The sequence below is a fragment of the Phoenix dactylifera genome, unplaced genomic scaffold, assembly GCF_009389715.1.
Source record: "Phoenix dactylifera cultivar Barhee BC4 unplaced genomic scaffold, palm_55x_up_171113_PBpolish2nd_filt_p 000901F, whole genome shotgun sequence".
Taxonomy (NCBI): Eukaryota; Viridiplantae; Streptophyta; class Magnoliopsida; order Arecales; family Arecaceae; genus Phoenix; species Phoenix dactylifera.
Window position 1 is genome coordinate 30,331 of NW_024068263.1, and position 72,089 is coordinate 102,419.

Genomic DNA, 72,089 nt, shown 5'->3' on the forward strand with positions numbered 1-72,089 from the left:
CACATATATCAGAATGTACAAAGGTCAATAAGTCACTGGCTCGTTCACCTTTTTCGGTAAAAGGTGATTAGGTCGTCTTACCAAGAAGACATAACTCGCAGGTTGTCAATGATTCACAATCATTAACATTGACGATTCCCTCTTTACTTAATCTGTTCATTCTGTTCTTGTTAATATGACCTAGTCTATGATGTCAAAGGTAGACATCCGTGACATTATCTATTCTAGGGCGCTTGCTTGACTTGTACATTACATTAATAGGTTGTGATAATATGTAAATCCCTTTACTCAATTGTCCATGCATTACAGTAACACCATTCATAACGATATCATAGTAATTTCTTTTTATTGAAATCTCATAACCGTTCATGGCCAAAAGGCCTACAGAAATTACATTCAATAGAAAAGAGGGACAAAAGTGACAGTCACTGAAGACTATTATTTGAGAGTTGAATACGAGTTTCAGAATTCCTAAAGCTAGAACTGGAACTGATCTTCCATCTCCAATATTTAGGAATCTTTCACTTGCTGAGATATGCCCCGTTCGATGCGACGTTCATCGTATGAACGGAATGTCGAATGGAATGTCGTTCATCGTATGAACGCGCCTCGGATCGTAGAATTCAAAAAAATTTCTGGATCCAAATCCAGAAGATCTTTGAACTCATTTGGAAGGAAAGATTAGGATTTGAGGAGGGTTGATTAAGATTCATAAAACTGAAACAAAAATCAGAAGTTAATAATTTGAAGATCTCATCTTCAAAAATTCTGCAGGTGTAGAACACCGCAGCCTGATGATCTTTCTAGGTTCCTGGTTAAGCCGCACATGTGTCCGGCCTCTACAGGTATCCACACGAGGATCTAATTATCTGAGATAGGGTCTTACCAGAGTGCTAGCTTCTTGCAAAGACCTCTCATGACTATCAAATAGATTGGAAGAAATCTGCAACATACCACTTTGAAAAAGAACCCTTTCTTCTTTGATCTTACTCGCAATGGAGAAAGAGGAAGGAGGAACCTTGCATGTGGATCTTCCTTGCCTTGCTACCATGGAAGAAGAGGAGGATGAAGACCCCTTGCTGCCGTGGAGAAGGAGGAAGAAAGAAGAGGAGGCGTGGAGAGGAAGAGGAGAGAATTGATTCATAATGTCTCCCTTGCTACCCTTTTATAGATTGGATTTAGGGCCTCTCCTAATCTTATTAGAAGTATGGGACTATAACCCACCCTTGGATTAATGCCAAGTATCCAATCCTTGTGCTCATAGATGCATGACATGTGTCCACTTAATCAATTGATTAATTTTCTAATCACATTAGGATTCCTAATCTCATTAGGAGAATTAATTGATTTGGGAGCATACATCCTACGATGCCATGTGGACTATAAAGTTCGCATAGTGTGAACATGACTTAAATCATATTCATCCTACGACGACATGTGGTCTTTAAAATCCGCACAAATCTTGGTTTAATCAAATTGACCCAATCATGAACCCAAATCAATTTGGGTCGAACCCAATTTGATTTAGCTCATTAAATCAGCCCAATTGCAATCAATTTCACTTAATTCTTCTTCCATTAACTCACTAACACTCAGTGGGTTAATTCAATCACCAATCATATTGATGATTGATTTCACTTAATTCTTCTTCCATTAACTCACTAGCCCAATTAGGAATCCTACTTGGACTGAGATTCCTACTTGGACTGGAATTTCTACTTGGACTGGGAATCCTATTTGGAGTAGGACTGGGATTCCTACTTGGAGTAGGATTCCTACAATCCTAATTAGATTAGGAGTTTTGAATTAAATTTGGATTCCTACTTGGAGTAGGATTCCTAGAGTCCTAATCGGATTAGGACTTCGAATTCAAATTAGAGTCCTAATTGGATTAGGACTAGAATTAAACAAGTCCTAATTGAATTAGGATTTCTTAAGTTCTAATTAATTATTAATCTAATGAATCAACATGACTCCTAATTGGATTAGGATTGAAGAGTTTAATTGAGTCATGGTTTATTCAAATTCTAATTGGATTAGGACTAGCATAGATTGAACCCAATTGATTCATGATTTGGACTAAACCAAATAGGAGCCCTAGATGCCTTTATAAGGCTTTGAAAGGAGGTGCCCTAATAATAAGTGAAGCCCTCCTGATCCTCTCCATCATGTGGCCACCCTCCTCTCCTCTCTTTTAAGCCACCAACAACAAAGGGAAGAAAAGGATCTTGGTGGCCTCCTTCTTCCTCCACCGTTTGGTTCCAACGCAAGGAAGAAAAAGAAGGCTGTAGGGCTTCGTTCCTCTTCTTCTCTTCATCCTTCTTCTTCCTCCTCCCAAGCACAATCAAGAATTGATTGAAAGGGAGGATATCAGCCATCAAAGTTATCTCTGCAAGGGAGCTAGTACCCCGAGGAGATAGAAAGCTTGGATCGGTTTTCTGCTTCGTGTGGATACCCGTAGAGGCCGGGCACTTGAACGGCTTCAAGCGAACCTTCATCCTAAACCACGATCATCAGTTTGCGGTGATCATCTACCCGCACAAAGGTGAAGATCTGATCTTCTAATGTTATTTAAAAGTTTTTAATCCTTATCTATCTACGAACGGTTTTTAAACAACGTTCATGCGATGAACGGTTGATCCCGCACATGCCTCTTCCGCTGTATCTGAAATTTTTTGAATTTCAGAGGCAAGGGCGGGTTCCCAACAGTGGTATCAGAGCCTAGGCTTCGTAGATTAAGATAAGGATTAATTATTAGTAGGCTTATTAGATCTGAAAATTGAAAGGTTATGCATGCTGAAAATTTTCTGTATGCAGATTTTTTCTAGGGTGCTGATTTTTGCATGCTGATTTTTATATGATAAGATGATGATTCTAATTGCATTGTTAATGAGATTACAAAGTTTAGAATCATGATTAGCATGATCAGCAACCTATGTCATGAGATAATCAGTTAGTTTTCAGATCTAAAAATTATAATTGCTGCATGTGGTGATGATCATAGGATTCAAACCCTTTTGGTATCAAATGTAATGACCTGCGATGTGATCTGTGATGTCATGTAATTTTTCAGATGCTTGCATGCATCTTATTTGATGTTTTGAGAGGTCTGCGTGCCTCCTAAAAGGAGATGTAATTTATTATTATTTTTATTTTACATCTGGTTGTATTTCTGTGATGTGATGTACGTCAACGATCAAGTTGAAGACAAGGCATGAGATGAACAGGTGATCTAAGCGGTTGATGGCGATTGGATCAAGAGTTGATCAAGGAGGCTTGGAACCAATTCAAGAGTTGAAGATCAATTGATCGATTGACGTGCATGTGCTTGTAATACGACCTAACTAGAATCCATGATCATCACCTATTTAAAGTTTAGCTTTAATTATTGCTGCGATTATAACTGCCTGCAATGTGCCGTTTGCATGTGATGTGAATGAAAGCCGGGTAGATAGGTTTACATGTGATGTAACAAATCCAATTGAGACCTAAATTAAAACCTCCTCAATCAAGTCAAGAGTGAACCAACATGAGCAAGTCATATTAGATTAATTGATCTAATTGGTGTCTAGGAAAGCATGAAAGGTGGTTACTTAATTAGGACCTTACTCTCTGAGTAAGGGGAGCCTCCCACCTGCTTACCTGGCCAATTGTTCGATTACCTCTTATGAAGAGCTCAAGTTGCAAACACTAAGACTTGATTAACCAATATTAAGTCAATAGGTCTTCCACTGTAGTAGAGCTGCTAAGGCCTTTCTGATGTTGATTTGTCTCGGCTGGATACAGTGGTCAAGTTGCATCGGAGGGCTGGACCTCTCTATAGACATGAGATGTTGTAGGATAAAGGTGGGGTTGGGCACCAATAACTGTTAGGTGAGGACCCAATGACGACTTTATTCCTACGGTTATACGGTGGGTCTGACTTAACTAAGAAATGGGACCAACAACTGTTAGGTGAGGTTTTCATGGCTTAGAGACCAAGTTACACTGCAACATGCTTGAGAAGCATTGTACAAGAGTTGTACATTCATCAATCTATGTGTCACCAATAACTGTTAGGTGAGGTGGCATGTAAATTGATGGGACCGCAGTACCCACTAGAAACCCTAGTCGTATGGGATTTCCGTTTTCCTACCAGGGGAGTATGAGGAATTCGAGAAAATAGTGGGAGTTACATTTGTTCTAAAAGACCTTAGAACAGATTAGGATCAAGTACAAAAGTCTAACTAGAATCTTTACTCTCTAAGGATTATAAAGTCAGCTTCTAGACTCTTAACTCATATTCTATAGAATAACCGTTTGACCAAACCTAATTATAAAGATTGGCTCAGCAAATTTCAAAAATAGTTTTGAATTGTGAGAAATTCGGGTATATGCTGGACCATGGAATCCCCATGTTACCAATCCGTCCTATCACTGATCAGCGTAAGACGCTTGTTAAGTGGACGAACAATGACAATAAAGTTAGGTGCTACACAATGGCATCCATGTCCAATGAATTACAATGCTAGCATGAGAACATGAGACTGCTAGGGACATATTAAATCACCTACAAGAGTTGTATGGTGATCAGAGTCGCGCAGCATGTTTTGAAGTGTCCAAGAGGCTCTTTAAGACAAAGATGCGTGAGGGGCAGTCTGTCCACGATCATGGTTTGACCATGATAAAGGACTTAGAGAAGCTTGAGAAGCTTGGCATGACCATGCACAAGGAATTGCAAACGGATTTGATCCCGCAATCCCTTCTAGCTTCATATGAATAGTTTATAGTAAACTACCATATGAACAAGGTTGTATGCACCAAAATAGAATTGTTAAATAAATTGGTAACTAACTTAGGGACCTTGAAGAAGTTCAAGGGGCATCATTTTCGCTGTCAAGTTGGTTTCTACTTTCAAGAGAGAGTCTATTTGGAAGAAGAAGAAGCCTGCGAAGAAGCAGAAGACTAAGAAAAACACCAAGTAAGGAAGTTCCAAGAAAAAGGCTAATTGCAAGGAAAAGTGTTTCCATTGCATCATGGACGGCCATTGGAAGAGGAACTGTCCTACATACATAGGAAGTATAAAGAACATGAAGGGTGACAGACCTTCAGAAGGTATGTCAGATATGCTCAGGATACTTAGGGACTGTTACCTATTGCTAACAGAAATTTGATTTCTGTATTTTATTTAGCACAGAAAGATTTTTATTTATTTGAAAATTAAATTGATTCAACATGGTTTTATGATTGACAGTCTCTATCACATACATATGGATGTATCTGTGAATATATCTGAGCAAACAGTGAATACCATAGGATCTAATAGATCCAAAAATGAGATAACTCTAAAGTATTTATGGCACCTCAGGCTTGGCCATATAGGAGAAGACAGAATAAACAAATTGGAGAAACATGAGCTTTTGGGCTCATTAACTTTCGAGTCATATTTGATTTGTGAATTCTGCCTTCAAGGAAAGATGGCCAAATTATCCTTTGTAGGACACAGGAAGGTCCACTGAAATACTTACCCTAGTACACACTGATGTGTGTGGCCCATTCGATGTGCAGGATAGGGGTTGTAATTTTTTACTTCATTTTACCGATGATTACTCACGGTATGGATATGTGTATGAGACACAAATATGAAATTTTTGAAAGGTTCAAAAAGCTTAGATATGAAGTAAAAAATAAGCACAAAAACTCATTAAAGTTCTTCGATCAGATCGAGGAAGTGAATACCTTAATGGAGAGTTCCGTGATTATCTCAAGGAGAATGGTATAGTTTCATAATGGACTCTTCCTGGTACACCTCAGCTCAATGGAGTGTCAGAGAGGAGGAATCGGACTCTATTGATATGGTCCAGTCCATGATGAGCTTCACTGATTTACCCTTGTTTCTTTAGATAGATGCCCTATTTTCAGCTATTTATTTGTTGAATAGAGTTCCCTCTAAAGTCCATTCCTACCGCACCATATGAGATATGACATGGTAAGAAACCAAGATTTGGGGATGTCCGGCCCACGTCAAGAGACTACAGGCAGACAAGTTAGAGGCTAGGACCATAAGTGCTCGTTTTATAGGATATCCTAAAGAGTCATTAGGATGCAATTTTTACGTCTCAGAGGAGCACAATGTGTTTGTGAGCCGTCATGCCATCTTCTTCGAAAACCAGGTTTTCCTTGATAGAGGCAGTGGAAGGAAAATTGAGCTTGAAGAGAAAGTCTCTGAAAAGCAACGAGTCATAGATCCTATCGAACCCATTAATACAGAGCCAGTACACGATGTCCCTCAACCACCTCGCAGATCAAGTAGGGTCTTCCATCCTCCCAATAGATACTTAGGTATACTAGAAGAGGATACCGAGAAAATATTCCTAGTGGGAGATAGGGATCACACGCAGGATCCCAAAACCTACGACGAGGCGATATCTGATATCGATTCCGAGAAATAATTGGAGTTAGACTCCATGCATTCCAACCAAGTTTGGACCTTAGTAGATCCACCAAAAAGTATTGTACCTATTGGATGCAAATGGATCTACAAAAGGAAGATAGGTTCGGATGGAGAGGTAGAGACCTATAAAGCAAAGCTTGTGGCGAAAGGGTATAGTCAGCATGAGAGCATTGACTATCAGGAGACCCTTTCACCTGTAGCCATGCTGAAATCCATCCGAACATTGCTTGCCATTGCAGCATTTCATGATTATGAAATCTAGCAGATGGATGTGAAAACAGCTTTTCTGAATGGATATCTTGATGAAGACATCTATATGGAACAGCCTTTGGGTTTCACTTCCAGTGATGGAGATCACAAGGTCTGCAAGCTGCAAAAGTCCATCTATGGACTAAAGCAAGCATCTCGGAGTTGGAACACTCGTTTCGATGACGCAATCAAAACGTTTGATTTCATCAAAAATGAAGAGGAACCATGTGTTTACAAAAGGGTTAGTGGGAGTGTTATTGTATTTCTCGTACTGTACGTGGACGACATCCTCCTGATAGGGAATGATATTTCCATGCTAACCTCGGTCAAGGTCAGGTTGTCAAAAAGGTTCTCCATAAAAGACCTTGGGGAAGCATCCTATATTTTGGGAATAAAGGTCTATAGAGATAGATCTAAAAGGATGCTTGGCCTATCACAGAAGATGTACATAGAGGAAGTGCTGAAAAGGTTCAGCATGGAAAATTCTAAAAGGGGTCTCTTACCCCTAAGGCATAGAATTAATCTCTCCAAGAAGATGTGCCCCAACACATCTGAAGAGATTCAACGCATGAGCAAGATCTCCTATGCATCAGCAATAGGGAGCCTCATGTATGCCATGCTATGTACATGACTTGATATAGTACATGCTGTGAGTGTCACGAGCATATGTCAATCAGATCCAGGCAAAAAGCACTGGATAGCTGTGAAGAACAGTCTTAAGTACTTGAGAAGAACTAAGGACATGTTCTTGGTCTTTGGGAGAAGATCAGAGTTGAAGGTAGAAGGATGCACACATATTGATGATAGAAAGTCTACATCAAGATATGTGCAATGGTGGTTCAGTAAGTTGGAAGAGTTCCAAACAACCAATCATTATAGATTCTACCTTAGAAGCTGAATGTTAAGCCGTATCTAAGGGTGCAGTGGACACCTTCTAGTTAAAAGTTCATTGCAGAGTTAGGTGTAATGTCATTAGATGTCATAACACTTTACTGCGATAACATTGGCACCATAGCACTAGCTATGGAGCCAAGGTCTCATCAGAAGTCCAAGCACATAGAGCGGCGCTTCCACCTCATATGCGACTATATTGAGAAGAAATATGTAGAGGTGCAGAGAGTAGACTCCGCGGATAACATGGCAGACCCGTTCACTAAGCAGCTAAGTCAGCAAAAGATTGAAGCCCACCTTGAGAAGATGGGGCTTAGATATATGACTGATTGGCTTTAATGCAAGTGGGAGATTGTTAGATGTATACCCTAGAAGCCAATCTGGCTGACACATTGTTAATTCTAGGGACATAATTTTGTACTTGACTATTTATTATTGAATAAATAAAAGGCATCTTTTCATTCATATTAATTATGTGTCTATGAATCGTCCAAGAAATTAATAAGATGATGATGCATATTCTCAAGAGTTGAGAATTTGAGCCATGTATCATTGGTGATTAATTTCTAAATGCTCCTGATCAATGGATCATCACGAGGACGATGATCGATCCGATCAGTGCACAGATCACTTTCCTTCTGGATGGACGAGACTTGAGTCCACAGTGCAGGGACACTGAAGTGATAGTGCAGGTGCTTGTTAGAGAACAAGGGTACTGAGCGTGACCAAGACAAGAAGTTACTTGGACGTCTATCCACTCGTCAGTGACTTGCTTGATGTTGCAGTAGTATGACTGGTCCTTTGACCTGCGGTGCTTCGGCTACTCACAGTGAGGTTATTGTAGTTTGACTACACGTATACATGGTCTCTAGTCATATAGGTCCTTGTAGTGTAGATTGGCTGCAGTAAGTTCACTGTAGGAGTAGGGTATGCACTTACATGGAATCTATCGACCTTGATAGAAGGTGAGTGATCCTATGTGATTTGTTAGACTGAGTTCTAAGACCTTGGCCAAGGCAGTAATATAAAGTGGAGAAAGAGTTTTCCACTATCGAACTTGAGTCAAATAAATCTTGACATATGACAGACGAAGGGGTTTGACGAGTTATCCATGACCTCCGTCCTGTAGGGATCCACGATAGAAGGACTGTATCACATGATAACTGCACCTAGAGGTTCATCATTCTATTATGCTGGGTAGCCACTACATGCTGCTAGGTGTCACTGGTGGATGGTGAGACTCATAGGGATTATCTCGATGATCGATAAGCCCTAATGAGTAGAGTTGGAATCGTTCCGACCCATTGAAAGGAGTTTTCAATAATATTGTGATAGAGATCACAATATATCTCACTACCAGTCAGAGTAGAACCTATGGGGTCACACACACTGAGGTATTGACCGATCCGATGGTTGAATCGTGATTAGGAATCACAAGTAATCAATTCGATTGATAATAAGCTGAAGAAGGAACAAAGAGAATTAATTAATTGGACTTAAAACAAGAGTCCTACTTGGAGTAGGATTTCTAGAGTCCTAATTGGATTAGGATTAGGAATCCTACTTGGACTGAGATTCCTACTTGGACTGGGATTCCTACTTGGACTGGGAATCCTATTTGGAGTAGGACTGGGATTCCTACTTGGAGTAGGATTCCTACAATCCTAATTAGATTAGGAGTTTTGAATTAAATTTGGATTCCTACTTGGAGTAGGATTCCTAGAGTCCTAATCGGATTAGGACTTCAAATTCAAATTAGAGTCCTAATTGGATTAGGACTAGAATTAAACAAGTCCTAATTGGATTAGGATTTCTTAAGTCCTAATTAATTATTAATCTAATGAATCAACATGACTCCTAATTGGATTAGGATTGAAGAGTTCAATTGAGTCATGGTTCATTCAAGTTCTAATTAGATTAGGACTAGCATAGATTGAACCCAATTGATTCATGATTTGGACTAAACCAAATAGGAGCCCTAGATGCCTTTATAAGGCTTTGAAAGGAGGTGCCCTAATAATAAGTGAAGCCCTCCTCCTCTCCATCACGTGGCCACCCTCCTCTCCTCTCTTTTAAGCCACCAACAACAAAGGGAAGAAAAGGATCTTGGTGGCCTCCTTCTTCCTCCACCGTTTGGTTCCAACGCAAGGAAGAAAAAGAAGGCTGTAGGGCTTCGTTCCTCTTCTTCTCTTCATCCTTCTTCTTCCTCCTCCCAAGCACAATCAAGGATTGATTGAAAGGGAGGATATCAGCCATCAAAGTTATCTCTGCAAGGGAGCTAGCACCCCGGGAAGATAGAAAGCTTGGATCGGTTTTCTGCTTCGTGTGGATACCCGTAGAGGCCGGGCACTTGAACGGCTTCAAGCGAACCTTCATCCTAAACCACGATCATCAATTTGTGGTGATCATCTACCCGCATAAAGGTGAAGATCTGATCTTCTAATGTTATTTAAAAGTTTTTAATCCTTATCTATCTACGGTTTTTAAACAACGTTCATGCGATGAACGGTTGATCCCGCACATGCCTCTTCCGCTGCATCTGAAATTTTTTGAATTTCAGAGGCATGATCGGGGTTTTCTAACAGTTATGGATATCTCGTCAAACCCCATCGTCCATCATATGTTAAATTTATATGACTTCCAGTTCGAGATATGAAAAACTCTTTTTCCAAAATATCTGATCAGGAATTTATCGAACTCAGTCTCATAAATCACATAGGATCACTCTTAATCTATCAAGATCGATAGATCCCATCTAGATGCAACCCTATTTCAAAATGAACCTACTGTAGCCAATCCGCACTACAAGGATCCGAATGGCTAGGGCCCAAGTTCACATGCTCGTCAAACTATAGCAACCTCACAGTGAATAGCTGAGGCATCGCAGGTCAAAGGACCAGTCATACAACTGCAGCATAAGTAGTCACTGACGAGTAGATAGACATCCATGTGACTACTATCTTTGGTCACGCTCAGTATCTTGTTCTCTAACAAGTACTCGCATAATCACTCCAATGTCTCTACACCATGGACTCGAGACTCGTCCATCTGACTAAGTAAACTGTGCACTAATCTCAGCGGATCGATCACCGTCCCTCGTGATGGATCCATCGATCATGAGTATTTAGAAATTAATCCCTAATGACACATGCCTCAAATTCTCAACTCCTTGAGAATATGTGTCTCATCTATTAATTTCTTGGACGATTCATGGACACATACAAACATGAATGAAAAATAAATTGCTCAATCTTATTTATTAATAAGTGTCAAATTATAAATTTATGCCCTAGATTACAAATATGCGTCAGCCACGTTGGCTTCTAGGGCATACTTCTAACATCGCTTTCTTCAAATCTCTCACTGACTTGTAGTCCCTGCAATGAATTACAAATATTAAAAGGACTTCCGGTATCTAATACCCAGATCGAATTATCATAAATTGAGAAATTACAAGGTGTTATCATATAAGTACATTGATCTGCAACTGATTGCATCTTTTTCTTTGGCCTGTTCGGGTCAAGAGAGGCAATATACTGAGGACAATTCCTCTTCCAATGCCCCTGCTTCTTGCAGAAGAAGCACTCAGCCTTACTTTGATCAGTTTTCTTCTTTTTAGTCTGACTCTACTCAGCACGATGCACCTTTTTCTTTTGATTTTTATTTTTCTTCTTTCCTTTCTTAAAGGGACCACGACCCCTGGACGAACCTCCCACTAAATTCACCAATCCTTTTAGGAGTCAGTGATCCTTCTCAAAAGTTTGAAGTAAACCTAACAATTGGTGATAATTCACTACAGGTTTCGTCATACAATAATAAGTGAGAAAAGGACGGTATGATCTAGGCAATGAGTTCAGTATGGAATCCTTCCCTAATTGATCATGAAGGGAAAAACCAAAAGAGCTTAGACTCTCGATCAACTCAATCATGTACAGTACATGATTGGTTACTGATGTCCCATCTTTCATTCGGGCGCTGAAGATGGCACAACTGGTTTTGTGCCTCTCAACATCGTCGAGAACACCGAATGATTCATTCAACACTTGAATGATGTTTTCCGGTTGCGCATTCTCAAAATGCCTACTAAACTCATCATTCATTGCAGCCAACATGATGCATCGAACAGTGATTCGGTCACTGAGGTACTTCTGATGAGTGTCTCTGGCTGATCTGGATGTATTAGCAGCTGGCTGCTCAGGTGCTGGATCTATTATCACATAAAGGATCCTTTCATGCTCTAGCACAATCTTTAGTTTCCTATGCCAGTTGTTGAAATTGAGTCCAGTCAACTTGTCATTATCCAATAATGCACGAAGTGACAGACTTGTGGCCATTTCTGCATAAAAAAAAAATTGGCTATTAGTATATGAATTGACTAAACACATTAGACTTGGATTTTAGTCTAAGGGTACTCCCACTATTTTATATAAATTGGTAGCCTTTACCTTCAATTCGAAAAATTACTCTTAATTCTTTAGTGGGCACTAGAACCCAATAGATTGCATATATGCCCGACTGTGGCTCGGCCAACCCATATGCACCTATTGGTAGGTTCTTAACCAATTGCTTCACCAAGCAACTTCTAGTAATGATTTTGCCCTAGGTTCTTCGGCAGGCATGTGGCGCCTCCACCGAATACCCTATTTAGGTCCAACCATTAAATGATAGGGTTCAGTCTAATCAACTAATAGACGACCAAGCCCGAGTGTGGCTTGGCTTACCTGACCGCCTATTGAAGATACACTCAACTCATCATATATTGAATGACAATTCGAATGCTTGATAAGTACCAGGCGTGTCGCACCTCCAATAATTATCAAAACATTGGATTCATTATCATCCAACTTAATGGAAGGCTATGACCTAGTTATCCTCATAACCATTTCATTTTAAGGACCTAATAATTTTAGAGGATTTTATAATTAAGATAGATGAGAAGATCCGGTTAGTCTAATTTCTTTCACTAACTTCACCAAATCAGATTAGACTCAAACCGGTTAAGGAGGCACCTAAATCAATCAAACTGATTTTTCTTAATGGGTCAACTCGAATCATTAAGTGATCCAATCAAAATGTGATTGACCATGTCAGCTAGGTAACTGAGATCGGTGGAAGGGATATACCATTAACTCGACAAAGATGAATCAGTGCGAGTAGCTCCTAATTAAAAATCATTGGTCAAGTCTGCCAAATTTATCTTAGACACCGACTGGTTAATCAATTTCGATTTGATCACTCAAATGACTCAGGCTCTACCTCTGAGTCTAAATCAAGTTCCATCTTGGTCTAATCAAAGATATGGAATTGATCAATCTACAACTATTGTATTTGATCTAGAGTTTTCTTGACCTAATCTAGTTACTACTTAATTAGATTTGATCAATTAACTCTAATTAGACCATGTTTGATTCTAACCCTAGGTCTAACCCAATTCTAAAAACTTGATTTGAGCTAACCCAAATGCCCCATGAATTATGCAATTGTCATTTAATTGAGTTACAATTCTAGATCTAGGTTTTCATATCACTTAATTCTCAATTAAGTATAAACTTATGAAAATTCAGATCATTGCATAATTCTTAATTACATATTAATTACAAAGTTTCAGTTCTTAAAACTTATTTTTCAGATCTGAGATTTGTAATTAATCATGTGAAAATTCAGATTTAATTCATGTTTAAATCTTGCTTGGATGCCCGCGGATAGTGCAGATATGGAGCAGTGCTGCTTTTCCCTAGCCCCAAGCTGTTGAGATTACTAGGGCCACTACGACGGCTTCATCTAGGATGGCCAGGGACATCTGGGACTCCTGTTCTGCTGATTTAACGCCTAGCTTCGTCCTTTGTGATCAAGGGTCATGACTCACATATTATTGTTGCGGGTGGGCGAAGTACCGATGGGCTGACAACTATAGGGGCAGAGCTCGGGGTAGCATAGGAAGGCATCTCTTATGTGAGATGGAGGTTGAGGGCGGACTGCATCATCTTCGAGGGAGACTCGGCCATGGTAATCAACAGGATAAGAAAGGAGGGACGGATGGGGGATGAGAGTCCTGATCTGCAACATTCATCGAATGATGAGAGACTGCAGCACTTTTCAGACAGTGCATGTGTATCGTGAGGTGACTAGGGCCATCGACTGCGTCTCCTCCTATGCTGCACAACACTCCGGAGAGGTCTTCTGGACACACCAGGGGGCCCCTCCTTCATAGTTGTGCTAGATTGTCTCTCTTGATTTTGCTGGCTGCACATATACTAAAGTAGGGTGAGCAACCATTGTACTAAAAATAAAAAAAGCTCCTTTGCAAAAAAGAGTGAGAAGAGGGGTCGATCTACAGCGAGGTGCGGCCTAAGTGAGCCGCACGGTTAGAGGAGTGGAGAGGAGGTCGTTCTTGTAGGATCTGGAGTGGTGAGAGTGAGTATGAACTTCGTTCAAAGAGGGTTGAGTCCTTTGTTCAAAAAATGAAGAAGGAGGTCTACCAAGAATCCTCTTGCAATTTGGTTTAAAGGGAGTCACATAAGGTAACTGTAGATGACCTATTCCTAGCTAGGGGGAACAACGTTCACACTAATGGTAACAGAGCTGGAATGAAGGTGCACTTGAAGTGATATGGTAGATCTGAGTGGTCGTCCTCCCTTATGAAGGAACCTAATACGGAGTGCTCTCCCTCCCCCTCTTCCTTTCCCCTCCCTCTCCCCTTCACCGTCTTCTTTCTAAGTTGAGGTGGCCGAGTTGGTCTAAAGAAATTATACATATGCATAATTAGACATATACACATCGATCCTGCAACTTGTTATATGAATTTTTGTGTTACACTAGCATTTCTGCTACCCATGAACGAACAACTAATGGCAATGATCATGGTTTATTGCCGTTATAAGGGTTCTGAGGGGTCCATTATGTTATACATATTAACAACATTTATTAAACAACAACAATCATTTGACTGTTATCCTCCTATAATGGCCATTATGAAAGCTAGTTTGAATCCTGACATATGGATATGAGTTCATTATATAACTATAATTGCAGCCATTATTTGTGTATATACCATTTTTTAGATAAAAACATATATTGTTTCAAATTTCAGATTTTGAAACTAATTTTTTCCTCCAAAAGTATATGTACCATATGACTATAATGAGTTGGACAATAATGCCATTATTATTAGTTATTTTCGTCATGGCACTATTATTATGGCCGCCATAGCCCTTTTAACGGTCACAGGGTTCATTATGACTGAAGAGCACTAGTACTAAAAGTTTGGAAGATACATAGAGATTTGGAAGGAGGCCTGTCATATGAGCAGTTAAAAGATTTGCATATGGGTTTAAACAATATGTTATCTAATGAATCCCATTAAACTAGCTTTAGATAACTTGGATTAAGCATCAAAATAATGTGCTTAAATATATGGTGGGTCCTTTAACAGTTCTTGTTGGAGGAAGTTAGATTTTTGACAAAGATTTAAAAAGCTGCCTATGTTGGCATTTCTGCTCAAAGTATCTAATGTCTTTAGTCGTAAGCATGTCTGCTTCAATCTTTTTCATTGTCGTGGAATAGTTGGACATGATGTGTGATCTGCATTGCATAAAATGGTTGTTATATTCACTTGTACAGTTGCATCATGTTACTCCCATAGCCTAACAGGATTTAGCAAATTAACTCCTCGCGCTTATTGGTTCGTAAGAAGAAATTTTCCTCACAAGAATATTTTTTTAGAAAAATGATTTTTGCATGTTTGGTTAATCATATGAAGTGGTATATTATAGAGTGATTTATATTTGGTTGAGCATCTACTTTCTTAAAAAAACTATGTAAAATACTTATTATACCATTAATAAAAGAATATATCTTACTTCATTTTATCTAAAAATTTAACGCCACTTTTGTATAAAAAACAACTACTCTAATTCTCAGTCAAAATTGGACTTTTCTATATCTCATATGGGTTCTTCTTTTTCATTAAGTGTGAAAATCTTATTCTCATAGAAAAGTTACCTTTCCATTTTTCTTCTTCGAAAACTTCAATCAAATATGAGACATTCCTATTGCTGCCAGTTATCATAAAGTTTTGATGTTATAACTAGTTTCTTCTATATCTGTGATCATTTTACTAGTTATCTTTAGCCCCTCTTCTTGTCGCTCTTCAATTGTTGTTCCGTACATACATACTAATGTTCGTGATTTTTTTTTGTCTTGCCAAGAATTCCAATGACTCTACATTGCAACTCAGCTGATATCGTTGCATTTCTCTAACCAGTAACCACTAATATCTATCTGTGAAGCAGCATAATCACAATGCAATAAAACACAATTCCCTCATGGGCTATAATGTGGCTACTTCAACTTTGCCAGCAATAAGTTCAAAAAATAACAAAGAATTCACCAAAAGTTCAAAGAAAATTCAAGTAACAAGGAAACTAAAATAAATGGAAAATGAATAGCAAAAATGTACTGCACTCTTCAATCAAAAAAAAAAAGAGAGTACTGCTGTCTGTATAAATCTATTTCATCTAAAAATGAACATGGATTAGTTCACCCAAGCTACCAGACAAGACCGTCAATTCCTCGACAAATTCTCCTCTCTTTCATTAACATCTACCAAGAAATGTATCAGAGAATCATCGAGTCAATGTAAAATCATGAATAGTTCATAAGATTTTCCAATAGTTCCATCAATCCCTCACTATGCCTGCAAACAAGCATAGCCGGTTAGCCCAGAAGCTTTGTCAGTCTCCAGGCTCGTTGTCCCGCCAACAGGCAAAATCCAGCCTCCAACTTGAACCCGGTACAATGTTCCACCGGTCCACCCGTCCCAGTCAAAGAAGAAGGTAAGGAGACCAAAAGCCATGCCTCTTTTCTCTCTTCTTTTCCAGAGCCAAACGGAACCCCCTCGCCGGCTCCCGCACGAAACACGACGGCGTTGGTCGGGATCCCCCTGCCCCCCGTGTCCCCCAAAAGCCCCGTCCCCTCCGCCGTCACGCGCCGTCCCGATGCCCTCTTTTTACCTCGTCTTCTCCTCCTCCTCGGGAACACTTTACTCCCCAACCCTTTCCTTTTCTCCTAGTCTTTTACCCTTCCCCAGGTAATTTAACCAAATAAATACCTCCCCCTTTTTTTTAACCGCGAGGTTATTTTCTCTTATAAGTAGGAGGTCGTGGCTTCCCTCCTCTTTTCAAACCCGGGCGGTATCTTTCCCGTTATCCCTGATTATCCCACAAAATTAAGAGGAAAGGTGGAGAAACAGGAAGAATAAGGTAAGATATTATCCGATTCGCATTATATTTGGGGTTTTACTCCTGCCTTCCATCTTTGGTTAGTTCTTGATTCCTTGAATCAAAATTGTTATTTCATTTAATTTTCCATTTATAATCGTTTGCTGTGTTTCGTCTTCTCGTACTTGTGCATAGAGGATTGAAATATGTTAGCTATTGGAGCCGGCGGGGTGGCGGCGAAGGGGATGGACGGCGGAGGAGCGGCGCCGAGATCAGCTGCGGAGACGAAGGCTCACCGGAGCCACAGCGAGGCGGAGAGGAAGCGGCGGCAGCGGATCAACGGCCACCTCGCCACCCTCCGGAGCCTCCTCCCATCGGCCGCCAGAGTACGTAATTATTGTACCACGCCCTCCCCCCCTCTCTAGCGTCCAGATCATATCAGACGGCTGAGATTAATTTGATTTGGTGATGCTCAGATGGACAAGGCGACGCTGCTGGGGGAGGTGGTGAGGCACGTGAGGGAGCTGAAGGGGATGGCGGATGACGTGGCGGTGGTGGTCCCCGGGGAGGGGGATGAGGTCGGTGTGGAGGAGAAAGGGGAGGGGGAGGAAGGGAGGGTGAGGGCGTGGGTGTGCTGCGCGGACCGGCCGGGGCTGATGGGGGAGCTGAGCCGGGCGGTCGGGTCGGTGCGGGCCAGGGCGGTCCGGGCGGAGATGACGACGGTCGGAGGGAGGACGAGGAGCGTGCTGGAGGTGGAGATGATGGAGGTGAAAGCAGGAGGAGGGAATGAGGGGCGGCCGGCGGTGGCGCTTCAGGCCGCGCTCCGGGCGGTGCTGCTGGCCAAGGGACCCGGTTCGGATGGGAGGACCGCCGAGAGTTTTAAGCGGCCCCGCCTGGCATCCCGGTTCAACACCACGTAGATTAACTCTTTTCTTTTCTTTCCGTTTTATTTTATTCTAAAAATGTATTAAGTCCTATGGTAGTGTAGCGATACTTCTGCTTGTTGGCGTATGAATACTAGAGTATGTTCGGTTCGGTTTTTACTCTCTGTTGCACGTAGTTTGGTGCATGATGCAGTACCCAAACAGATGTAATGTCTTCGCAAGGAAAATATATTTGTAGATTTTGGATTTGCACCCAACTAACTCCTCATTTCTGTGACTGCAAAGCAGCCTTTCTGTGGCATGCAAGTTGATGAGAACTTCGAGTAAGCTGAACTTGACCCTATGAGAGTGTTACGAAGTTCCCAATGACAGCTAGTCATTAGAAGATAGATGGTTATCAAAAAAAATATGCACTATATATGGGATGGCAGATGCTTCTAGGCTGTCTTGTTTGATGGTTGTCTATCTTGCAATGATGACTATATGCTCTGCGGTGTGGCGGGTGCACTGCAGAGGATCCATGCTCCGAGAAAATAAGAGGTCCATTCAGAAAGTAAAATTTTGGTGTTCGACATTTCATAATATGTCATGAAAATTAAGCCAAGGCTGATTGAATGGTGAAGGCACTACAATTTTACGTACACAAGATCACTGCTCAAAATCCACACACGAATGTATGAGATGCGTTATGGAGACAATGTTTATGGTGACATGTTTTGTTCTTTGTCAGAAAAATATGAAAGATCGTAATTTTGTTGGAAAGGCTCTATGATTGCTTGCACTGCACGAACATTAAGTGCTTTTCTATTTTCCATTAGCCCATTTATTATGAGTCAGCTCAATAGTCATCAACCATGGGCCAGTCAATAATCCAGATATATATTCACGAAAAACTGCGAGCTGTGAGTTGTTCCTGCACTTTTGGCCATTATTTGATCATGTGAGTGGAAAGTGATCGAGAGGCAAGGAAGAATAATGAACAGATTTATTCGAACAGATTTAGGCTAAAAATTTTATAGAATTAATCAGGATATCTAAACAGGTCCTTAAGAGATCAGAAAACCCTGGACTTTGCAATCCAAAAACTTTTGGTATACCAAAAATAGATCAACTTTCTATGTAGATTCTATTGCGCGCTAGAAGACTTATTTGGGGATGCATTAGTCTTTTTTTCTGATTCCTCTCATGTTTCTTTTCGGAGTGCCCTGAATTATACCTGTAATTCCCTTCATAAGGGGGTATGCAGTTTTCAGATTATTTTTCTTTGCACATCCAATCTTTGCTCGATATCGCTCGTAATATAGTACCCCTAGCCTAGATGGAATGCTGCATTTTAACCTATTCGATGACTGCATTTTTGCATGAGTACAAATGCATATAATGGATATAATCTCATGTTCAAACTGCATATAATGCTCGCACAGATTCATACATATATAACAGGCATTGTAATTGGCGCACCCTTAGCTGAAATAAGGTTGATGATTACCTTGATCTGCTCAACAAGGAAATAAAGGGGGTTGCACTTTGAATACTGCAAATATTCATGACCCAGAAAGATGGGAGGGAAAAAAAGGGACAAAGAAGAAAAGAAAAAAGAAAAAACAAAGGAGAGAGAATTTTGTGACTACAGCATTCCCACCCAACAGTTAAATGGTCAGACAAAATCAAGACCAGACATGTGCTTAAAGCAAAACAATCTAATAAAATAATTGTAGAAGAAGGAGAAAAAAAAATAAAAGAAAGACAAATAATTTTATATCTATGTTCTGTCATATTCGGTACATTTCAAGAATTATATACATTCGTGTATAGACTCCATATAACGAAAATAATATAGGCTGATATAGTATCATACTAATAATAGAAAATATTACTGGCTGATATAAGTTATCATATGATTCCTAAAATTAGTTTTTTTTAAAAAAAATATGATTATGGATTTTGTATCACCATATGAGAAATGCTAGTGAAATTTCAGGAAAAGCCTCAATGAGTTTAATCTAGAGGATAAGATTCAGGAAGGTTAAATATGCTTATGAGTGAGTTAATCCATTATTGGAGCATCAAATTAATTTTCTTAAAAGAGAGATCAATATCAAATTGTAGTATGGAATTGTCAAGGAAATCTAGAGTTGGCTTAGCTCAAATGGGATCTAGTATATGATTACTTGATCATACGATGGTACAAATATGGTAATTATCTTGAGTATTAATCTGGGATTATTAAGAAATTTTGGAGAATATTGATCAGAGTTGCGCAGCAAAATTATGGTGGACTGAGTCATTTTAAACTGAGCAAAATATTGACTATGTTTTGGTAACTAGATAGTTCAATAAAGAAGGTTTTTATTAATAAGAAAAGGTTAGGTTAATCGTGATAAGACTTTGTTATCTCTCTGATAGATTCTTTTATTATTGGTATGCTAAAAAAAAATAAGCATTACATGATAGGGTGAGTTGATCAGGATCTAAATTTTTAAGTATCCAAATAAGTCATTTGTAATTGTTCCCTCTTTATGATTTATAAGTTTATGCTAAATTTAAAGCCTTCTAACATATCGAATCACGGGATCAATATTTAGCTCTCTCGGACTTACTCTTGTGATTTGATACCCATCATTTTGAGATAGACCATTGCTGACTAATGACCATCATTACATGATCATTTTGTGAATTACATTCCTAGCCATATAACGATTTGACTCTAAGATTGGTAATTATCCTTTAAGGGATCAACACACTATCATGATAAGTGTATGAGATTTATTTCATTTCAAATTCTACCCCAAATACAATTAATTTTATCGATCCTGTTGTGAAATAATTCCAATCTGATCTAGAGTGACTTGCATTAAGGGATAGTGGTGGAATAGGGGATCACGATCGTGATCCCCTGCTCTGCTTTTTTTGGGCGCAGCGGGAGTGGAGGCACTGTGGCCGTTCTGCAGTTGCTCTGCGATTGCTTGAGCGGCTGCCGATCACGCTCAACTGCTGTGGAAATCGTGGCGGTGAGCCATTTGAAAGCTTTCTATAAAGCCTCCTCTTCCCTTCCTCTGGATCCTCTACCAAGGACCTCCTCCCTCTCCTCCCTGCAACTGTGATGCGTCGTGCCCTCTCCTCCCTTTTCTCTCTCCATTTCCTCTGCTCCGAGGCTCCTTCTCTCCGTTTTGAGTGTCGTCGCCACTAGCCGTTGGACCGAGCCTTCCTTGGCTGAGACCCCCCCGCCTCCGTCGATCGCTGGTAAGCCTCCTTCCCTCTACTCTTCAATCTGTAGCCGAATCAAGTTTTCTTTTCATTTTCCATGTTCTGGATCCAAACTGAGGACTTGATTTTTTTCCTCTCCTCGTCGGCCACCGCAGTAGCCGTCAGCTGCTGCTGCCGTCGATGGCTGACCGTCAGCCCTAGGCCGGCTGCTGCCAGAACCTCTCCTCTCCTCTCTTCCCTCTCCTTCCTCTCTTCTCCTCCTTCTTCCTTGTGTTCTCAACGGGATGAAGAACCCCTCTTTTGGGTCATCATTGGGCCGTGATTATTCATCTAGGCCCTGTTTGAATTTGGGCCCAGTTCATTCATTTTGGGCCTTGTTGGGTCGTGCCCATTTTGGGCCCTATTAGGCCTTATTCACTTTGTTGGGTTGTGCCCATTTTGGGCCCTATCCACTCTTTGGGCCATGCCAATTTTGGGCCCTATTGGGCCTTGTTCACTTTATTGGGTTGTGCCCATTGTGAGCCAACAATGGGCCCAATTCAGTCATTTTGGGCCCTGTTGGTTCATGCCCGTTATGGGCCAAATTTAGGACCAGCTTAAACATTTTGGGCCCTATTAGGCTGTGCTCATTGTGGACCCATCCTGTTCACCGTGTTGGGCCATGTCCATTGTGGGCCTTGTTGGGCCCTATTCGCCCATTGTGGGCCTATTCAACCGTTGTGGGTCCGCTTATCTGTTATGGGCCCATTCACCCATTGTGGACCCGTTCACCCATTGTGGGGTGCCCGTTCATCTGTTGTGGGTCCGTTCATCCGTTGTGGGCCTATTCATCCTTTGTGCGCCCATTCACCCATTGTGGGCTCGTTTATCTATTATGGGTTGTATTCATTTTGGGCCTTGTTCGTCCATTGTGGGCCATGTTCATTTTGGGTCGTGATCATTTATTTTGGGCCCTTCTTATCTATTGTTGGTCGTATTTTTTTGGGCCTTATTGGGCCCTCTTCATCCATTATGAGCCGAGTCCGTTCATTATGGACCAGATACATTAATTGATTCAGGTCGACCTAGGCCAAATATCTCTTTTCCGATTCTGATCAAACCGGAGTAAATAGGTCAAGCCTCTGATTGGACCTAGCTAAGTGGATCAAACCCAAAAGCTCAAATAGCCTTAGATTGTGTATCTCTTTCTCTCTCTAAGCAAGCCCACGTTCTAACAAGATCTTGACATTTCCTTTGATGGTCAATCTGAAACATTCGGACCAAGCCCAAGACCAGGATCAGACCAAATCCAGACCCGAGATGATGAGATTCTCTCTCCTCCTTTTTTTCTCTAGACAAGCTTGGAGATCCTAGTGCAAGCCATGTCCTTCTTGTTGCTCAAATTTAAGTTGACCCAGTTTGAAAATTCCAAACCACCCCCGTATCTGGGCGGTTGACCAGTCATTATTTCAGCCTCAGCTAGATTTGGTCACTTTCGATCTTCACCTCTGATCCATTGAATCCTCCTTGCTCAGACCAAACTGTTCTAGGGGCATGAGATTGTAGTATTTTATTTTGACTTCTGAAATTATGTTAGAATTAATAATATTTTAATGATATTAAAACAAGTGTATATGACATGTTTGCGTGAAGTGGGATTTAAAGCGAAAATAGGTAAGTAACTTAATGCTTCAAAGTATATTTTCTAAATTATTTAATAAATTAATTATTAGTGGATTAAATTTTGAGATATGTTTTGTACTTAGTAAAATGGGCCAGGCATGTTAAATATCATTTGAAAATTATGTTATATGCTATGAAATTTGTAAAATATGACTGGGCAAATTATGAAATCTATTTATATATATATATATATATATATATATATATATGTATTTCAGCATAGCTATAATCTCTTCTGGCCCCGCTAATGAGGATTATTCGTTGGTTCTGTCGACTTGTATCTGTGAGAAACTGGTTTCAATACCATACCATCGATGATTAGAATAGTGGTGTTTAGACATCGTACCATCGATGATTAAAATAGTAGTATTGGATAACGTACCTTCGGTAGTTAACAATAGTAGTGTTTGGCACTTTGTGCAACCCATGCTACTGGGTTACGTGGCCATAGCCTATTTGTGTTGAAATTCTGATATCAGAGTTTTTATAAAAATATTTAGTAAATTTCAAAAAAATATATATATTATTTGTAATTTATTTTTCAGTCATTATTTTGTGTTTTGATTAAATATATGATATGCTTTGGGCCTACTTTGGGGTATTATGTTGCTTACTAAGCTAGTGTAGCTCATCATCCTGTTTTCTCTATTTTTTAGATTCAGATACGTGATCACATGAGACTTGGGGAGTGCGCTAGATTCCTAAAGATTCCTTTCAGTTATTGACATTTTAGATAAACTAGTTAAAGTAATTGATTTATGTCGTCATATGTTATTTTGAAACTTTGGAAGATTGCTTTGAGTAAATTATTTAAAAAAAATCAGAAATTTATTATTGTTTTGATATGATCTGTAGCCTTGAATGCCTGTACGGTCTGCCATGCAGGCGTGCAACGTCTGTCGTGCTCCGGTCTCGGGACGTGACATCAGTACAGAGGGAAGCATAATGACAGACTCATCAATCACTTGCAGATCTCTTTGTGGGAGTCCAGAAGATAGAATATGATTAACTTCTTGGCATAATGTGAGAAGTAGTCTAGGATGCTTAGTTCCAACATTTAGGGCATCCTGTTCCATCTTTAAAAATGAGTATGGTTAGTGTTGTGGTTCAAATTTGGCCCGAGGGTGACCATGCCGGGAGAGTCGAGGGAGCTGCCGGCTAGAGCAGAGAAATAAGAGCCACCTCCCGTGCGACGGCGTAGCTGCACAAAGCATGTCGGTGAATATAAAGGCGCCCTGAGCTTGGCCGGGGCACGTCGTCGTATAGTCTTGCGGTGGGAGTTTTTTGGCTCGCAGTCGACGCAGCAGGGCGCCTCGAGCTCGGGCCCGGGACTCACTATAAGCATCAGAAGAGGTTGTTGTAGGTCGTAGCAGCGGAGAGATGCGACCGAGGTCAGCTGGGCCTTTGGCGAAGTCCGAGATCAGACTAGCTCTTAGCAGGATCGAGGTTTGGCCTGATCGGTGCTGAAGCCTGCCTGGCCGGAGTGGGATGATCCCTTGTCCTGAGCAGGACGATCCATTTTGCCCCCCATCAATTAGCTTCACGAATATAAATGAAATCTACTTAAGCATTGAGTCAATACTCAATGAAACCACAGGGTCGGTAAATATTTTAATTTTATCCTAAGTAGGCATATCTTGGTGTCTATTGCCGACGCTGTTTTAGAGTACGTAGCAGTCGGCAGCCTGTAACTCGGCAATTCCCGGGGAATAGCCGGATTGTGGCAATGCCATGCTGCATCTAAAGCTCACCAGATCTAATCAGAAATCTTTATTATTATATTATTTTTAATTCCGAGTATGGCAGGATGGTCAGTGACTAGCAAAAGGCCATCGTAGGTCTACTAAAAAACCAGAACCTGTCATGTGGCTAGCAGGAAAATGTTACTGGAGCATCTGAAGGACTGGAATCTCCATTTGGACATTGCAGAGTTAAATAAAGCCAACTAAGATAGGTGTTCACTTATTGCTTCCAAGTATTGGTGAAATCTGGTACCAGCAACATCATAATTAAATGAATTCCCCAACCATGCCACCTCTTTTGACATTTGTGGCCGAATGGTTGAGAAGGTGAACAAACCAAAAGCTCCCCTTCCCTGCTGATCACCAACCAAAAGATTGTTTTCTGAACTCCCTTCAACATATCAAGCTATAAAAAGACCAGCATCGCAACTTAATCATCACAGAAAAGATACAAACCGCAGCTCTTTCTTCCACTCATACGTAGAGATAAGCTCTACGCTCCCGCTTACGTATGGCTTCTCAAACTTGGTGCCTCCTAGCTTTGCTTGTGACGTTGGTGGGCACCGATGGAAGCCATGCAGCACGCCATCTTTTAGATACTGCAGCGCCGGAGACTACTGCACCAGCTACGCCATCCCTACCTTCGATCCCTGCGCTGCCAAAGCCCGTCATACCATCCATGCCGACACTGCCAAAGCCATCTTTGCCTCCAATGCCAACCATGCCTTTGCCAAAGCTTGCGATACCGCCCATACCGGCCGGCCCGATGCCTTCTGTGCCTAAGCCTGCAATCCCTACAGTGCCTGTTATACCAACCATGCCCACTGCAACGTTGCCTCCGATGCCAGCTATCCCATTGCCCACCATTCCTTCCATTCCAAAGAGCATTCCTCCATTGCCTTCGATTCCAATCACCATGCCGTCCATACCTGGTGTCCAGCTGCCACCCATCCCTTTCCTCTCTCCACCCCCAAGCCCGTGAATGCTGCAAACTATTTAAACTGCAGGAAGATGTGGAGTTCTTTTGAGCGAGACGTGTGAGGTTTATTTCGGTTATGTACTGCTGGCTATGTATGCTGTTTGTGCCATGAATCTGAGTGTTTAGCACCTTTATTTGTTTGTTTGTAAGTGCTTTTGTTGGTTGGTTTTTAATGTATTATTCACATATTGGATTTAATCTCTTGGTTTCAGGCCTGTTAGTCACCTTTGCTTTTATAGTTTTTTCTTTTCTTTTTCTCCGTGATTTTCCGATCCATAAGGATGTAAATAGTGGCCCTTTGTCCAAGTATCGTATGTTCTCTGGTTCAAACTATGAGTAATATTCTTTTCAAAAATTAAAGAAGGCCCATGAATCTAGGAGATCAATGCTGCAATAATGTTTTTAGAAAAAGAAGGAAAACGTCAAAAGTTAATTGGGAAAGGAAAAACAAAGAAAACCGAAAAAATGCGAAATCAAACAAGGAATTCACCCACATGACTTGTTTACTTACCATCTCCTTATAAGAAAATTATTTTATTGTGACAATTACATATTTTTGCCCGACAAATATCTAACTGTGATGACAGCTCATATTAGTCACAAATTAGAAGTTTTAGGTCATCTTTTGTGACAATGGAAAATGTCATCACAAAATAATTATTTTAGGTGACAGTATTAATTTCAACAGTCGTCACAACAGGCTGCCACTATATATATTTGAATCCTGGCACCAAACAAAAGTTATAGAGGGAAAAGGAAAAGTCATCACAAAAGCCATAGTTTCTCTTGTGACAAGCAATTCTTTCATCGCTATGAATGTTTCTTTGTGACAAGTTTTTCCATTGTTATGCAAATATATATGTATAAGATCATCTGAATTAAGACCCAAACTAGTTTATTAAGTTGACCTGATTCATTATTTTAAGAAACTCTCCTTCTTGAACATAGACAGAAGGAAGGATTATAAATTTATGTTTCCAGACACTTCTAACTGTTGATTTTAATTTAGAGCACCTTTGGCATCCAATTGAAGAGTTTAAGCTATTATATAATTATGATAAGTTATCATATTCTAGTAGATATTCGATTATGTAAAATAAAATTAATTATCTTAAAATGAATACAATAGTACTTAATAGCTACTAAATCCAAACAGGAGATCAATGTAGTCGGTGAGGTTGGGTCAATTGGTTACACCAGCTTTATATTGAAATATATTTAAAAATTTCAAAATACTAAAATAAATATGATATCATTAATATGCATAGGTAGTAATAAATTATTCATTTAAATACTAAAATTGGATATTTTTAACAATAACCAGATTTCATGGATGAAGAGGTCATCTATAAGATGATATCTAGAGTCCTATATTATTAGGAAATATTTGATCTAGATAGTTTAATTAGTTTTGTTCTAAAAATGAAGAAAGCTCAAATGATTCCCATATTATTTATTATACATTTATGCAAGTATTTTTGCAGTCTCAGAGAATTGTTATAGCTGCCTTTAGACTAAAGATTTTGACATTAATATCAAGTGGGTCTCGATTTAATAAAATTATGATAATACTTTTTGCGATAATGTATGTTATCACCGAATAAAGGCCTTTATAGTGACCTTTGTTGTCACCAAACAATTAAATTTTATCATCATTGTTGGTATAAGCGAGTGATAAAGTACATATCTTCTAGGGACAAACTTTTCTTATCATAGAAACAAGCATGTTTAATTAGTGTTAATGAAATATTGTCACGAAAGCCTTTGAGCTTTAGTGAAGACATTATTTTTATCATCGTGAAAAAAAATATATGTAAAGACCTTTTGACGATCAAAATCTTGTCACAAAATGATAGGATTTTTGATTTTGTCTACACTTGCGTTTGTAAAACATCAACAAAGAACTCCCAGGACAAATTTGGTTGAGGTGCACTATGCAATGTATCTTAGTAAAGGATGGATTGGTTAGCTTCGCACAAGGATGCACATTTTAAATTATGTTATTTTGAAATGTAACACATAATTAATTTATAGAATTACCTGCATTCATTGGTTTCGATAGCAAAGTTAATCGTACGTGAGGTCTTTAAACTCTTAATGCAAAACCCCTATGTTACAAATGCCCTTCAGATTAATGGTGCACGTAATGTGCAATTACGGTGCACATCCTAATAATAAACAGTTACATTGAAACCTCGTCACATATCTTGGAACAACAACATGTAACAACTCACTGCGGATTCCAAAAGAGAGGAAAAAACCCTTTGTCATATGTTTAGGCAGTGTGCCGTATGGGAACCAACGTCTTAATGCCACTAAGTTGCTCACGTTTATTTTATTTTATTTTTATTTATTTATTCATTTTTAAGAATAATGAAGTTTCTCTATAGGTTTTAGAATTTTAGATCTTTTATTTCTATTACTTTGAGAAAGCATTTTTTCCATTTTATTTTTTAGAATATAGTTGTTAAATTTGAATTTAGAGAGATCAGTACTAACTAAATTAATGATTAAAAAAAATATATCTCTCTCTCTTGCATGGCCTGGTATCAAGAAACACATCGTCAAGCCTCGCATGATCAGTAGAGTGCATTTTTGGTGGCCAGTATCAACTGCAGGACTTAGATGTAGCTAGAAATGTCTTCATCGGTCCAATCGGGGACATCTGGCGAACTTAACCTTACTCTTTTTCTCTTAAAGCTTTCTGCTCTATCTCGAGAATTTAACACTGTGTGTCATCTCTTAAGCCTTAAGTCTCATGTCATATGAGCCTTCATTTATTGTAAGAATTTGTTTGAGTGCTCCTAGCCGTCCGCTCGCGAGAGCGCAAAATCACGGTCATGTGAGCCGGGTAGTCTTTTTAGTTCAATGCGTGAACTTATGAGGATCCAAATTGAAAGGGATTGTATCTTTTTTATCTTTCTTCGAAAGAGTCTACCATTCGATCGTACAATGGCAGCTTCAAGATCTATATAAATAGATAAATGAAGTTTAGAATGTTTTGAGTTTTGTGCAGGATGTGATCCACAGTCGATGTCGCAAAAAGGATCAATCATTTTTTTTGCACGAAAGATACAATCCGAGCCCAATCCTAATCTGGTGCAATATGATTGTTAGTTAGAGTTTGATCACCTTTCAACTAATCCTCGCACGGCTTCTATGGAGATTGGAGACACATAGCACTATTTTCGTTCTCGAATAGTCTTCAATCATAAAGAATTTCTAAAATAGATACTGATGGGTGTAGTTGATAGGCTGGGGGGGGGGGGGGGGGGTATGATTCGCACAAAAGAATGATTAACCTTCCTTCGAGCGAATCAACCATTGGATCATCCAATAGCTTCTTTGAGATCTGCACAGGCATATGAATGACATAATTCAGAGCAATTTGTGATCTATGCAGTAAGTGATCCAATAGTGGATTCATGCGAAGGAAGATGAATCCTTTGTTATTTCGCACGAAAAATACAACCTCGATCCATACTTGACAAAATCACTAGAATTTGATGCCAATTATTTAGGTTTGAATGCTGCCTGCAGCTCTCCTCCTCTCAATTAGTTAAAAAAATGATAAAATATTTCTAGGGAAAGGAGTTAGTTACTCGGATAAAAAATAAATGAAGCAGTACAAAAATAACACAGAAATCTGATGCAGAAGATGTCACACAAAGTTATCCCTAAGCAAGATTTCTTTTGTTTTTCAATTCACTTGCATCTTTAAATCCAAACAGGGATTTTTTTTCCTTCACTTGCCAAGTCAATGCCTTACCAAAACGGAGTAAAAGAGATCCGCTTGATAATCCAGTCTTTGACAGACAGAATCTCTTCCATGAGCTCGTACATCCCTGTCCTTGGAGTCCTTAGGAGTGAGGAGATGGCCAACCCGGTGTGACCATATCAACACCTATTCCGCTGCAATAGAAAAATATTCCGATTAGAGTTATGCCTGGAATATCGTTAGTCCCTAGCTCCACAAATACTTTTAAAAGTCTCCCATTATAATAAAAACCAAATAGCTTGTGTTTAGTCGTCACCTGCACCCGATCCTACACTCCTTTAACAACAAAACAACCAAATTTCCAAAAACGCAGGCTAATCTATGACATTTAGAATCAGGAGGATGAGAAGGTGAGCGACCACAAGCTCCAATCCCGTCAGATCACCAACCGAAGATTACTCTCTTAAAGCCCTTCACCTACATAAAAGCCTAGCTGCAGCTCCTAATCTTCACAAAATAAAAAGAAAACCCTACAAGCTCCTTTCTTCGCCTATAGTTTTCTTCATCCATGGCTTCTCGCAGTTGCCTACTCCTAGTTTTGCTTGTGACATTATTTAGCAGTGATGCAAGCTTTGCGGCTCGCCATCTTTTAGACACTTCAGCTCCAGAGGCTGCACCGGCATTGCCGACTTTGCCTCCAATTCCTACACTGCCAAAACCAACGGTACCGTCGCTGCCGACCACCCAGCTGCCTCCGCTGCCATCCATGCCGACACTTCCGAAGCCATCGTTGCCACCGATGCCGACGGTGCCGCTGCCTAAGCTCGCGGCACCACCCATGCCGGCTGGCCCAATGCCTTCCCTTCCTCGGCCCGCAATTCCAACCAACGTGCCCGTTATCCCCACAATTCCCACCATTAATGCATTGCCTCCGATGCCTAAAACTCCATTGCCAACCATTCCTTCCATCCCTACAAGCATTCCTCCAATGCCATCCGTTCCCACGAACATGCCGTCGATCCCCGGCCTCCAGCTGCCACCCATCCCTTTCCTCTCCCCACCCTCTAGCCCGTGAGCGCCTCAAGATTGTGAAGAACATTGGGAGTCATTTGAGGGTCAGTGGCATCAGTAGTATGAAGAGAGGGGACTTGCAGTTGTTGGTATGAGAGGTTTGAGTATGTTTATATATGTATTGTTTGGTTGGTGAGAGGTCAGTGCATTGATGGTTCTTTTGTCATGTATTGATCATTTCAGTGACTAGAATATTTCTTGCATAGCAAGCATTATGGTACAAATTATATGCTTTTGTCTTTGCCTGTTAATAACTAAACTAATAGAATATAATCTTAATGAGATATACAGCATAAAGGATTACAATCAAATGAAACTGAATCTTGAATGAGCCAATCTCCGACGCAACGTATATCAAATTTTAAATATTAAGAATATTGTTTCATGATTAGAACTTTTCAGATGTGTTACTCTGAAAAGAAAACCATTAAATCTCTCAAAATAGAGAGTTGAAACCTTCTGATATTTGCGTGTGACAAAAAAAATTGAGATGTGCATAGCCTATATTAACCATTGCTCTTTTATGCATACTATTTGCCTAACAACTACTTAGAAGACCACATGCAAATCAAGTTTATAGGATTCCCAGGCATACAAAAATCCATAACATATATCTAAAAGTACGCCTTTGTATTTCATCCTCCTAAGCTCAACGACTCGTTCTTGTGACCATGATTACGACCAATTAATTTTTGATCAACTTGTTTTCTTGGTTTCAGAGCTGGGAGAGCTCAGTTGAATCAGAGGAACAAGAGTTGATTGTCCCTTTAATGATACTCAGATGGTGATATCTTTTAGTTTTTCGAGTCGAGTCACAATTTTTCGAATTTTCCAACTGTTAAATGTGTTCCTTGCTCCTCTCATCTCTACTCCTTAGTTGTGCTCCAGCCTCGCAGCCCAAAAACTTGTCTATGACCCACAGCTGCTGGCCTTGGAGACGTTGAGTTCCTAGTTATTACTCAATCCCAAAGCCTAATTCTTCACGTCTTCTGTTATGCATATGAGAAGAGGGGTTATTGTCACAATTGGGGTTTCCTGAAACAAAATGTGAAAATTAGAAATTGGTCTCGCTATTATGTAGTCTTTAGGATGGATAATCATTAATATATTTGTATGATTAACAACACTGACTAATGTCCAACGAAACAAAATCCTCTAATTTGAACCTAACCCCATCCAACCCAACCAACTAGCAAGTTGGGTTCGCAGGACCTGCGCCATTTTTACGGACCCAACCATTTGAATTAAACATGTTGGATCGGATCGGGTTATCGAGCTAGGGTCCAAATTGCCACCTATATCACTCTGCACTTTTGGTTGTATCATCACGTCCCGTTCCACATATGAAAGCTGATGCATGATGAACAGGTAAACTAACAAATGACATCTACATTTTGAACATCATTTGTAGAGTAATACCTGTGTCACAATAAGCTCCATATACTGCTTCCTAATTACCATGCATCACCTTTTAAGCCACCAGGTGACATAATCAGTTTTGCAACTAACCATCTTTCTTAGATTACCTTGCCTCCAAAATCTACCACCATTGAGTGCAATGTTTCACTAATTACCCACTGGCTATGCCCAAACATGCAACCACTGCAGCCTTTGTGGGGAAAAAAACCAAAGCATTCGAATCTTGCCGTTGAATCAAGACTCGGGCATTGTCTCCGCCACCTTCAAGCATGCTCCCAGGAGAAGGCCTTGGCAAGCAATTGTTGTCTTCAGCCATGATCTGTACTGCTAAGGAATTGGGACGCTCAAATTTTGGAAGGTACAACTGAGGGCACCAACCAAATGGAAAGATTTCTGATCATCTATTTTTTATTATCAGCTTAGACCGTTCATTTGGTCTGACTCATTAGTCTGAAAAAAGATATGGTTGGGCTCATCCATGGGTGTTCATATCTATTCTGAATCCAAGAGCTTCAAAGAGTAAAATCCAAAGCTAATCTTAGAATCCTTGGACAAACAATAAGAGGTATCACCTAAAATTAACATTTTAGGCATCACCTAAAATGTGGATTCTGGTGCACTTGACATGAAAAACTAGAAATGGAGTTGTATTTGCTAAATCAAGACGAACCCACAACAAGTGCTTGCAAGGGTTAATGCTTAATTGATAGGCAGGACCTAAACTATTTGGTGAATATTTTCTGAAAAAAGGTGGTGTTCAAGTCTGCTCAAGATGAAGGGGCAAAGATCACCTAAAATTGATTATCCGATATGAAATGTGAATGATGCAACATCGTGATCTAGATCAGGTACTGCAAGAACATCATAGATTTATTAACATTATACATTGTCATATTTAGTGGAGCAATTAGAAGCTCGAGCATGTAAGAGAAGACATTTAGCAATCGAAGAAATAGGTGTCCTAAATGCTTATTTGGAGAGTAATCTAAATACCATATGGATGCTCTGTTAGTAAAATGGATTTCAGACACCTTGTTATATCCATCACAGAAATACAGACCGCAGAAAAGTCCACCATAAATCTCGGCAAATCAAGGAAAACCATATATTTTGATCCAAGGAAAATTATGCTCATATACTTTCCACAACTGCTTTATGCAACACACCTGTTCTCCATCATTAGTCTTCATAGTCAATTCAGGAAAAGGCCTTCGTAAGTAAATCTATATTTTTATAAGCTCTTTACCATGCAAGTGAACATCTTCTGTTCTAGGATATGTAATTGAAAAAAAAAACAACTACAAAAGATCAGCTTACATCAATACATCCATTGTTAAAGAGAAGTATGGATCAAAACTAACCTGACTAATCATTCAGAAGCAAGGTGACAACAAACATGCAAATTAACATAGATTAAAACTACTTCAATAATATCCAGATTAAAGCTATGATATTATGTTTTATTAACATTCAATATATAAAAAAAATAGGATTATAGATCAAATTGATCAGATTCATATGACTTCATGTAAAATAATATGAACTATTTCTCTGAGCCCCATATCATAATCTGTATACATATCCACTGAAGATCATTATTTTTGTTAATAAAAAAAAGGAACATATGTCTGCTGAAGATGAAGATGAGTCTGATAGGAGAGGATGGTACTACTACCAGAGGTGAATAAATCATTCAGGCTACTCACATAAACTGCTTTGCTTGGTCAACCAAACATGGTTGCTCCAAAGCACTCATCGTCATTTTACCCCCCTCCCCATCCCCCAACACCCCCCCCAAAACAAAAAAAACAAAATCTGTGTTAACGTTTATAGAACTCAATTTTTCTGCTACAAATGGAGTTAATTGCATTCTCCAGGCTCTCAATTTTGTCATGTTCTACTTTAAAGGTGACCATAGTGATACCATCTTTACCAGTATCATAGTCCTGCTTGATGTCCTCAACTTCGAAATGCTTCAGCTGTTACAAACCATGCAGTTCAAAGAAATTGTAAGAGACTTTTTGGGCCCTGTCAGTATATAAGAAACTTTAAATAAAAAAAAAATCCAATAACAATAAATGTCACATTATACTGATGGACTATATGATTGTTTTCTGTACAAAGTAATCCAAATACATACACCAACTGTATCAATATTGGCACATAAACTTAAGCCATAAGTATATGATAGATACAAACATTTACCGGTCACTTACATTGAAGGAAGAGCTCAAGCAACGAAAACAGATAAAACTTCACCTAAAAAGATTCTCAACAGTAATTTACGCAAAGTTAGGGAAGAGTACAACAGTAAGAGTGAATTTCCATTCAGTCTTCTATTTCTGCCCCATTTAATCTAACCACTTCATGTCTAGTCTGTATGGCAAAGTGCACTTAGCCACTAATGTATACAAGACAGTTATCATTATTTTCTTTGCACCCAGTACTAGATTTTTGCCCCTAAAGTAATTATTACAAAGTCCAATGATGGTCAACATTTTACAATTGGCATGCACTATTTGATTATAAAGATCACATACCCTTAAAAATAATGTCAATCATAAGTTGATAAAATTCTCATCACATAATGTTATAAAGATAGGGGTAATATGCAACATTCCATTGATCAAGGAAGCCTCCAAATAGAACTTACCTTATTTTAGTGAGTCCATATTAAGCTACCTGGTATTAAAGTTTTAATTGTTTTGTAATAATGAAACAACAAACAGAGAGACAACAATATAGAGACAGTGCATATGCAAGGCCTATTAATTAGCCGATTCATTAACTTGCTGTATCTTGATAAGCCCAAAATAGAATACTTGGTTTTAAGAGCCAGACTATCTTGCAAAATTGAAACCAAAAACACAAGCTAATGATTTGTTGTGAGAACTGAGAACCTTCTATATTGGGTATTGCACCAACTTCAGGTTCAAAATCCCTTTGTCCTACCTCATACCTACTTTTAAGCTTCCAAACTATCTTTATCTAATATTACTAGCTAATTACTAGTTAACTGACACATATTGTTTTCTTTTCTATTATTACACATCAAAACAGCAAAATCATAAAAAAAAAAGGTCTGAGATAACATTTTCAGTAAAATAATTAATTTTTCAAAAAATTTCCAATGCCCGCTGCTGCCTGATGTCTCCGAAACATGACCTGGGATAGCACAGAAGCTCTTCAATTCATGGCTTTCTTGGCGGGTATGTTCAGAATAATAGGTTGTTATAAGAACAGTGAAAAATTCTCAATTTATGGAGCATGGAAACTGCTATGGAGATTAGAGTAGTATGTTCATCCCAAAATCAACATACTCAGGAATGACAGACTTTATGACAAAGGTCTACGTATGACTAAAGATATAGATAGTATTAAACCTTTGCCATGTTGCATGTGAAAAAATAAATAATGCAGTGATAAAACAGTGCATTTAAGGGAGCACAGTATCTGATCGAATAGAAAAGCTATTTGATGTCTTAATATGTTAAATTAGATACATTCAGGAATCTCAATTAGGTCAGTTTCACGAAATACGATGACAAATTAACATGCTTCAGTGGTTAAATACATACCTGATGATACACTACACCCAACAAATCAAATGGAATCTCCATACCAATTGGAGCCTGAAATTAGGGTTTAGGGTTTAGATATATGTCCGGATATTATAAGGAGTTGTAACAAGAAAAATGATAAGTTGATCAGTCAAACTAGTCTCTTCTAGTTTCCTTTTTTGCTTATAAAACCAAATAAACAAAACAGAGATAAGAAGCTAAACTTTGAGGGCATAGCACCTTACTTTGGGTTTCACAACACAAGTTGCAGCACCTTTTAGGCATTCTGAAGCAACACCAGCATAGGCCCTGACCAATCCTCCAGTTCCCAGCTCTATACCCCCGAAATACCTACAAGTAAGTGTTAGAGGTTACCAACTAAAAGCAAGATTTCAGTTCATGGGTACATATAATAGTAGGCATGGAAGAAAATAACACATGATTTCTAAATATCATCACAAGAGTGCAAGACAATTAGTTTGATAATTCTTGAAGGTATAAGGATACCATGCACAATTTACCATATAAGAAGTCATTACACTGAAAGAACCTACCAGATGCAAAAAGTATAGATCTAATTTAATATTGATAATCATCACAATGTATCCATATTTGAACTCTAAAAACATATATTTCTAGATTGTAGCATCAACAAGTAACAGCTTATGCATTCCTATTGGATTAAACAAAATCGTTGATAGATTGTTAGGTTTCAAGAGAAAAGAAAACATTATCTACAGAGCAATATACATTAGAGAAAAATGATCACCTGATCACAACAACCATCACCTTATCAATTCCAGAAGAGACAATGGCTGAATATATTGGTTTTCCAGCTGTACCTGATGGTTCTCCATCATCATTATACCGGTATTGCTCTCCAAGCTATATGAATAAGCATGTTAATTATCATAAGAAATTGTTGAAGCACATAAACTTCTGTGGACCATTAGAGAAGGGGGAACGATCACCTTGTAGGCCCAGCAATTATGAGTAGCTCGAGGATCTTGGACCTAAGTTCATAAAATTAAAACAAAGCCAATCAAAAAATTATACAATAACTATTCCCTTGATATCTGTAGAATTCATAAGAGACAACAATGCACTCATAAAACGCAACCACCATAACTAAGCTCCAATAATTTCTGACATTTCATCAAGTCAAACAAAGGGATAGATGTCTACCACCCAATTTTTTTAAGATTCTAGGAATAAATATTTACTTATTGGATAAATAATTGTAGATGTTACATCAAGAAAGAAGAAGAATGCAATAGGCTCTTGAGGAGAGGACAAGCGTAGAGGCTCAGATATCCCAAGGGGAAGATAAGTATTTCTCCACTTCTGGAAAAGTATACTAGTAGCTAATTTTCACCAATTTGTGGCTTGATTCCATATGAAGCATCCAGAGTCCAGACATATTGAAGTTTGGTTCTTACAAGTTTTAAGGCATATAAATCACGACTAATAGTATGGATCCTTAATTTACACGTCCTATCATGCATTATAGCACACAAGAACTACTACCAATATCCATTTTTGTGCCTAATCAAAGCATGCATAGGAAGCATATAATCTTATTTTTCTACAGACATTTTGTGCTGCAGAACACAATCAATGGTAAAGATCTTTAAATTTGAATGTCCAATCATTGACTTAAAAGTCTAGAGAAAAGTGAAAATCATGTAGTCCAACTCTCTCTCTCTCTCTCTCTCTCTCTCTCTCTCTCACTCATACACAAACATATGTGTGCATGCACACCACACACACGCATATGCACATTTGCAAGCATCATGGTCAAGGCAAGGATCTGTAGACATCCTAAGGCCTATCTATCATGTACATGGTCATGTAAGAACCCAAAAACTATTTCAACTCTATACCCTATTTCCAATCAAATCTAAGCTCACATCTTGCACATGAAAGCAGAGAGGAAACATCAAACTCTCAAGTTGAACATCGATTTACAATCCAGGTTTAGATTTTACATATATAATTTCTTGCAAGAAATTGATGAGTTATGCCGTAGAAGAAGATAAACACATTGATACATGAACCAAAAAAAAAAGAAAGAAGAGGGGGAGGTGTTTTGAAATTGCACAAAACTTCTATATTTCAACCATGATGGAGTAGTTTCAAGTATATCTGATGTTTGAAACCATATAGTTTAGAAGCTTCATGTAACACACATCAAGGAGTAGACGCCATAAAAGCATTCCTTCAATGGCATGATCGTATTTACAAGGAAACAGAAACTACAAAATGTACCTATAATCATAGTTCCCAATCCCTATGGCATGACCAGCAGGATACTGGGATGGGGGGCCATCCCATGTGTCACGATGGAACTGTCCCACCATTGTCGCAACATCCTGGTCGGTGCAATGTAAAACATTCCTATCCCAAGTATCAAGAAAAACCAAGATGACCACATCCCATGGGAATTAAAACCTTGCCTATAGTATTTGTTTTATCCCTTGGTAAAGAAAATCTTGGTGAGGTGACATGATAGAGAGCAAAAAGTTTCTTTAAGAAGGACTACTTGGATAGGGCCAAAGGTTTAAGGAGAAGAATTAAGAGCCTAAGAAGAGTCATATTAGTATATATGTATTTGCTAATCAATTTATAAATAAATTGTACACTCTATTTATCATTTCAATATTTTATAATTTCCTGTTTTTGTGTGTTGATTTGTTTCAATATACCACTTTTGTAAAGTATCTCACATCCAAATTTATCATATACAACAGTTTCCAGAGTAAGTCACAACACGATCAGACTTGGGGCTCATCCCAACACTACAACCTCATATTTCCTGTTCCACAAAAATAGGAACATAAGTATCCTAAATTATACTACCACCAAACCTCTTTAAATCAATTTTTACATTTCTGTATTTGCATCACGTGGCTTAACTAACTAATAAGAAAGAAAAAACAAAAATAATCATATCGCTATCTTATTTTTTATTTTTTATTCAACTGAAAGATTTAGAATATTTTTTAAAAAAGGTTAAGAAGATTGAATGCTGGTTTCCTATTGTTTTTCAAGGATAGGTACTGATAAATATGGAATTCTTCCCTTACAACATATGAGCAAGAAACACGATGTTGGATGACATTCCTATGCTTCAAAAACATTTTATTTTAACAAGGAAATTTTCTTTCTTTTTATGGTTAATGGGTATGAGAAATCAAAATTAGCACCTTCCAATATGATATACACATTTGGAAAATAAGCAAACTGATCTAACAGCAATGGAAGTACATTTCATAATCAATATTACTAATACCTGATAGTTTGTGCTTAAGTAATTCATGCTTCTACAACAACTAGTTTAAAAGAATGTGCAAATGTATGTGGTTACTAAAGTATTTCATATATAGGATAAATTTTAGGGTTTTTTGCTTATATACCCTCCTAAATATTGAAATTTATATGAATACCCTCCTAAAATTGATATTTGCATATATATCCTCAAAAACACTTGTTTTGCATATATACCCTTTTTTTTCTTGCATACGTACCCACATCATGTAACATCGTTAGAAATTAGTTCACATGCAAAAAATTTCTAATTTTATTTTTGTCTATTTCAACTTGTTTTAGTACCTGGATTAGTCGTGCCTGCTCCTTAATATTTTCTACAAAATATTACTCAAGAACAAGATAGATTCAACAATTAGATAACAAAAGGAGTTATGAAAATTCTTTCACTAATCATGAGATTATTCTATTTTATTCTTCTTCATTTATGACAACCATTATATCTTATTCCATCAAAAACTAGCTTGTAATATTTATTGTTATAAATGCATATATGAGGGTATATATCAAAATATAGAACGACATTAGAATATCTTAAAGGCGCACAATAGATTGCAAGCTTCTTTGCTACTACTGTGCTCATGAGTGGAAGAACAACATCAGACATCCCCAAGCAAAATCATTGAGGGCTTCAAAATCCTTTAGACTTACTAACAATCTTTGTGGCCATATGATAGAAAATCATTCCTTACGTTGTGTACCTTAAGCCACTTTTCTTTGGAGCTTCGATTTCTGGAAGAAAAAAAGATTTAGTGTACGGGGTCCATTTTGTCACAGCAATTTTAAATCAGCCATCAACCTGCACATGAGAAATTTTCTAGCTCTAAAAGATAAACATAACAAATCTCATACACTAAAATATAGATGTTGCAAATCTCGTACAAAACTTCTCTTTAAACAATCCATAAAACTAAAAGCAGGATCTAACTATTTTCATGTTAAAAGGATACAATGAAGGGAGAACTTCGGCGGCAACAAGAGGATCTTAGATTCCGATGGCAAAACTCCGACGGATGGAAGAGAGGGAGAAAAGCTGCCTATAGTGAAAAAGAGAGTCGACGGAATAATTTTGATTTCAGACGGAGGAGCGAAAGAGAAAGATTTAAAGAGATCAAAAAATTTCTCAAAGAAGGTAAAAATATTACTTTCCAGCAAGAACAGTTAATCTGTTACCTGCTTTACGAATAAAAAGATAATTTCATAATTTTCATTAATTTTTAATTTAAATAAATATGATTTTGGCCGATCACGTTAGTTGAATCGCTATGTCAAAGATATCCATATAAACATAGTGTTTTGTGAAAGCATGCACGCAAATATTAATATAGGAGGGTATTCATGCAAATTTCAAAATTTAGAAAGATATTTATGCAAAAATTCAAGAATTTTTTTGCGTGTATATCCTCCTAAATATAAAAAATTACATGAATACCCTTGCAAAATTACTATTTGCATGTATACCCGTATAAATATTTTATTTTTTTTTGCATGCTTACCCATTAAGAAGTTTTCAGTCATTTTAAATTTAAACCGCTAACTTAACAGCATTAGATGGCATGGGTGTATATGCAAAAGAAAAAAAAAGGAATGATATACATGCAAAACGAGTGTCTTATGATAGTACACATACAAATATTTATTTTAGGAGGGTATTCACGCAAATTTCAATATTTAGGAGAGTATGTACGCAAAAAATCCTAAATTTTAAAAAGTTTTAGCACCGATTAGGTGCTTGTATGCCTTCCTCATGAAATCTTTTTGGTATTTACATTCTCAATCTAGATAAGCTTAAGTTTTACTATGACCAACAAATCAATGTGAACTTAGATTTTGAAGGATGTGGAGCTCTTAGTATGCATAAAATCATGGAAATCCCAACTCAAGCAGAATTTCACCCATGGATTCCTCAAGGTCCAGCATGTTAGGATCCTTTCATAAAGAAGTTCAGAAGTGTTTAAACCTCTAAAAGAGAAATCTAATTAGGGTTATTATGAGAGCTCAAAGTTGGAAAATATAAGCACTTTTATTTACTATTAGGATAAGAGTAACCTGATTGTTCCATTTTTGTCTTTGGATTGGAATGAAACCAAATTACAAAACTTAAGAACCTCGATGTTTATACATAACAGTTGCTGGATGCTTGTACTAATTCTGAAGCAAATAATGAAGGTTCGTCACAGTCTAGTGTGACTACATGTCTTAAGTCACATTACACTACATACATGTGGAACTTTTACAAAAAGACTTGAGGAAGCTTAATTAGAAAATTCTTTTAAAATCAATGAAAGCAGCCTACTTATGAAACATGTGCATGGTTACAAGATACAAATACAACTTGATACACATACCATAATATGACAAATTTTAAAATAGCATAATTTATACTTTATACAATAAAACCAACATCCATAAAATTTGTCATTTGCTCATCACCAAAATCCATGGACAGCTACTAATAAAACATTAATGCAACATAAACTAAACGAGAATTCAATTGGTCAAGACATAATGCAATCAAAAACGGAATCCTCAAAACCACGAAATAATGTCTGAGGGTCATGGACTTATGGTCCCAATCTTCCATTTATGTCAAAGATAATAAAATTATATCAATTTCGATAGAATGATGTTTTGTTATTAAGATGGGCGGAATGGAGCTGCTGTAGTTCTAGGGCCAAGCCTTTCTATTCTAATTGCTAAGAGTGGAATGCTAATAGGTGATGATAAGAATGATAATCTCACATCCTCACATTGATAACGATAGGGCCACTAGACATGACAATGATGATGATGTTGCTTATGCATAGGTCCAACAAGACATGTAGAACATTTCCTTAATAGACCAACTTTGACTATCCACACTGAGGATATTGGTCATGATGCTTAGGCATAACCTAATCAAACTGAGCTATCAGGAATCTCTCAGTGTCTTATCCTCATACTGTGACTCATCTCAAGTTTCCCAATGCAGGAGATGTTTTACCTGTAATATGGCTAGCACAACATTTATGCTTATAATTCAGATGCTAAATGAGAGATAAGACAAAGGAAATGGCTAACACAATATTTATACTTATAATTCAGATACTAAATGGGAGGTAAGATAAAGGAAACAAGAAGTTTCAGCATGATGATCACAGAACTAGATCCTATGAAAGACACCATCATGCATGAAAGCTATGCTGGTGGAGCTTAATACAATTCAAATTGAAAGACATATGGACTTCACATGAGGCAAAGAGTTCCGTAAATCTATCATAATAATGGCAAAACACTGCCTCGGACATCCTATATTTACTCTGAAGATGCCTCACCTTCTAAAAAGTCAACAAGGAGCCTACTACCTAAAGTTATCACACCTACAGCTATTCCTCAGCCACTAAATGCCAACTGTATGTCAACATATAGACATGGCCTGAACTTATAGGTGCAGCAACACCAACGGTCTCTGATGTTAATACTGATCCCTTGAGTATATAGATGTTGTGAGTGGGCACTATGACTACTACTCTAGTACATAAGACATTTAAAATAAGTACAAATTTAGGATCTAGCATATCGATATGGACCAAAGATAATATTTACAAACTAAGTTGATATATGATTTAGTGGAACGAAGAGGTTTTGACAATTCTTTTCACAAACTAAGTTACTTATCAAATTCTTTTAAGTATTTTTAAGTAATTACATATTTTCTAATAACTTTTAAATTTAGCTTCTCTTCTTTGTTTCTGTGTATATGGTTACGCATGGTGAAATTTCGCCTTAGTCTTCATGACAGACTTTGCCAAATACTATATTGTCAGATGTTGGAACTTTTTATCAGCAATCAGCATTCTTCCTTCTGCAATCTCGGATGCTATAAATTAGAGCATTTTTTTTCTGTTGGTGAATCTATTTTAAATGTCACAACTTCACTAATATCTTGAACCATCCAAGCAAATCTTTCATGAGTTCATTTTAGCTGCAAAACTATCTGAAAGCAACAACTCATAATCTAACCTGATGCCCATTATTTATTTGATAACATATCATGCAATTTCTCTGTAGCAACAGAAATTTTTTAGAAGTGATGGTTCCTAAGTCTACCAGTCAAGCAGCATCAAATATTGAATTTACAATATATAATAAATACCAAGATGTAATATAGCCAACTTGGTTCCAACACATCTAACAAAAAATTATAATCAACCGGGATAATTAACTATCAAAAGAATGATCATTTCAAATAACCATTAGATGGTCGATACAATTACAACAAAGAGATATTTACCAGACGAGAACATATAATCCACACAAATCCAACCTAAATATCAAAACAAAATGATAAAAATTTGAATTAAAGAGTAAAACAATTGTCCTTTTGGTACCTTTGACATTTAGGAAAAATCCAACCCTAGTATCGAAAGGAAATGATAATATTCGAATTATATCGTGACAAGACTAGAAGAACAAAAGAAAAGAGCAAGAAGGGAACCTCGGAGAGGAAGGAGTGGGCGGAGCGCTCGTCGGAGATGGGGGCGGCGATGGCGATAAACTTGCTCTTCTTTATCTCGCGCTTGCAGGTCGCCCGTTCCTTCAGCGTGGTGTACGGAGACGGCGGCGGCGACGACGACATCGGGCGAAGATTTCCGGCGCCGGCGAGCAGCGTCGCAGCAGCGTCCGCTCTCGAGGCGGTGAGGAGGAGCGCAGGGGAGCAGAGCCAAGGCGATATTCTCAGCGCCATTTGGGATCGGGCCGTTTAAAGCCGCCTTGGGTCCGTCCGTTTTTGTCCATCCGTTCACGATATCTAATGCACCGAAGGCTGCGATCATGTCCACGACGCATGCCGGTGCTCAGGATGGATCAGACTGGTGTTTGCAAAACGAGACTAGAACGTACCCAAAACCACACTGTACTCGTATTGCACTGGTATATATACAGAAAGCAATACTGATCAAATTGATAGACTTATATTTTCTCAATTTTTATTTGATAAAATATGAATATATATTGATATTCATCAAATGTTCAAAATGTTATATCTTTTATTTTTTGTCAACCAACATTGACATTATGAGTAGAAGTGTAGAGAGAGAGAGAGGGAATATATATATATATATATATATATATATATATATATATATATATATATATATATATATATATATATATATATATATATTGGGATAGATAGATAGATATATAGAGATAAATGTTATTTATAAAAATAATATATTATTTTTATAATATTTTTCCATTAAGTTTGCATTATTTTTAATTTTTTTTATTTTTAAAAATAAATATATCATCTATAAAGGTGCTAGCTTATCAAATCGTTAAAATGTTACAAAATGCTATAAGATTGAATCCTACCTTCAACGATGCTATGAGAGTTATGTGTATTTGAGAGAATCTACTCCCATTGTGTAGCTTATTGTCTAGAACCCTTTCTATTAAAAATAAATATATTATTTATAAATATTAATATAAATAAGTTCAAATATGTGTATATATGTTTGTATATGTGTGTATTTATATGTTTATACTTTTCCTTAGAAGCAGGTATAGAAATATATCAGCTCAGATAGTTATTTGATTTTGATCTATTTCATTTCTAGCATGAGAGATGCATAATCTTTGGCAATTTATAGATAATTATAGTCAACATATATATAAGCTAGACTTGTGCAAAACGGGCTCCTTCGCCTTGTCCTGGTCTGGCCGAAGTGAATGACTTTGGGCAGATTCAGCTCGATGGACTGAGCATTAGGCCTAAACTTTCAAGCCTGATTGAAAACCAGGTATTCCTAAGCTGACAAAATTTTAACCTAGTCCAATATATAATTTATATTTCGTAGTTTATGACTTTATATTATGTTATCGTTGGCCTCTTTTTTGAATATAAGAGAGAAAGCAACAAATTAGGTGGCTGGATGCAGGTGTGCTGTTGGTTCTCATCAGAAAGTATAGAGAAATCGTGGAATCTACCACTTTGAATCTTCAAGGATTTTTACTATTAAAATATTATCCAACCGAGCAACAAGGATGGTAGATTAGACTGTAAACTAGGCGACAGGCAATTTAAGATAAGCATAAAATTTACTCAAAAAATAAATATAAAAATTTCGTTAATTTTAATGGTTGGAAAATGATCCTCTTCACAATTACAACCTTATATTCATATATAATTTTCTATAATTGTTATGATAGATGGTCCATTCCTATTCTGATATATGTCCTCGCCATTTCATAGCTAGGTTGCTTAGGACAGTTATCATCCCTTCCATTATCTAGACATTACTCCTCATTCCTCACCATCTAGATCTTGGTAACCCTTTATCAATTACTCCATTCTACCAAAATACTTCGTTCCAGGCCAAAGACTCATCCTCTTAATTTGTAACTGAAGTCCTTTTGAAGATTGCCTCACATACTGATGCATGGTGCTTTATTCAAGCTGGGTCACTGTCACAACCCAGGATCTCACATAAAAAGGCTAGCCGGAAGATATTGTTTGGGTTATTTAATTCTGTATAAGTACCTAAAATCTACCCTCGATATGGGACTAAACACACGCCCCGCACGAATCCTCACAGTTTCCAATTTAGTATTCGGTCTCATGTATGGTATCTAACTCCTAATCTACGCTCAGTCTGTCATCTAGTAGTTGGTCTATGCTAGGTATATGCCTACTATGCTTGGCCTGTCCTTTGGACTGCATCTTAACACTCGTTCCATTTTCCACAATATGGACAAGGTCTCCAAGTACTTGGCAGTTCTCATCATTCCCAGAAGTCAGCGCTTCTCGGCCAATCTCTGTTGATGTCACAAAATCTGTAATCGATCGCTCATGGCTCTTGAGTATTATAGCACGGATGTGGTGAAATTGTTATTATTATTTTATATTTATGTTATATTTTAACTCCTATTTTAAGGCCGAATTGGCCTTGTCAGCTCTGGTTCAAGCATGTTCCTACTTTATCAGACAGGACTTAGGCTATGTTTCTATGCCAAAGTTCAATCCAGAAACTTAAACTAATAGATGTATGAGACTAACTAGAGTTTCTATCTCATGTGGGACTACTCCTAATTCCTAAACATGCTGATTCTGTTGAGGAAAGTGGGTTCTAACAAAAAAACAAAAAAACAAAAAAAACAAATGTAGAACAATTCAAGGCTATGAGGCGCCTAAAATCGCTTTCTTTAGAGTGATATTTGCTCCCACTCAAAAGAGTTTGCTACTAGGTTCCTAGCAAATCACTCCCAGGACATAACAGGGCCTTTTAGGAAAATCTGCAAATAGCAATTTTGAAGCGATCTCAAAAATTTTGAACATATCCCACAAACACACTTTTAATTGCTCTTGGCCTTAATTTGGTTCTCTTTAGATCAGGAACTCTATAAAAGGCCAAACACCCCCACACTTTAAAATAGTCTAGATTTGGTTTTCTTCCCTTCCACAATGCATATGGTGAAATTTGCATTGTTCTAGATGGAATTCTATTGTGAACATGACATGTAGTGAGCAATGCTTCACCCTACAAATTTAAAGATAACTTAGTATTTAAAATTATTGCATTAACTATGTCAATTAAAGTCATATTCTTTCTTTCAACCAAACCATTTTGTTGAGATGTATACAATGCTAATTTTTGGTGGATAACACCATGCTCTTCACAATAAGCAGAGCATTCATTAGGAAAATATTCTCCACCTCTATCATTGAGAAGAATTTTAATTTTCTTTTCCTTTTGATTTTCTACTTCCGCTATATAATATTCAAAGAAGTCAAATGCTTCATTTTTGCTTCTCATTAAATACACATATATGTATCTCGAGCAATCATCTATATTTGTTATAAAGTACTGTTTGTCACCTCTTGATAGAATTCCATTCGATTCACAAATATCAAAATGTACCAATTCCAATATTTGAGTGTTTCTTTCCACCTTTGGAAAAGGCTTCTTATTGATTTTTGTTTGAATGTATATTTCATACTTATTATTGTCTTTATGCATATAAGAAATGTATCCATGCTTATACATAAAATGTAATGACTTAAAATTTAAATGTGCTAGTCTAGCATGCCATAAAAAGCAAGAATCAACAATATAAGCAGAATGTGAAGATACTTTATTAATATTATCGGGACTGAGTTTAAACATACCATTACAAGAATAACCCTTCCCAACAAAAATCTCATTCTTAGAAAGGACCACCTTATCAAATTCTAGAATAGCTTTAAAGCCTTTCTTACATAACAGACTAGCAGATACAAGATTTTTCCTAATTTATGGGACATGCAGGACATTTAACAAAGTTAGTTTCTTTGCAGATGTAAATTGAAGTTCAATGGCTCCTTTTCCAAGGACTTTTGAAGGGTTGTAATTTTCTATTGGTACTTCTTGACCAATAGCAGCACCTTCATAACTCTTGAATTGATCTCTATCATTGTAAACATGAACTGTAGCGCTAGAGTCAAGCTACCACTCAGATGACTTAATGGTCGTTTCCGTATGTATTTGTAATCATACTAATTTGTATTACAAAAACCATAGCAATAGGATCTTTGATCTCTTCTTCCACCATGTTTGCATTGTTTTCATTGTTGGCTGAACTTGGACTGACTTTCTTTTCATTGCGATAATGCTTGCACTCACGAATATAGTGGCCTTTTTTCCGTAATGATAACAAATTTTATTTCTTTTATTGGATTTGCTATTCTTCTTGAAGCCAGAACCTTTCTTTTGCACTTAGAAAAATTTCTGACTTTTTTGGTTTTTGTTAGACCCGTTTTCACTAACGTAATTCACGTTAGAATTTAGATACATGACATCATATTTTCTAGTTTTTTCTGCAATCCATAGATACTTTTGTATCCGTTCTATGTTGAAATCTTCTGTCACATGCAGAAGTTTCTTCCTATAATCATTCCAAGTGGGAGAAAGTTTGCAATATTTGCCCCCACTTGAAGTGACTCAGGAATAATAATTTTAAGATCATGGAGTCTACTAACCAAAACTTGCAATTCATGCACTTGATCCATGATTAGTATGTTATCAATCATCTAAAATTCAAAATATTTCATAACCAGAAATTTATCCATACCTTGCTATTCAGTTGTATACTTCTCTAATGCTTTCCAAATTTCTTGTAGAGACTTCAGAGAGACATAGATGTTGCCCAGATAGACAACCCAAGAGGGGAGGTGAATTGGGTTTTAAAATAATTATTACAATTAAATGGTTTGTGAGATACTAATTAATACTTTTTGCAAGTTGATTAATTAGATGCTATGTGCAGTGAATGAAATGAAAGTAAGAGAGACAACTGCAATCACAAACACAATGATTTTATAGTGGTTCGGAGCTAACCCTTGCTCCTACGTCCACTCCCCAAGCCTCACTTGGGAATTCACTATAACCCCTCGGATTACAGCCGGTTGTTTTACAAGCTCACAACCCAACTTGTTGTTTTACGAGGTCACAACGAACTCGGTCGGTTTTCCCAGGTTCACCGACTAGAACCACCCGATTGTTTTTCCGGGATCACAATCGAACCCTTACACGTTGGTTTCAACCTAGGCTCACCAACAAACCTATACACCCTTGATTCAATCCCCTGATTGAATCAAGTAAGGACCAAATGGAAAGAAGGAACAAAGAGAAAAATACAGCTTCTAAGAAAGCAGATATTCAGCAATATAAACAATAGAGAAGTTAAGAGCCCTCAAACTATTTTATGACGATGTAGAGGAGGGCTTCTCGAACTTTGGGTCTCCACTTGAACGTCTTGAAGACTTGAAGGCAGAAGGAGACTTCTTTAATGCTGGAAAGAGTTGGTTGAATGGAGTTAATGGCTCTCTTCCTTCTTTTCCGTTGAAATCCCTTTGGCAGATGAAGTTATTGTGTTTTCTTTGAAAGGAATGTTACTTCTCTACCTTGCTACAGTTCTCTGTGGCTATTTAAGCCATTCCCCACGGAAACTAGCCGTTAGACACACTTTACTAGCCGTTCTGCACATTCTGCACATCCTGACAATGTGTCCGTTGGGATCGGAGTCGACTCGCGCGATCTGGAGTCGACTCGGCTGTAGCAGGAGTCGACTCATGCTTTTCTGGAGTCGGCTCGGCAACTGTTCCGGATTTGAATTAAAGTGGTCTTCTCGACTGGGAGTCGACTCGACTTAATCCGGAGTCGACTCGCCAAAATCTGGAGCTGACCTTGCACTTTTGGAGTCGGCTCATTCCAAAGAATTCATAGAGATATTCTTCAACTTCACTCACTCGAGTCGACTCGGAAATTCTGGGAGTCGACTCGGCGCTCAGAGCCCGAACTCCCGATCTTCTGTCTTTTGGCTCGTGCAGTCTTGGAGTCGACTCGGACTGTTTCGGAGTCGGCTCGGCTCTCAGTATCCGAAAAACAGTCTTCTGTCTTTTTGGAGTAGCGCTGCCTTGGAGTCGACTCGAACTGTCTTGGAGTCGACTCGCGTCTCAGAGACAACAATACTGTCTTCTGTCTTTTTGGAGTCGCGCTGTCTCGGAGTTGACTCGGGCTTTGCGGGAGTCGACTCGGCTCTCAGTGCCCGAAAGTTGCTCTCTGACTTTTGCCTTGTATAACACTGAGAGTCGACTCTCGCTTCCTTTGGAGTCGACCTGCCAACCATCGGAGTCGACTCGCGTTCCTCAGGAGTCGACTCGGCTCTCAGGGTCCAAAATGACTTCTCTGTCTTTCTATCTGTAAGTCCCTGGAGTCGTCTCATACTACTCTGGAGTCGACTCGGCAAGCATCGGAGTCGACTCGCGCTCTTCAGGAGTCGACTCGCTGACAGGTTTTGAGTTGAGTCTTTCTGTTCATCTGTCTGTCCTCAGTCGGAGTCGACTCGTAATGTTCCGGAGTCGACTCGAGCCTGTGCCAGTGCTTCTGATACGCTTGGAGTCGACTCGTCATATCCCGGAGTCGACTCGAGTCTCAGACTTTGGTTCAAGTTGACTTCTTAACTTATCCAAAATGTCTTGAACCAAATCTAGAGACAGTTAACTATAAATTTACAAGATTTTCACTGAAACACTAGATTGAATTCATTAGTAAGCAAAAGATATACTCAAATGCTTTGAGCTCATCAAAATCAAATAGGGTTATAATCAATCACTCCACAATCTCCCCCTTTTTAATGATGACAAAACATTGAGTATATGTAAAGTGAATTGCTCAACAAACAAGAAAATTTATAATAAAATTTTAAAATGAATTCAAGTGTCTGGTTATTTAATTTATCCAAACTTGAAAGGTGTGAAACAATAAATTTCGAAGTTAAAGCTCCCCCTTTCATTTGGAATTATATAAGCCTTCATGTGATGCAATCAATTGTTTGGCTTATATATATTTAATGATTTGGCTTTCTTAAAAATTCAGATTCTCCCCCTCAACATATGCATTCAACTTTGTTTTGATTCTCTGAATTTTCTTTTAATGCATTGAAGCTTTTGAACTTAAATTTTTGGTTTTTAGAGGAAAAATCTGCCAATTTGTTCTTGAGTAGGATTCAACTAATCTCCGAATATTCCTTGAATAAATTCTGGAGATTACTCCATTAGGAGCCCCAACAGAGAGATAATGAGCCTCGAGGTATCGAATCCACTAAGAACAAATTATTGTGTGTTTTAAGAGTTTTTTTTAAGTGATTTTCATTTTGATTCCTTTTACATATCTATTAAATATTTCTCCCCCTTTTTGTCATCGTGTCAAAAAGGAAGAAAGCAGAACACACAAGCAAGTAGAGATCAATGTGCACAATATTGAAGAAAATTGTCTACTCATTGTATTGATGTATATGTAAGTACATTTGTGAATACAATAAGTAAAGCAGTAAATACATGTCAAAGTAAACAAAATAAGCTAGGGCTTCCTCGAGGATGTGGCTCCTCCCCTCAGTCTGGTTTGTTCCATTAGGAGACTGACCCCGTCAGTGACATTCCCTAGCTGGGTGATGATGGCCGAGGTGGCCCTACTGTGCGTCGTGGATAGCTCAGTCAGAGTCTCCTGAAGTGTATCCAACTTGGCGATCACCACATTCGCCAAGCGCTCGGCCCCCCGACTCTGAGTGCCAAAGTCATGTCGGATGTCATCTCGCATCTTCCGTGTGTAGCTTGTGACATCGCTCATGTTGGAGAATTGGGCTTGTATCAGGCTTCTGACATTGAAGATCTCCTCCCTTAGATGAGCTGTCATCTCGGTCACGGCTGAAAGTGAGGGAACCAACGCAGAAAAAGGGGCAGTGGCTGGACCTCGGAGCTCCCTCAGCAGGTCGTCCCGAAGATCCCGTACAATCTCCTGCCGCAACTCCCGGAGCTGCTCAGGAGAAATCCGGACCTCCATCGGCTGAGTGGGTGGAGCTGAGGAGGAGGGTCCGGCTGAGGTGGAGGGTGCTGAGGTGGAGGGAAAGGTAGGAAAGTCTGAATCTGGATCAGGACTGGGGGAGCGTCTAGTGGTAGGTGTGGAGGAGGATGGTTTCCTGACCCAGGTTCCCTCTACCTTATGAAATCTCATCCTGTGTAGGGTTCCCTCACCCATGCGATCTGTCCATCGCAGTGCGCGAGAGGGTTCCCCCTCAGGAATGGGGATCTCAGACTCCCTAAAGATAAGAGTGTATAGCATCCCATAAGGAAGAGTGAGCCTAGGTCTGTCTAGTGGCTCACATAAGTATCTGTAAATGAGTTTGGGGAAGTTAATTGGAGTATCCTGAAGGATGTAGAACATAAGGGCTAGGTCCCTCTCAGATACAAAATCAAAGCAGCCGGTCTTAGGGAAAAGGGTCCTAGAGATGATACTCAAGAGGAGCCGCATTTCAACTGACAGTGAACTAGCGGACACCTCATCGAGTGGGGACTGGGGTGGACTCCCTAAAATGGCCGTAAGGGCCTCAGTCCTATCCTCAGGATGAGTAGGAGATACCCCTACTTGGGGAAGATGGAGGATTTGAGCAATGATATCCTCCGAATAATGGGACACCCGCTACGGTCCCCTCTATCCCACCATTTTCCCTATGTACTGTTCCATAGAACTCCCTAACTAGACCTGGGTATGTGGGGAGATCTAGGGAACACAAGAACTCGAGTCCCTGGGCCCTCAACCTATCTCCTATGGTGAAGCCCTCCCGGGAGAGATAGTCGAAGTTGACGTATCTCCCGGTGGAGACCGCCTTCCCGGCGCACGGACGCGAGGGAACCGGCCTCGGTGGGGAACGAGCCGGAGGTTGTGGCCGCACGGGATCGTTCCGAGCTTTGGACCGTCGCTCGGCACTGGTCGCGGGTTGGGGCCTCTTCCGGCTTGAGACAACCTAGAGTTGGGCACTGGGCCGGGCCGCCCACGGCCCGGCACGGCCCGGCACGAAGCGGGCCGTGCCTGGCACGGCCCGATAGCTACAGTGCCGGGCCGTGCCTGGCACGGCCCATTTAAGGGGGCCGTGCTGGGTCACAGGTTACTGGCCCGTGGGCCGAGCCCGGCACGGCCCGCTTCGGGCCTGGGCCGGCACGGCCCGCTCTAGGCCCGCGGGCCAAGCACGGCACGGCCCGCGGGCCAGCCCGGCACGGCCCATAAGGGCCTGGGCCGGGCTGGCCCGCGGGCCTGGCACGGTCCGGGCCTGGGCCCGGCCCGACCCGATAAAAATTAATGGTTCATAAATTTTTTTAATAAATTAATAAATATTGAAAACTAAGGATTTATGAATATAAAGCCACCTTAATGGTGGGGGGTTTGGCATAGACCCCTACCAGTTTATTAATTTAAATCAAAATAGTACATGAAGGGAGGTTTGGACCTTGGTCTGACCTCCAGAATACAATAAGAAAGGGCCGAGGTTTGGACCTTGGTCTGACCTCCAGAATACAATAAAAATATACAATTATAAAAAATTAAGAAATCTTACTAATCATCAGTGATTCAGTGAATCAGTATTCACTCTTCAGTCTTCAGTAGTGTTTGTATCATCATCATCAGAGGATGTTGTATTATGTCCACCTTTATCTTGAAGTCTTGCCTCAGCATCCAACCAATCTTTGAAGCAGAGAAGCATCTCCACCGTTTCGCCCGTCATCCTACTTCTCTTTTCGTCAAGAACACGCCGACCTGCACTAAAAGCGGATTCCGATGCTACCATGGACATCGGCACAGCTAAAATATCGCGTGCAATTGCAGACATAACAGGCTATTGATTTCTAACACTCTTCCACCAAGATAATACATCTAGATTCTCTATTTGATTTTCATCATATGCAGACTGAAGATCATTTCGTAAATAAAATTCTAGTTCACTACTTAAAGATGAAGAAGATGAAGATAAACTTGAAGCATGTGTGTGTCTTCTCTGCGCAATGAATGAAAAAATAGATGACGAATGAGAATTACTAGAAGAAGAAATAGAGGTTTGTATTTGTGTTCTAGATCCACGAATTTTTTCATCATATATAGCATAAATATCATAAAGAAGTTGTTTTACCTCATTATTAGCAGGTTCAGGATCTTGATTCATATTTTCACAGTATGCATCAAGTAAAATTAGCACGCCATTTAATTTAACTCTAGGATCAAATACAGCAGCTAAGTTATGCATAGGACATATCTTGTCCCAATACTCATTCCATTTAGATTCCATTAGGTCAATAATAAGCATTAAAACATCATCATATCTATGTTCTGCAAATTTTTGACTAATTATATATGCTTGTTGTAAAAATGAACATGAAGTTGGATAATAAATACCAGAAAGAACATTGGTAGCATTATAAAAACTAAGCAAAAAATCTTCCAAAATTTTTCCTTTATTCCAATCAGTTTCAGTCAATGTAAAGCCTAATCCACGATCATTAATATATGCACTTAATAAGTTTTTATATGGGTATGCATCATGTATCATGCTATATGTTGAGTTCCAACGAGTAATTACATCAAGTTTAAATTTTTTAAAACGTTTACCATGATTTATACATAGTTCCTTAAATTCTTGAAGTCTTGATCTTGAAGCATGAATAAAAGAAACTGCATTTCTAATTTTACCAATCACATCTTGAATCATACCCATGCCAGCTTGAACAGAAAGATTTAAGATATGACATGCACATCTAATATGCAATAAATTTCCATCTAACATGGGATGCAATGAGTCTTTTAATAATGCAACAGCAGAATTATTATTAGATGCATTATCAAAAGTAATAGACATAATTTTATCATTAATATTATATGAACATGCAGTTTGATAAATGATATTTGAAATTTGTTGCCCAGAATGTGGAAAATCAAAAGCACGAAAAGCAAGAATATGTTTATTTAATTGCCAATCATTATCAATATAATGAGCAGTAATGGCAATAAAACAATTACTACCTACAGATGCTGACCAAATATCAGAAGTTAATGAAATTTTTACATTTAAAGTAGAAAGTGTTTCAATTAAACTTTGTTTCATTGCTAAAAAGTTAGTCATAGCTACTCTTCTAAATGTATGCCTACTAGTTCTTTTGTAAGCAGGTTGTAGGTTTAATTGAACACATTCTTCAAAATTAAAAGATTCACATAAACTAAAAGATAATTCATCCTTAACTATCCATTTTACAAGTGCTTTTCTTTGATTTTCATGATTATATGCAAAATTACCTACAAGTAATCCCCCTTGTATATTAAGGGTACTTTGAGTTTGAGCATGAGAATCATGCATCCTATGACTCTCTGGATGTCTTTTTAAATGCCCTGTTCCCCCACTACTACTACAACTATAAAGTTTGGCACATTTTTTACATTTAGCTTTCCAGACTCCATCAACCATAACTCTATCAAATTCATTCCATACAGCACTAGTCCTCTTACGAGAAGAGGTTTGATCTTCACTCGGTTCACTAGTTCTAGAGGAACTAGGAACATGGGGTTGGGGATCAGTTTCTTCTCCCTCAGAAACAGGAGGAATGCCAAACTGACTTTCCTCAAAAGATGACATATCTAAATTGATGAATTCAAAAAATAAAAACTAACCACAAGGAGGAATTGAGTAGAGGGTCGGAGGGCAGAGGCAGAGCCGAGATGCTGAGCTTCCTCTTGTGCTCTCAACAGGAGTGACCTTCTCTTCTCAACAGGAACCTCCTCTTGTGTAGCACTTGAACACTTGCTAAATGCAAACTAAAAATTAAATTGCTAGAAGAGCACTTTAGAAGAGAGAAATAATAGCAGTAGAGAAAGAGAGAATAGTTGGTTTGGTGTGGTGAGAATGAGGGAGGAAAGGGCTATTTATAGAAGCCTAAAATTTTTTTTCCCAAAATACCCCTCAATTTAGCCGTTTTTGGACTGTTGGGAGGGGCAAAATTGGAAATTTCCCAAAATAGCCGTTGGAAACGGCTATTTTTCTCCCCCCCTCTCCAGACGGGCCGTGCCTGGCACGGCCCGTTTCGTGCCGTGCCCGGCCCGGCCCGCCAATAGACGGGCCTGGGGCCGGGCCGGGCTTCCTTTTGCGCCCGAGACGGGCCGTGCCGGCACGGCCCGCTTCATAAGCGGGCCGGGCCAGGCACGGCCCGTTTAGACCTTGGGCCCGGTGGGCCTGGGCCGGGCCGGCCCGATGCCCAACTCTAAGACAACCGACTTACGGGGCATGGTTGACCTAGAGATGGGGTAAAACCCTAATGGATGGAAGAAGATCGACGGGAAAAACCCTAAGGACGGTCGGAGACGATATAGGAGACGGCTCTAGGGTTTGTGAACAGTGGCGGTGGTGAATAGAAGTTTTGATTAAACGCTTGGATTAGGGTTAAAAACTCGGATCCCGACCGCGAGTCAACTCCTGTAAGTCTCGAGCCGACTCGACCTCGAGTCGACTCCAAAATATGCGCGAGTCGACTCCCCTAATGCTGTCATCGACCTCGAGTCGACTCCCGTCTATGGGCGAGTCGACTCCCCTTATGCTGCCATCGATCTCGAGTCGACTCCCGTCATGTGCGAGTCGACTCCCCCGTGTGAGCCGACTCTGAAACTTACTCGAGTTGACTCGAACTCTGGCACGCACCTAAAAATCATGCTATTTTCGTACCAACCAAGGGACAATCACTAAGTTATGATCTGATTTGATGAGAAACTCCATATTTAACACAAGATAATCATCAAAATCAATGAACTAGAAGAGAATATCACTAGGATGGATCAATCACTCCTAATCCTCTCCTAAGCACACTAAATCTCTCTTCACACAAGGGTTTTGTGAAGATATCAGCTAATTGATCATCAGTGCAAACAAATTGAAGTGTCACATCACCATTCAGTACATGATCTTTTATGAAGTGATGTCTTATCTCAATATGTTTAGTTCTTGAATGCTGAATTGGATTTTTAGTTAGATTAATAGCACTAGTGTTATCACAATTAATAGGAATTTTATCTTGTTTAATTCCATAATCTTCCAATTGTTGTTTGATCCACATGATTTGAGCACAACAACTCCCGGCTGCAACATATTCAGCTTCAGCAGTAGATAATGCAACCGAGTTTTGCTTCTTGCTAAACCATGAGATTAGATTTTCTCCTAAGAATTGACACGAACCGCTGGTGCTTTTTCTATCAAGTTTACAACCAGCAAAGTCTGAATCTGTGTATCCTATTAAGTTCAGGCTAGATTCTTTAGAATACCATAAACCTATATTTTTTGTTCCTATTAGGTATTTAAAGATTCTCTTGACTGCAATTAGATGAGATTCCTTAGGATTAGACTGATATCTAGCACACATGCATACACTAAACATGATATCAGGTCTACTTGCAGTGAGATACAATAAAGATCCTATCATACCTCTATACATCTTTTGATCTACAGATTTACCCGATTCATCTTGGTCTAATTTGCATGATGAGCTCATGGATGTGCTGATTGACTTGTTTTCCTCCATATCAAACTTCTTAAGCATCTCCTTGATGTATTTAGCTTGATTGATGAAGATCCCTTCTTCAGATTGTTTGATTTGAAGCCCGAGGAAAAAGTTCAGCTCTCCCATCATGCTCATCTCAAATTCACTCTGCATCAAATCAGCAAATTCCTCGCAGAGGCGATTGTTAGTAGCACCGAAAATAATATCATCAACATAAATTTGCACTACTAACATATTTTTTTTTTTTTCTTCTTTAGAAACAGTGTTGTATCTACATTTTCCCTAGAGAACTCATGTTCCAGTAGAAATTTGCTAAGTCTTTCATACCATGCTCTAGGTGCTTGTTTCAAACCATAAAGTGCTTTGTTCAGTTTATACACATGATTAGGGTATTGATGATTTTCAAAACCAAGAGGTTGTTCTACATACACCTCCTCATTAATATACCCATTTAAAAATGCACTTTTTACATCCATTTGAAATAATTTGAAATCCTTAGAGCATGCAAATGCTAATAATAATCTAATTGCCTCGAGTCTAGCCACAGGAGCAAAGGTTTCATCAAAATCTATACCTTCTTCTTAATTATACCCCTTTGCTACTAGTCTAGCCTTATTCCTTATTACAATTCCATTTTCATCAAGTTTGTTTTTATATATCCACTTGGTACCTATAATTGAATATTCAGACGGTCGTTCAACTAAATTCCATACCTTGTTTCTAGTAAATTGGTTTAACTCTTCTTGCATTGCATTTATCCAATTTACATCTTTTTTAGCTTCTTCTATGTGTTTGGGCTCAAAATGTGAGACAAAAGCTAGATGATTATTTAAGTTCCTAAGAGATGCTCTAGTCCTAACAGGCTGAGATGGATCATCTAAAATTAATTTCTTAGGATGCCCGTGAGCATACCTCCAAGCCTTAGTCAGCCCATGATCCACAATAGCCTCTTGGCTTGATGATGCATTTCCAATTAATTTTTGTTCATCATCTTGTAATGTCATCTCATCTATCTTTTCTTCAAGAATTTCAGCATCATCATCAAGATTAACTAAAGGAGATAATTTTTTTTTATCAGAGATATGATTTACTCTTATTAGAAGAGATATCACTAGAATCATCAAAAACAACATGTATAGATTCTTCTATAACTAGGGTTCTTTTATTAAAAACTCTATAGGCTTTACTAGTTGTAGAGTACCCCAAGAATATACCCTCATCAGATTTGGAGTCAAATTTTTCTAGATTATCTTTCCCATTATTATGAACAAAACACCTACATCCAAAGACATGAAAATAGTTCACTTTTGGTTTTCTGTTTTTCCAAAGTTCATAAGGTGTTTTCTTTATAATGGGTCTCAATAAAACTCTATTTAATATATGACATGAGGTATTGATGGCTTCTCCCCAAAAGTACTTAGGGAGGTTACTTTCACATAACATGGTTCTAGCAATTTCTTCTAGAGTTCTATTTTTTCTTTCCACAACTCTATTTTGTTGTGGTGTCCTAGGTGCAGAAAAATTATGAGTTATCCCCTTTTACTATAAAACTCATCAAATAAATGATTTTCAAATTCCGTTCCATAGTCACTTCTAATAGCTATGACTGAAATATCTCTAGCATTTGTTACTTCCTTATGAAATTTCTTAAAAACTGTAAATGCTTGATCTTTATGAGCTAAGAACATGACCCAAGTGTATCTAGAATAATCATCTACAATAACTAGACCATATTTATTTTCACCTAGACTTGTGGTTCTAGTTGGTCCGAATAGATCCATGTGTAGTAGTTCTAGAGGTCTAGAGGTAGAGACACAATTTATTGATTTAAAGGAGTTCCTTGATTGTTTGCCATATTGACAAGCTTCACATATTTTATTCTTTTCAAACTTTAGTTTTGGCAAACCTATCACGGAATCTCTTTTAACTAGCTTTGATATTGTGTCCATGCTTGCATGACCCAACTTACGGTGCCATAATCAACTTGCATCATTATCCTTAGTTTCATTAACAACTAAACATGGGTTATGTTTGGCAAGATCCTCAAGGTCTACTACATACACATTCCCACGTCTTATTCCTTTAAAAACTAAACTATTGTCATTTGAGTTGGTTATGATGCATAAGGTTAGTTTGAACAAAACATCAAAACCTCTATCACATAATTGACTAATGCTAAGTAGATTATGCTTAAGACCATCAACATATCGAACATTATCAATAAAGGTTGAAGGGGTAATTTGTACTTTACCTATACCAATGATGTGATCTTGGTTATTGTCTCCAAAAGTCACAGCACCTCCCTTCTTAGCTTCAAGGGTGAAAAATTGATTCTTGTCACCCGTCATGTGTCTTGAGCAGCCACTATCCAAGTACCAACAATTTTTGTCGACCTTGGCTGCAAGACACTCCTACACAAGCAAATCATACAACTTTAGATACCCAAGTTTTCTTGGGTCCTTCATGGTTAGTAATGTTGGTTCCTTTTGGAACCCAAATCCTTTTATTTCTTCTTTTAGTTTTTCCTTTTCTATAATCACGCACATTTGCTTTATGTCCTAATGTTCCACAGCAAAAACATGTTATTTTCTTAGATTTACTTTCCCTAGCTTTAACAAAGAAATTACTAAAGAGTTTTTGCTTATTTTTAGGTTTATACCCTAAACCAGCTCTATTGAATACAGCTCGTTGACTATTAAGTATCATCTCTAATTTTTCTGAGCTATATGTAAATTTTTCTACAAAAGGTTTGTACTTTTCAAATTCTAGTGTCAATTTTTGTTTTTCTGTTTTTAGATTATTTAGGTCTTTTGTGAGACTCTCTTTTATGATATGATTATTGTTTTTAAGTTCCAATATTTCTTTGTTCAGCCTATCGTTATCTTTAGTAAAGGTATTAGTCTTTTAAATTAAGATTTGATTGCTTGTCTTAAGTTCTGAATTTTCTTTAATAATAATATCTTTTTCCTTAACTAATGTATCATACTTACGGAGGTGAGTTTGGTTAGTTAGTTTTAATTCTTTGTTTTTAAGGTTTATTGTCTTGTACTCATCCATTAATTCATTGAAGGCATCATATAATTCATCGAAAGTAAAATCTAAATGTGTTCCGGATGTTACCTCATTGTCGTTAGCCATAAAATACAGATTGGCCTTTTCTTCTTGTTCTTCATCCGATGATGATGATGATGTGTCGGAGTCCGATAGGGTGGAGACGAGGATTTTCTTCTTCTTGTACTTGCTCCCCTTCTTCAGCAAAGGACACTCAGCTCTGAAGTGCCTCGGCTTCTTACACTCATAACATCCAATCCCCTCATTTTTCCTTTCCTTCCCTTTATCCTTGTGATAGGAACTTGAGGGGCCTCTCCTTTGATGTGAGGACTTCTTCCGGTTGATGAATCTTCTGAATTTTCTTACAAGGAGAGCCTCATCATCATCTCCCTCATTATCTTCCTCTTCACTGCTACTGCTGCAAGATAAGTCTTTGTTAGTAGAATCAGATTTGAGGGCTATTACCTTTTTCTTGTGGGAGGACTCTTCTTCGCTGTGTTGTTTCATTGTGAGCTCGTGCGTCATTAGGGATCCAAGAAGCTCCTCAAGTAGAAGCTTGTTCAAGTCCTTGGCTTCTTGGATTGCCGTCACCTTGGCTTTCCATGACCTTGGTAGACAGCGAAGAATCTTTCTGACAAGCTCACTGTTAATATAATTTTTGCCAAGGCTTTTTAGGCCATTGACAATGTCAGTAAATCTAGTGAACATGCAAGTGATTGTTTCATTAGAATCCATCTTAAATAATTCATACTTATGAACTAATATATTTATTTTGGATTCTTTGACTTGATTCGTGCCCTTATGGGTCACTTCAAGTCTATCCCAAATCTCTTTTGCAGAATTGCAAGTAGAGACTCTATTGAATTCATTTCTATCTAATGCACAGTAAAGCACATTCATTGCTTTGGCATTGAGTTGTGCCTTCCTAAAGTCATTGTCATCCCAATCCTTTTCAAGTTTGGGTACAGTGACGCCCTCTACATAAATGGATGGGATGTATGGACCATTTAGTATAATGGTCCACATCTCATAGTCTTAGGCTTGGATAAATATTCTCATCCTAGCCTTCCAATATGAGTAGTCGGATCCATTAAAGTATGGGGTCTTTGGGTGGACTGACCCTCAATGTGGGAAGATCCAAATGGGGTTGTCATTTTGATATTTTACTCTTAGGGTAAAAGAGTTCCGGCTCTGATACCACTTGTTGCCCAGATAGACAACCCAAGAGGGGGGGTGAATTGGGTTTTAAAATAATTATTACAATTAAATGGTTTGTGAGATACTAATTAATACTTTTTGCAAGTTGATTAATTAGATGCTATGTGCAGTGAATGAAATGAAAGTAAGAGAGACAACTGCAATCACAAACACAATGATTTTATAGTGGTTCGGAGCTAATCCTTGCTCCTACGTCCACTCCCCAAGCCTCACTTGGGAATTCACTATAACCCCTCAGATTACAGTTGGTTGTTTTACAAGCTCACAACCCAACTTGTTGTTTTACGAGGTCACAACGAACTCGGTCGGTTTTCCCAGGCTCACCGACTAGAACCACCTGATTGTTTTTTCCGGGATCACAATCGAACCCTTACACGTTGGTTTCAACCTAGGCTCACCAACAAACCTATACACCCTTGATTCAATCCCCTGATTGAATCAAGTAAGGACCAAATGGAAAGAAGGAACAAAGAGAAAAATACAGCTTCTAAGAAAGCAGATATTCAGCAATATAAACAATAGAGAAGTTAAGAGCCCTCAAACTATTTTATGACGATGTAGAGGAGGGCTTCTCGAACTTTGGGTCTCCTCTTGAACGTCTTGAAGACTTGAAGGCAGAAGGAGACTTCTTTAATGCTGGGAAGAGTTGGTTGAATGGAGTTAATGGCTCTCTTCCTTCTTTTCCGTTGAAATCCCTTTGGCAGATGAAGTTATTATGTTTTCTTTGAAAAGAATGTTACTTCTCTACCTTGCTACAGTTCTCTGTGGCTATTTAAGCCATTCCCCACGGAAACTAGCCGTTAGACACACTTTACTAGCCGTTCTGCACATTCTGCACATCCTGACAATGTGTCCGTTGGGATCGGAGTCGACTCGCACGATCTGGAGTCGACTCGGCTGTAGCAGGAGTCGACTCATGCTTTTCTGGAGTCGGCTCGGCAACTGTTCCGGATTTGAATTAAAGTGGTCTTCTCGACTGGGAGTCGACTCGACTTAACCCAGAGTCGACTCGCCAAAATCTGGAGCTGACCTTGCACTTTTGGAGTCGGCTCATTCCAAGGAATTCATAGAGATATTCTTCAACTTCACTCACTCGAGTCGACTCGGAAATTCTAGGAGTCGACTCGGCGCTCAGAGCCCGAACTTCCGATCTTCTGTCTTTTGGCTCGTGCAGTCTTGGAGTCGACTCGGACTGTTTCGGAGTCGGCTTGGCTCTCAGTATCCGAAAAACAGTCTTCTGTCTTTTTGGAGTAGCGCTGCCTTGGAGTCGACTCGAACTGTCTTGGAGTCGACTCGCGTCTCAGAGACAACAATACTGTCTTCTGTCTTTTTGGGGTCGCGCTGTCTCGGAGTCGACTCGGGCTTTGCGGGAGTCGACTCGGCTCTCAGTGCCCGAAAGTTGCTCTCTGACTTTTGCCTTGTGTGGAGTGATCGATTAAAACCCCGTTTGATTTTGATGAGCTCAAAGCATTTGAGTATATCTTGTGATTACTAATGAATTCAATTGAGTGTTTCAGTGAAAATCCTGTCCAAGTGTCTCTAGACTTGGTTCATAGCATTTTGGATAAGTTAAGAAGTCTGCATGAACCAATGTCTGAGATACGAGTCGACTCCCGAGTTTCACGAGTCGACTCCAAGCGTATCAAGGTCACTGGCACGAGCTCGAGTCGACTCCTGATCAGTACGAGTCGACTCCGACTAAAAACAGACAGAAGGACAGAAGAGCAGTTTTTCAGGTCTGAGATTCGAGTCGACTCCAGTGGAATGCGAGTCGACTCCCAGCGGTACACACAGAAAAAGTCAGAGAGCGTTTTATGGACTCTGAGATTCGAGTCGACTCCAGTGGAACGCGAGTCGACTCCCAGCGGTACACAAAGAAAAAGTCAGAGAGCGTTTTATGGACTCTGAGATTCGAGTCGACTCCCGCAGTACGCGAGTCGACTCCGAGACTGTGCGACCATCGACAGACAGAAGACCATGTTACTGCCTCTGAGATTCGAGTCGACTCTCAGACAGCTCGAGTCGACTCCAAGACAAGCTTCACGTCAAAAGGCAGAAGACCAACTTTCGGAAACTGAGAGCCGAGTCGACTCCAAGGAAGTTCGAGTCGACTCCAAGACTGGATGAGCCAAAAGACAGAGAATCGGGAGTTCGGGCTCTGAGATTCGAGTCGACTCCCAGGACAGTCGAGTCGACTCGAGTGGACAAAATTCAAATTTGGATCCACGGACTACAGAGGATGAGCCGACTCCAAAATTGCCAGGTCAGCGCCAGAAGTTGGCGAGTCGACTCCGGGTCAAGACGAGTCGACTCCCAGTCAAGACGGCAACTTTAATTAAAACTGGGAACAGTTGCCGAGTCGACTCCGAAAAAGCTCGAGTCGACTCCTGCTACAGCCGAGTCGACTCCTGATCGCGCGAGTCGACTCCAACCCACCAAAGGTCACATTGTCAGGCTGCGCAGAGTGTGCAGAACGGCCAGAAAAAGCAGAGTAACGGCTAGTTTCCGTGGGGGTTGGCTTAAATAGCCACAGAAGACTGTAGCAAGAGAGAGAACACACATTCCACTCCTAGCATTCAAGTCTTCAAGCTCTCTAAGTGCTCTTCAACGAGAAAAAGGGAAGATCTGCATTTACTGCTCCACCAACATCTTCCCAGCATTCAAAGCTTCCTCCTCCTGCTTTCAAGTGTGGAGTGATCGATTAAAACCCCGTTTGATTTTGATGAGCTCAAAGCATTTGAGTATATCTTGTGATTACTAATGAATTCAATTGAGTGTTTCAGTGAAAATCCTGTCCAAGTATCTCTAGACTTGGTTCATAACATTTTGGATAAGTTAAGAAGTCTGCATGAACCAATGTCTGAGATACGAGTCGACTCCCGAGTTTCACGAGTCGACTCCAAGCGTATCAAGGTCACTGGCACGAGCTCGAGTCGACTCCTGATCAGTACGAGTCGACTCCGACTGAAAACAGACAGAAGGACAGAAGAGCAGTTTTTCAGGTCTGAGATTCGAGTCGACTCCAGTGGAATGCGAGTCGACTCCCAGCGGTACACACAGAAAAAGTCAGAGAGCGTTTTATGGACTCTGAGATTCGAGTCGACTCCCGCAGTACGCGAGTCGACTCCGAGACTGTGCGACCATCGACAGACAGAAGACCATGTTACTGCCTCTGAGATTCGAGTCGACTCCCAGACAGCTCGAGTCGACTCCAAGACAAGCTTCACGTCAAAAGGCAGAAGACCAACTTTCGGAAACTGAGAGCCGAGTCGACTCCAAGGAAGTTCGAGCCGACTCCAAGACTGGATGAGCCAAAAGACAGAGAATCGGGAGTTCGGGCTCTGAGATTCGAGTCGACTCCCAAGACAGTCGAGTCGACTCGAGTGGACAAAATTCAAATTTGGATCCACGGACTACAGAGGATGAGCCGACTCCAAAATTGCCAGGTCAGCGCCAGAAGTTGGCGAGTCGACTCCGGGTCAAGACGAGTCGACTCCCAGTCAAGACAGCAACTTTAATTCAAACTGGGAACAGTTGCCGAGTCGACTCCGGAAAAGCTCGAGTCGACTCCTGCTACAGCCGAGTCGACTCCTGATCGCGCGAGTCGACTCCAACCCACCAACGGTCACATTGTCAGGCTGCGCAGAGTGTGCAGAACGGCCAGAAAAAGCAGAGTAACGGCTAGTTTCCGTGGGGGTTGACTTAAATAGCCACAGAAGACTGTAGCAAGGTAGAAAACACATATTTCACTCCTAGCATTCAAGTCTTCAAGCTCTCTAAGTGCTCTTCAACGAGAAAAAGGGAAGATCTGCATTTACTGCTCCACCAACATCTTCCCAGCATTCAAAGCTTCCTCCTCCTGCTTTCAAGTCGATCACTCTTTCAAGAGGAGACCGGAGTTCCAGAAGCCACACCTCTTCACCATCTTAAAAGCGTTTGAGGGCTTCTAACTCCTTTACGATTATATTGTTTTAAATCTGCTTTTTGAGAAGCTATTTTCTGTTTTCTTCTATCTCGTGTATTTACTTGATTCAATCGGGGGATTGAATCAAGGGGATTAAGGTTGGTTGGTGAGCCGGTTTAAAACCAACGAGTGTAAGGGTTTGATTGTGAGCCCGGGAAAACAATCGGGGTTGGTTCTAGTCGGTGAGCCTGGAAAAACCGACCGAGTTCGTTGTGAGCTCGTAAAACAACAAGTTCGGTTGTGAGCTTGCAAAACAACCGGCTGTAATCCAAGGGGGTTATAGTGAAATTCCCAAGTGAGACTTGGGGAGTGGACGTAGGAGCAAGGGTTAGCTCCGAACCACTATAAAACTTTGTGTTTGTAGTGCATTTTCTCTCATCTTCTTCCCCACACATTACTCACAGCACTTAGCTTTAATTAAATAACTGGCTATAGTATTTCGTTAATCATCCACAAAGTTTTAATTAGCTAAGTTAATTTAAAAACCCAATTCACCCCCCCCCCTCTTGGGTTGTCTATCTGGGCAACAAGTGGTATCAGAGCCAAAAACTCTTCCACTCAAGAGTTAAAAGATCAAAATGACAACCCCATTTGGATCTTCTCACATTGAGGGTCAGTCCACCCAAAGACCTCCTTTCTTCAATGGATCCGACTACTCATACTGGAAGGCTAGGATGAGAATATTCATCCAAGCCCAAGACTATGAGATGTGGACCATTGTAGTGAATGGCCCATACATCCCATCCACATATGTAGAGGGTGTTAAGGTACCCAAACTAGAAACGGATTGGGATGAACATGACATGAGGAAGGCACAACTAAACTCTAAAGCAATGAATGTGTTTTATTGTGCCTTAGACCGTAATGAATTCAATAGAGTTTCAACTTGTAATTCTGCAAAAGAAATTTGGGACAGACTTGAAGTGACCCATGAGGGCACGAATCAAGTCAAGGAATCCAAAATAAACATTTTGGTTCATAAATATGAACTATTTAAAATGGATTCAAATGAAACAATCACAAGCATGTTCACTAGGTTTACTGATATTGTCAATGGCCTAAAAAGCCTTGGCAAGAACTATACTAACAGTGAACTTGTCAGGAAAATCCTTCGGTGTCTACCAAGGTTGTGGGAAGCCAAGGTGACGGCGATCCAAGAAGCTAAAGACTTGAACAAGCTTCAACTTGAAGAGCTCCTTGGATCCCTGATGACGCATGAGCTTACCATGAAACAACACAACGAGGAAGAGTCCTCCCATAAGAAAAAGGTAATAGCTTTAAAATCTACTTCTTCTAACAAGGACCTGTCTTGCAGCAGCAGCAGTGAAGAGGAAGAAGATGAGGAAGATGGTGGTGAGGCACTTCTTGTGTGCAAGTTCAAGAAGTTTATCAACCACAAGAAGACGTATCATCAAAGGAGAGGTCCCTCAAATTTCTACCGCAGAGACAAAGGTAAGGAAAGGGAAAATGAGGGGATTGGGTGTTACGAGTGCAAGAAGCCGGGACACATAAGAGCAGAGTGCCCCTTATTGAAGAAGGGGAGTAAGTACAAGAAGAAGAAGGCACTTGTCACCACCCTATCGGACTCCGACGCATCATCTTCATCATCGGATGAAGAACAAGAAGAGAAGGCCAATTTCTGTTTCATGGCCAACGAAAATGAGGTAATTTCCGATACGCATTTTGATTTTACATTTGATGAACTTTATGATGCGTTCAATGAATTAATGATTGAGTATAAGAATATAAATGTTAAAAACAGAGAACTAAAAGTAACTAACCAAAGTTATATTCATAAGCATGATTCATTAATTAAGGATAAAGATAATCTCACCAAAGAAAATCTAGAACTTAAGACAAGCAACCAACTCCTAATTAAGAAGACTAACACCTTAACGAAAGATATTGAGAAACTAACAAAGAAATTTTCAGATCTCAAAAACCATAAACAAGTCTTAAACAAGGATCTAACTAAAGAGCTAAATGATCTAAAAACCGAAAATCAGACATTAACTAAAGAACTAAACAAATACAAACCCTTAGTTGAAAAATTCACATATAGTTCTGAAAAGTTAAACATGATACTTAATAATCAACGAGCCGTATTTAATAAAGCGGGTTTAGGGTATAAACCAAGGAATAAGCAAAAACTTCTTAGTAACTTCTTTGTTAAAGCTGGGAAAACTAAAATTAAGAAAATAACTTGCTTTTGTTGTGGAATAGTAGGACATAAAGCAAATGCATGTAATTTTAGGAAAAGGAAAACTAAAAGAAAAAATAAAAGGGTATGGGTTCCAAAAGGAACCAACTTGACTAACCATGAAGGACCCAAGAAAACTTGGGTACCTAAGATGACATGATTTGCTTGTGTAGGAGTGTCTTGCAGCCAAGGTCAACAAAAACTGCTGGTATTTGGATAGTGGCTGTTCAAGGCACATGACGGGTGATAAAGATCAATTTTTCACCCTTGAAGCTAAGAAGGGAGGTGCTGTGACTTTTGGAGACAACAACCAAGGTCACATCATTGGTATTGGTAAAGTTCAAATCACCCCTTCTACCTTTATAGATAATGTTAGATATGTTGATGGTCTTAAGCATAACTTGTTAAGCATTAGTCAATTATGTGATAAAGGATATGATGTTATGTTTAAACCATCACTATGTATTATAACAAATCCTAATGATAATAGTTTAGTTTTTAAAGGGATGAGACGTGGAAATGTATATGTGGTAGATCTAAAAGACCTTACAAAACATAACCAATGTTTAGTTGTTAATGAAACTAAAGAAAATGATGCTAGTTGGTTATGGCACCGTAAGTTAGGTCATGCAAGCATGGACACAATAACTAAACTAGTTAAAAGAGACTCCGTGATAGGTTTGCCAAAATTAAAATTTGAAAAGAACAAAATATGTGAAGCATGTCAATTTGGCAAACAATCTAGAAACTCTTTTAAATCCATAAAATGTGTCTCTACTTCTAGGCCTCTAGAATTACTACACATGGACCTATTTGGTCCAACTAGAACAACAAGCCTAGGTGGAAATAAATATGGTCTAGTTATAATAGATGATTACTTTAGGTACACATGGGTCATGTTTCTAGCGCATAAGGATCAAGCATTTTCTATGTTTAAGAAGTTCCATAAGGAAGTAACAAATGCTAGAGAGTCCTCAGTTATAGCTATTAGAAGTGACCATGGTACCGAATTCGAAAATCAATTATTTGATGAATTTTGTAGTAAAAAGGGGATAACCCATAATTTCTCAGCACCAAGGACACCACAACAAAATGGAGTTGTGGAAAGGAAAAATAGAACCCTAGAGGAAATGGCTAGAACGATGTTATGTGAAAGTAACCTCCCTAAGTACTTTTGGGGAGAAGCCATTAATACTTCTTGCCATGTATTAAATAGAGTTCTATTAAGACCCATCATAAAGAAAACACCATATGAACTGTGGAAAAACAGAAAACCAACGGTTAACTATTTTCATGTTTTCGGATGTAGGTGTTTTGTACATAATAATGGGAAAGATAATCTAGGGAAATTTGATCCAAAATCTGATGAAGGAATATTCCTAGGTTATTCTACAACTAGTAAAGCCTATAGAATCTTTAATAAAAGAACCCTAGTTATAGAAGAATCTATACATGTTGTTTTTGATGACTCTAGTGACATCTCATCTAGTAAGAAGGTTAATTTTGATGATGATATTGAAATACTTGAAGAAAAGATAGATGAGATGGGATTACAAGATGATAATCAAAAGTTGATTGAAGGAAAATCATCAAACCAAGAGCCTATAGTGGATCATGGGCTGACTAAAGCTTGGAGGTATGCTCATGGGCATCCTAAGGAACTAATTCTAGATGATCCATCCCAACCCGTTAGGACTAGAGCATCCCTTAGAAATTTGAATAACCATCTAGCTTTTGTTTCACACTTTGAGCCCAAACATATAGAAGAAGCCGAAAATGATGTAAATTGGATAAATGCAATGCAAGAAGAACTAAACCAATTTACTAGAAACAAAGTGTGGGATCTAGTAGAGAGACCTTCTGAATATCCAATTATAGGTACAAAATGGATATATAAAAATAAGCTAGATGAAAATGGAATTGTTATAAGGAATAAGGCTAGACTAGTAGCAAAGGGTTATAATCAAGAAGAAGGTATAGACTTTGATGAAACCTTTGCTCCCGTAGCTAGACTTGAGGCTATTAGACTATTATTAGCATATGCATGCTCTAAGGACTTCAAGCTATATCAAATGGATGTAAAAAGTGTTTTTCTAAATGGGTTTATTAATGAGGAGGTATATGTGGAACAACCTCCTGGTTTTGAAAATCATCAATACCCCAATCATGTGTATAAACTGAACAAAGCACTTTATGGTCTAAAACAAGCACCTAGAGCATGGTATGAGAGACTTAGTAAATTCCTATTAGAACATGAATTCTCTAGGGGAAATGTAGATACAACATTATTTCTGAAAAAGAAAAATAAGGATATGTTATTAGTACAGATTTATGTTGATGATATCATTTTCGGTGCTACTAACAATCGCCTCTGCGAGGAATTTGCTGATTTGATGCAGAGTGAGTTTGAGATGAGCATGATGGGAGAGCTGAACTACTTCCTCGGGCTTCAAATCAAACAATCTGAAGGAGGCATCTTCATCAATCAAGCCAAATATATCAAGGAGATGCTCAAGAAGTTCGATATGGAGGGAAACAAGTCAATCAGCACCCTCATGAGCTCATCATGTAAGTTAGACCAAGATGAATCAGGTAAATCTGTAGATCAAAAACTTTATAGAGGTATGATAGGTTCTTTACTGTATCTTACTGCAAGTAGGCCTGATATTATGTTTAGTGTGTGCATGTGTGCTAGATATCAGGCTAATCCTAAAGAATCACACCTAGCTGCAGTTAAGAGAATCTTTAAATACTTAATAGGAACTAAGAACATAGGGCTGTGGTACTCTAAAGAATCTAGCCTAAACTTAATAGGGTACACAGATTCAGACTTCGCTGGATGTAAGCTTGATAGAAAAAGTACCAGCGGGTCTTGTCAATTTCTAGGAGAAAACCTAATCTCATGGTTTAGCAAGAAACAAAACTCGGTTGCATTATCCACTGCAGAAGCTGAATATGTTGCAGCCGGGAGTTGTTGTGCTCAAATCTTGTGGATTAAACAACAATTAGAAGATTATGGCATTAAACAAGATAAAGTCCCCATTAATTGTGATAATACAAGTGCCATAAACCTAACTAAAAATCCAATTCAACACTCAAGAACTAAACACATTGAGATAAGACATCACTTCATAAGAGATCATGTATTGAATGGTGATGTGACTCTCCAATTTGTTTGTACTGATAATCAATTAGCAGATATTTTCACAAAACCCCTAAGTGAAGAGAGGTTCAGTGTACTTAGGAGGGGATTAGGAGTGATTGACCCATCCTAGTGGAAGTTTCCACTAGATTAATTGATTTTGATGGTTAAAATGAGGTTAAAATAGAGTTTCTATTCAATGATCATCAAATCAGATCCCAACTAGGTGATTTTCCTTCATTTGGCACGGTTATAGCATGATTTTTAAGTGCGTGCCAAGGTTAGAGACGACTCGAGTAAGTTTCAGAGCCGGCTCCTAAGGGGGAGTCGACTCGCAAAGTTGGCAGCTGAGGGGGAGTCGACTCGCACATTGTCGGGAGTCGACTCGAAGTCTACAGGCGCATAAGGAGAGTCGACTCGCGCATTTTCTGGAGTCGACTCGAGGTCGAGTCGACTCGCGACTCAAGGGAGTCGACTCGCAGTCGGGATCCGACTTTTTAACCCTAGGTTTGTCGTTTCGTAAACACTTTTTCTCAAGCCGCCACTGTTCACAAAGCCCTAGAGCCGACTCCTAGGTCATCCTCGATCGTCTCCAAGCCCTTTTTTCCATCGATTCTTCGCCGGACATTGAGTTTCCGTCCGTTCCTAGGTCTTTTCAGGTCAGTCCCGAGCTTCCTCTATCGATCCTTCTTCGTTCTCTAGGTTTTCATCTCGTTTAGGTCAAGATGCCTCGCAAGGGAGTTGTTAGAAAGAGGTCCCGTCCCGTGGCCGGTCCCGAGCGGCGCTCCAAGGCGCGGCACGATCCCGCGAGGCAACCTCCTCCGGATCGTTCCCCGCCTAGGGTGGTTCTTGTTAGGCCGTTGGCCGGGAAGGCCGTCACCTCCGGGAGGTATGTCACTTTCGACTATCTCTCCCGGGAAGGATTCACCATAGGGGATAGGCTTAGAGCCCAGGGTCTAGAGTACTTCCTCACCTTGGACCTTCCCACCTATCCTGGCCTAGTTCAAGAGTTCTACAGTACCGTCCATCGGGGAGATGGAGGTATTGAGGGCACGGTATTAGGTGTCCCATTGCGTGTCACAGAGGACCTCATTGCCCATATCCTCCACCTTCCATTAGTAGGGGTGGCTCCTGCACATCCTGAGGATAGATTTGAGGCCCTTACGATCGTCTTAGGGCATCCACCTCAGTCTCCCTTAGATGAGGTATCTGCTAGCTCACTTCCTATTGAAGTGAGAATCCTTTTGAGCATTTTGTCTAGGTCCATCTTCCCTAAGATAGGGAGATTTGATTTTGTGAATGAGAGGGACCTAGCTATTATGTCTTACATTCTTCAGGACACCCCGGTCAACTTCCCCAAGCTCATTTATAGGTATATGTGTGAGCCCCTGGATAGACCTAGGCTCTCCCTCCCATACGGAATGTTATTCACTCTTCTCTTTAGGCAGTACGAAATTTCCATTCCTGAGAAGGAACCCTCTCGTGCCTTGCGATGGACTGATCGCTTGGGTACGGGGACCATGCACAGGATGGGATTTCGGAAGAGAGAAGGGATCTGGGTTAGGAAGTCCACTCTCACCGCTCAGACCACCAGACCATCACCCAGTCCTGAGCCAGATTCTGACTACCCAGAGTCCCCAGACCATCCAGACCTTCCATCCACTCCTCCTGCTCCTACCACCTCTGCCGGACCTTCCTCCTCAGCTCCACCATCTATGGAGGTCCGTATTGATCCAGAGCAGCTCCGGGAGCTGCGGCAGGAGATCGTCCGAGATTTGAGGGACGAGCTGCTCCGGGAGCTCCGAGGTTCCGTGCCAGCTCCCACTCCTGCACCCACTCCATCCTCAGCACTGGTCCCATCCTTGACAGCCGTGACAGACATGACGGCTGAGGTGCGGCAGGAGATCTACAACATTAGGACCCTGGTGCAGGCCCAGTTCCACAGCATGAGCGAGGTCACGAGCACCACGAGGAGGATGCGGGATGACATCCGCCGTGACATGCACACCACCACCGAGGGGGCCGAGCGCTTGTCGAATGTGCTCATCGACAAGCTGGACGCACTTCAGACCTCGGTGACTGGGCTTCAGACGTCGGTGACTGAGCTCTCTACTACACATAGCAGAGCCACCACGTCTATTATCACGCAGCTGGGCCATGTTACAGAGGCAGTCGCCCTCCTCATGGAGCAGAGCCGATTGAGAGGAGGAGTCACATCCTCGAGAGGAGGAGCTACATCCTCCAGAGGAGGAGATGTATCCTCGAGAGGGGGA

General features: G+C 39.4%; 4 protein-coding genes across 4 annotated transcripts; 3 read left to right on the forward strand and 1 right to left on the reverse strand.

Moving 5' to 3' along the window:
• The first annotated feature begins 16,413 nt into the window (after positions 1-16,413).
• Positions 16,414-17,911, forward strand: LOC103695631 (transcription factor bHLH30). The gene is made up of 3 exons (XM_008777002.4): positions 16,414-16,833; positions 16,987-17,177; positions 17,268-17,911. The coding sequence occupies exons 2-3, from the start codon at positions 16,998-17,000 to the stop codon at positions 17,709-17,711; spliced, it is 624 nt and encodes a 207-aa protein (XP_008775224.1). The 5' UTR covers positions 16,414-16,833; positions 16,987-16,997; the 3' UTR covers positions 17,712-17,911.
• Positions 17,912-24,746: 6,835 nt separating this feature from the next.
• On the forward strand, positions 24,747-25,489 carry LOC120107560 (protein PELPK1-like). The gene has a single exon (XM_039120887.1). The coding sequence runs from the start codon at positions 24,798-24,800 to the stop codon at positions 25,266-25,268; it is 471 nt and encodes a 156-aa protein (XP_038976815.1). The 5' UTR covers positions 24,747-24,797; the 3' UTR covers positions 25,269-25,489.
• A 3,372-nt stretch (positions 25,490-28,861) lies between these two features.
• On the forward strand, positions 28,862-30,284 carry LOC108511931 (protein PELPK1-like). Its single transcript, XM_039120888.1, has one exon. It carries the CDS (start codon positions 29,552-29,554, stop codon positions 30,056-30,058), a length of 507 nt encoding a protein of 168 aa, XP_038976816.1. The 5' UTR covers positions 28,862-29,551; the 3' UTR covers positions 30,059-30,284.
• Positions 30,285-32,968: 2,684 nt separating this feature from the next.
• Positions 32,969-43,125, reverse strand: LOC120107559 (IMPACT family member in pol 5'region-like). Its single transcript, XM_039120886.1, has 6 exons — positions 42,838-43,125; positions 36,005-36,046; positions 35,803-35,918; positions 35,279-35,384; positions 35,052-35,105; positions 32,969-33,452 (listed from the first exon to the last, which is right to left on the reverse strand). The coding sequence occupies exons 1-6, from the start codon at positions 43,084-43,086 to the stop codon at positions 33,294-33,296; spliced, it is 726 nt and encodes a 241-aa protein (XP_038976814.1). The 5' UTR covers positions 43,087-43,125; the 3' UTR covers positions 32,969-33,293.
• Between the last annotated feature and the right edge of the window lie 28,964 nt (positions 43,126-72,089).

Coding starts and splice junctions, on each gene's coding strand:
- LOC103695631 (XM_008777002.4), top strand. CDS start 16,998: ATGTTAGCTATTGGAGCCGGCGGGGTGGCGGCGAAGGGGATGGACGGC. Junction 17,178..17,267: donor TCCTCCCATCGGCCGCCAGA/GTACGTAATTAT, acceptor GGTGATGCTCAG/ATGGACAAGGCGACGCTGCT.
- LOC120107560 (XM_039120887.1), top strand. CDS start 24,798: ATGGCTTCTCAAACTTGGTGCCTCCTAGCTTTGCTTGTGACGTTGGTG.
- LOC108511931 (XM_039120888.1), top strand. CDS start 29,552: ATGGCTTCTCGCAGTTGCCTACTCCTAGTTTTGCTTGTGACATTATTT.
- LOC120107559 (XM_039120886.1), bottom strand. CDS start 43,086: ATGGCGCTGAGAATATCGCCTTGGCTCTGCTCCCCTGCGCTCCTCCTC. Junction 35,106..35,278: donor CTTGTGTTGTGAAACCCAAA/GTAAGGTGCTAT, acceptor CCCTAATTTCAG/GCTCCAATTGGTATGGAGAT. Junction 33,453..35,051: donor TGGGTGTAGTGTATCATCAG/GTATGTATTTAA, acceptor GGTTTGTAACAG/CTGAAGCATTTCGAAGTTGA.